The sequence below is a fragment of the Mesoplodon densirostris genome, chromosome 8, assembly GCF_025265405.1.
Source record: "Mesoplodon densirostris isolate mMesDen1 chromosome 8, mMesDen1 primary haplotype, whole genome shotgun sequence".
In the NCBI taxonomy this organism is placed as follows: Eukaryota; Metazoa; Chordata; class Mammalia; order Artiodactyla; family Ziphiidae; genus Mesoplodon; species Mesoplodon densirostris.
In genome coordinates, this window is record NC_082668.1 from 32633157 (window position 1) to 32705245 (window position 72089).

A 72089-nucleotide genomic window follows, 5' to 3' on the forward strand; every position below is an offset into this window, starting at 1 on the left:
CTAACACAAAGTGGCACCTAACAGGAAATAATCAGCCTCATGGGACACATATTAATAACCCAAACCTTTTTAGCAGAGAGTGCAAATTGGTACAAATTTGCAAATCAGCAGAGGTGAAATTTTGCTTATAATATGCTTTATTTGGTTCATAGAGTGTAATTTTAAAAAACAGATTTTTGGGGGGACCAAAATTCCAAACCAAAATTTCCCATAAGAATCCAGATGAGAACTTCTGCCCCTTTCAGATAGGCCATGTCTGTCCAGTTCAGCTTAGTCCCCACCACTCCTCTCTTCCCACACCCAGCCTCTCCATGCCTTTATGTTGCGTTACCTGTCTGTCCCCTGTGGGCAGTTGAGTTTGCAACCCTGTCTTTACAGATATCAAACTCCAAATCATATTAATATAATTTTATGAACAGCAGAACCTGTTCTGAAATGACTCCACCTGCAATTTTCAGTTGAACTGATTATTTAGTCACAGCTTATCCACACGGTAGGTTCTGCAATCCATGGAGACGTAGAAGGTGGGAGTCCAAATTGCCTGCTCATACATAAATGATGGGCTGAACAGGACAGAGCTGATCACAAAATAGTGGGGCAGATGTTTGGAATACAGTAATGCAGAGCCTGGCCCCTAGTAGGAGCTGAAATGTTTTTTGATGAAGGGTTGTTGGTACATAGGCAGAGGTTTACTAACTGGAATGCTGGAATTTCTGTTTTGCTTCGATTATCACTATTATACCTGTGAAGGTCATTGCTGTTCTCCAAATATTTCTGGCTCTCTGACTTTGGGTGCAGCAGGAGGCTTGCACTTCCTGCTCCCTTGAGGTTGGTTGGGGTCACGTGACTAGTTCTGTCCAATGTGTTGTCAGTGGAGGGATATGTGTCACTTTGGACAAGGTCATGTAATTGCCAGAAAAAGAGCCTCCAGATCTCTCTTTCCTCTCACATGGTGACCAGCAGTGTTTGAGATGGTGGCAGCTTCAGTAGCCTAGAATTCTGAGTGTCTACAATGGGCAGAGGCTTCTGCCAACCTGTGATAGACATATTACAAGAACCAGAAATAAAACTTTATTAACACCCACTAAGATAGGTGGAGTTTTTGTTTGTTTTGTTTGTTTGTTTGTTTGTTTTACTGCAGCATAACCTAGCCAACCCTGACTAAAATAGTCACTAAATACTAATAAGTACTAAGGTAAGATTTGTAAAAATCTGAATTCAGTGACTTGGGCCATCAATTTAGAAGTAATGAAAATGCTTTTTTAGGTTCTAGGTCACCATGACTCCAATTCTGGGTCCCATTTTTGAAACCTCCGGTTACCCATGAACTCTTCTCCAGCCTTTCCAGCCTTTATCCTTTGTAACTGAACTGGTCAGTAACAGAGCTTTTTTGTTTGTTTGTTTAGGGAAAAGATCCAGCAAGCATCAAGAGGCAGCGTGACCTCTGAAAGCAAATGTGCAGTGTCTTCCCAGGGCTACATTTTTCAGCAGCCTGACACTCAGAGCCCACAGAGAATAAAAACCAGTGTTGCCCAGCTCCTCAGAGCCTTGGCACTATCCCTTCTACAGCAGTTGTGTGTGTCTGGTGGGAACAGAGCTAGGAAAGGCCCAGGAAACTACTGCTCTTTAGAAAGACCTAGACCTGACCAATCCAGTCTGCAATGCAACCCATTTCTTTCAGGTTTCTTTCTCTGTGTGAGTATGTTAACTTTGCATCCGCAATTGAATTTACTTTCTAAACTAGGGATGCATTTTATATTGTTGCTGTCAATAATTTAAAAAGAAATCTCCCTTAAGTTTATTTTTCAAAGTGCAGGAAATATCCCCAAGGACCTACTGCTTGGAAGCATATGACTGCATTTATCGGCACAAATCACCTGTCTGGATGGGAAAAGCTTTTACTTAGACCTTATTTTAGACCTTTTTGGTCTGAAAAATGTGAGTTTGGCATGCTCACTCGTGGTTTTAATATACTGTTGGAGAAGTAAGTGTCTGATTAGCTCTTCATTCTGAGCTTTTTATATGATGTTTTAAAGTATTTCAGTAAACATAGAAAGTGCTATTAAGTAAGCAGGATGGTCTATTTGGAGGCTTCATAATCCATTTACTTTATCAGCAAAGAATTTATTGAGCATATACTAGACTGTGACTGACCTCCTCAGTGGAAGGGACTGTGTCTTGTTCATCTTTTATCTCTACTGCCTAGCCCAGTGCCTGCAATATAATGGGTGCCCGAAGTATGCTTTCATAATTACTATTCAAAGTGCCATGCAAATGCACCCAGAGAAACACAAGGAAGTCTTCATATTTGATGAACTAATAGTCTAGTGGATTAAAGTAAATGCACAATGAATTGTAGTCCGTGACAGAAAAGAAAGAATGACTTGAATATTAGTGGTGTAATACAGAAGTATGATGGAGAAGGAAAGGGTGTGTGATGGATCCACAAATAATGCAGGAACTTGGGGTCCCTGGATTCTACTGATTCTCCACTGACTAGCACTCTGACTGTGGGAAAATTTTTCAACCTTTCTGGACCACTGGGTCTCCAACTGTTAAATGAGGAATTGCCAAACTTTTAACAATTACAAACTTTTAAAAATTGTATTACTGCACTTGAGTGCATTCTTATGAATTTCAAACAAGGCAGATAGGGCAAAAGTTCTCCACTGCTCTAGCTGAATCCCATAAATTTTGGTAAGTTTGTTTTCATTTTCATTCATCTCAAAGTATTTTCTGATCTCCCTTGTGGTTTTATTCTTGGACACATTGGTTATTGAGAGTGTGTTGCTTAATTTCTGCATTTTTGTGAATTTCCCAAATTTCCTTGTTATTGATTTCTAACTTCATTCCATTGTGATTGGGAAACACATGCTTTGTATTATTTCAATCCTTTTGAATTTTTTGTGACTTTTTTAGGACCTAACATATGGTTTGTCCTGGAGAATATTCTATGTACAATTGAGAAGAATCTGTATTCTGTCATTATTGAATGGAGTTTTCTATAGATGTCTGTTATATCTAGTTGTTTTATAGAGTTATTCAAGTCTATTTCCTTGTTAATCTTTTGGCTAGTTGTTCTACCCATCATTGGAAGTTGTATATTGAAATCTCCCATTATTGTTGTTGAATTGTCTATTTCTCCCTTTAATTCTGCCAGTTTTTGCTTCATGTATTTTGGGTGCTCTGTTGTTTTATATATATATATATATATACACACACACACACTATATGTATATTATAAAATATATATTTATTTATACAATATATATTATATATCTATATTTAATATAATATATATATTATACAATATAATATAGATGATAAAGTATATAATATATAATGTATTTTGGGTGCTCTCTTGTTAGGTGTATATATATATGCAATATATAATATATATATTTATACAATATATATTATACATCTAAATTATATCATATAATATATACACATTATATATTATATATAGATGTATAATGTATGCAATATATAATACCTCTGTATGATGAATATATATCCTATATTTTCTTGACCCTTTTATCATTATAAAATGTCCTTCATCTCTTGTAATAGTTTTTTCTTCAAGTCTATTTTATCTTCAGCTACTTCAGCTCTCTTTTGATCAATGTTTTAAGGTGCATATTTTTCTGTTATTTTTACTTTCAATCTGTCTGTGTCTTTGAATCTAAAGCATGTCTTCTGTAGACAGTATGTAGTTAAGTCAAATTTTTTTAACTCATTCTGCCAATCATTTACTTTAATTGGGGTGTTTATTCCTTTTACATTTACTGTAATTACTAAGATAGTTTTATTGACTGTGCCCCCTAAAATTCATGTGTGGAAGCCCAAACCCCCAATGTGACTATATTTGGAGAAAGGACCTTAAAAGAGGTAGTTAAGGTTAATTGAGGTCATAAAAGTGGGGTCCTAATCCAGTAGGACTTATATCCTCTAAGAGAGGAAGAGACACCAGAGGTCTTTCTCTCTGTGTGTTCACAGAGAAAAGCCCATGTGACAACACAGTGAGAAGGTGACCATCTGCAAGCTAGGAAGAGAGTCTTCACCAGAACCAACCCTGCTAGCACAGTTTCCAAAACTGTGAGAAAACAAGTATCTGTTGTTTAAGCTACCTAGTCTGTGGTATTTTCTTATGGCAGCTTGAGCAGACTAATAAAGGTAGGATTTACATCTGCCAGTTTACCATTTGTTTCCTACATATCTTATGTTTTCTTGTTCCTGTATTACTCCTTTACTGCCTTCTTTTGTGTTAAATAACTATTTTCTTGTGTAGCATTTTAATTTTCCTGTTAATTCTTTTTTTCTCTCTTGTTAATTCTTTTACTATATATTTTTGAATTATTTTCTTGGTAGCTGTCCTGGGAATTACAATTAACATCTTAATTTAAAACAGTCCAGTTCAAATTAAAACCAACTTAATTTTAATAGTATACAAAACATTGTTCCTATATAACTTTTTTGTACTCTTATTATTATAAAAATTACATATTTTTGCACTGTGTACCCTTCAATACAGATTTATAATTATTATTTTCTGTCTTTAAAGTTAGGAGAAAAAAAGTGTTATAAACAAAAAATACAAGAATACTGTCTCAATGCTTGTTTATTTGACAATGTCAATTTCTTCTTCAAAGGATAGTTTTGCAGTACACAGATTTCTTGATTTACACTTTTTTCTTTCAGCACTTTGAAAGAAACTGCTTTCAGCACTGCTTTCTGGCCTCCATGGTTTCTGAAGAAAAATTGGCTGCCAAACTTATTGAAGCCCTTTTTTTTTTTTTTTTGTATATAATGAGTTGCTACTCTCTTGCTGTTTTCAAGATTCTCTCTTTGCCTTTGGTATTAGAGAGTTTGAGTATGATGTATCTCGGTATGAATCTCTGAGTTTATACTACTTGGAGTTCAGTGGAGTTCTTGGATATGTAGATTAATGTTTTTCATCAAATTTGAGAATTTTCAACCATTATTTATTCAAATATTCTTTCTGCTCTTTTCTCTGTCTCCTCTCCTTCTGGAACTCTCACTGTGCATATGATGGTATGGTTGACATATCTGAGACTCTGTTCTTTTTCTTTTCTAATTCTTTTACCCTTCTATTCCTCAGACTAGATCATCTTAATTAACATGATCAAGTCCACTGATTCTTTCTTCTGCCTGATCTAATCTGTTGTTTAACCCCTGTAGTGAATTTTTAAATTTCAGTTACTGTACTTTTCAACTTCAGTATTCTATTTGGTTCTTTTCTTGTTATTTCTGTTTCTTTACAATATCCTCTATTTGATGAAACATTAATCTCATACTCCCCTTTAGCTCTTTAAACATGACTTTCTTTTATTTATTTATTTTTTTGTGATACGCGGGCCTCTCACTGTTGTGGCCTCTCCAGTTGTGGAGCACAGGCTCCGGACACAAAGGCTCAGTGGCCATGGCTCATGGGCCCAGCCGCTCCACAGCATGTGGGATCTTCCCGGACCTGGGCATGAACCCGTGTCCCCTGCATCGGCAGGCAGACTCTCAACCACTGCGCCACCAGGGAAGCCCAAACATGGCTTTCTTTAGGTTTTTTGTTTGTTTGTTTGTTTTTTTAACATATTTTAAACAGTTGATTTAAAGTCTTTGACTAGTGAGTCCAATGTCTGGGCTTCCTCAAGGACAAGTTCTAGTGATTGCTTTTTCCTCCCTCTGTGTATTGTTTTTACTTTTTTGTATATTTGCATGTCTTATTTTTTTGTTGTTGTTGAAAACTGGACATTTAAAATAATACAATGTGCCAATTCTAGAATTCAGAGTCTGCCCCATTTCCAGAGTTTGTTATTATTGCTGTTTTTTGTACTTGTTGTTTACTTAGTAAATTTTCTGAACAATTCTGTAGAGCCTGTATTCTTTGTCATGTGTGACCACTGAACTCTCTGTTTGGTTAGCTTTGGTGGTCCCTAGTAATTCACCAGAGATTTCATTATCCAAAGGTGAGAGCTTAGGGTATTCTCAGGTCTCTTCTAGTCATGTGAACAGTCCTGACATGTTCACAGCCCTGTGCATAACTTCTTTGCACAATCCCTGAAATTGTACAATTTGTATCAATATATCATGGCTTGTACATGCATATATGTATTTTATTCTTACTAGAATGGTGAGAACACTGTACAAAACTAATTCAACTTTTTAAATGTCACTTTTTGATACATGCACATTCCATCAACACTCTACCTTAAACTTACTGATTAGTAAGGAACAACAGAAAGGAAAAGGAACTTGATTCTGTGTTTGAAGCAAGTTCTGGTTTGAATGGAAAACATGCCTCTTAGGGCTGTCACAGCCCCCACTTCCTCAGTTACTGGTACAGTGTGCTTATTTTGTATTTGCTTTGAGCCTCACTGAATTTCCATGTATCATGGATCCACTAGAATTCTTTGCTCATTTTTCATCATGAATGCTATACATGAGCGGGGCAACCAGACCAGTGAGCATGCATATTGCACATACCTCCTGGGTTCATGCACATGCTCCATTGTCCCATTGGACTTCACTTATAACACACAAGTTCAAAGATAAAAGAATTTTAAGATGACTATAACTCATGTTGTGATGGCATGACAAGAGTTCTCACCAACCAGATGGAGACAGAAGCCTACTGGGACTTCTGGAAAAGTCCTGCTTTCAAGAAACATTTGTTATTTCTTGTTTCTTTGATTTTATTTTTTTACTCCTGCTTAAAATGGGGACATGAGACTGAAGGATGGGCAGCTGGTGGCCTAGGAGGCAATGAACATGAAGGTAAGAACAGGTGGTTAAGAGGTTGGAATAAAAAGCTGAAGGAAACATGGATCTTCAGAGCCTCTACTTCTTATGTGAGGAAAATAAATCCCTGTTTGATGAAGCCACTATTTTTCAGGTGTCTGTTACTTGTTTCAGAATTCATCCATAACTTATACTCATTAATTTTAAATACCACCTTTATCATGTACTAAATTCCCATAGACACATGATTCTCTTTCTATACTTTTAAACCATCCCATCCCACTAATTTTTCCCACTGATTTTTAAAACACATTTCTATGCTAAAATCACACTCTTTTAACAGCTATAGATTTATGGGATGTTTTGCAATCTGTTAGAGTAATACCTCTGTTTATTTTTTTTAAAGGCCTTAGTTAATTCTGTCCATATTCACTTCCATATGAATTTTAAAACAAGCTTGTCAATTTCTGTGAAAATTCAGTAGAATTGAATTTATGGATTCATTTGGGAAGAATTGAAATCTTAAAATTTTCAGTATTTCCATCTAGGAGAAACATAGCATAACTCTCCATTTATGTAGATCTTCCATATTTATTTAGATCTTCCATATTTCCTTCAGTAGCATTTTAGTTTTACTTACATAGGGCCTGCACATTCTTGTTAGATTTATTGCTAGGTATTATATCTTTTGTTTCTATTGTGAATGGGATTTGTTTTCTCCTATTGTATTTTCTAATTGGTTTTTGCTAATTTATGATAAATCTATTATTTTTTATTAATCTTGATTTTGTATTCAGCCAGCTGGCTAGATTATTTCCTTCAGATGCTTTCTAGGATTCCCATTGTAGCTCTAAAAGTGCTAGAACTTAGGTGTTACAGAACTTCATAATTGGAAGGTGATATTTGGTCAAGGTCAAAGGAAAAGCTTCATGGAAAGGGTGAGATTTCATTGTCATCATTATTTAAGGCTAATTCTACTGGTGGGAATGTCTCCAAGTCTGTGTGTTTGTTTAGTTTTAGTAGTTTGTTTACTTTTAGTGATAGGCTATTTCTGCTTCCTTCAGGCCCCTCTGCATTTCTTTATTGTTCAATCCCTGCCTGCACAATTGTTTCCAAAGGTGCTATAACATGATAGGCTGAGTAAGCATTGCAGCAGAAATTCCCGAAACAGCTCCAGCATTGCTCACAGTTGTTCTTACTGGTAATCAATATCTTCTTTTGCCCCCAAATCCAAAGAGTTAAGACATGAATTCAGATTTTTTTACTAGGAACTATATTGGAAGTCCACAGCCAAGTTTTTCATTAAACATTTTAGACTTTTGGCTTACTAGGTTGAAATTGAACTTGGAGTGATTCTGAAAGAATGACTGGTAGCCAAGAAGTCATATTACCTTCTCTTACTCCACAGCCCTCACTCACAGCCCCAAGTCCCTAAAAAATGTGTCTTCTATTGATAGTGTTAACAAATATTTAGCACTCAGCTTCCAACGTCTTGCTTTTGATCATGGGGATACACATGCTTTAATGGACCAGTGTTCAAACTTGGACTTACCATGACAGCTGTATTGCATGTCATGCATGTATCTTCACATCTGGAACATTTTAGGTGTTTCCAAACTAAACGAGCAGTGGGGGAGAGAAAGCCTTCTTTCCCAAATAGATAAGTCGCTGAAATTTTTCCTGAAACTCTTTGAAGATATCTGAGGGATAGTAATCTTTGAGTCAAGAGGCCTGTGTTGAAACCTGGCTCTACTACTTAATAGCTATGCCACTCCCATAATTCATCCTCCGCCTCCCTAAGTCTAGTTTTCCTCTCACAGGAGTGTTGTAAGGGTAAAGTGAGATGAGGTTGACAAAAGAACCATGTAAACTGTAAAGTACTATGGAGATGTGAATTGTTCATAACTTCAGAATGTTGAACACTTCTCTTTACCTGCTGTAATATGCTTAGAGATGTGTAACCCAAAGGTGAAAAGAACCCCAAAATCATCCCAATACATAAGAAAATCATACTTCAGCATGATGAAAACCTTTATAAAATATATAATTAAAGTAAAATGTGTGACTTCACGATAAAATATTGATGAAAAGGTTCAAAAACAAGTCATAAAATATAAATGCAAATAGTTAGCATTGTTTTGATGTTTGAACTAGTGGCTTCAAAATCTAAAAAGAAAAAAAACAACTGTGACAGCTTGATTGAATCAAATGCACAGAATCACTTCAGTCTTGTCAAGCCCCCTATCTGATATCTTTCCCTAGGGTTAGAGAACATACACTTTTCTGATTGCTTAGATTCTGTTTCTTGATTGTGTGTAGGAGGCACTGGCTTTCAGATGATCATCATCATTATCATCATCATTGCATTAATTCTTATGGCTGCTGTAGCAGATTCCCCCAAACTTCGTGAAAACAATGCAGATTTATTATTTTATAGTTCTGGAGGTCAGAAGTCCAAAATGGGTCAGCAGGGATGTGTTCCTTCCAGAGGCTCTGGGAGAGAATCTGTCCCTTGCCTTTTCCAGTTTCTACAGGCTTCCTGGGTCAATGACTCTCTCAGCATCTCTGTGACATCTGCTTCCATCATCAACGTACCTTCTCTGAAATCTGACCCTCCTGCCTCCCTCTTATAAGGATCCTTGTGATCATCACATCACATCAGCCCACCTGGATAATCCAGGATACCCTACCGCCATCTCAAGGCCCTTAATCACCTCTGCAAAGTTCCTTTTGCCATGTGAGATAACCTATTCACAGATTCCTGTGGAGGTGCACATCTTGGGGGAGGGGCAACATTCAGGCCATCATAATCATTGACAACACTTAACACTTACGAGCATTTTCTACGTGATAAGCACCATTCTAGGCACCTCAAATACATTAAATCAAAAAACCTGATGAGAAAGATAATATTCTCTCCACCTTAAAGTCAAGCCATTGAGGTGCAAAGAGGTTAAGTAACTTGCCCAAGGTCACACAGCTAGGATTTCAACCCAGGTGAGCTGACTCCAGAGCCCAAACTATTCACCAGTATGCTTTTGTGAAGTGAACAGATTGGTCCACTAGACGTTGAGGAAGCAGAAACTCCTAAATATAGTTATTGCAGAGGCTATGATTTTATAACAACTATGGTAATACATTTTTAAATCGTGGTTTACAATTTCTAAAGCACATTCCCAGCAATTTCCATGAAAATTTCCCATAATCCTATATCTCAAAATAATCTTTCTTTTCACTAAATCCTCTTTTTTTTTGACTTATTTAAATAGCAAGGGTTTGTAATATGCCTTCCACTGGAACTTGTGTACATGTGTATTTGTTCTGTCTGTTCACCTGTGAGACCCCTAAGTAAAGCGGAAACAAGCATCCATTTCGTAAACAAAGCAAAACAAAATGAAACTTAGTAGAGTGACTTGAAACTGATAGTATTCATAAATATGTGTTCAGTTGAATAGTATACATGAGACTGAGTACTGTTCTGGAAGTACTATAGAACCTACAAAGTAGATATGATAGACTGTTACTTTGATGACTCCAAAGAACCATGCCTTTCAGTATCCAAGTTTTTGAGTATTATCCTCTCATCTGACTCTGGGCTGAGTCTACAGCTGCTTTAACTAACTGAATATGATGAAAGTGATGTTTTATCCCTCTTAGAATGGATTTGTACCCAGTGCCTTACTTGTCCCTGGATCTGGAAAGGAATTGAGAAGCTTTCATTTTCCAAAGTCCAGACCCCTGATGCCACAGGACTGGATTGTCTCAAAGTGTTTCTCAGGGTTGAGGGGGCCCAATCTAAAGCTGGAAGCTGGCTCTTCAGGGCCTTGAGAGGGTCAGGGACCTGTACCAGGGAGGAAGGACTCAAATAGGGTTGGCTGCATGGGTCCTGGAGAGGCTGGAAGCTGCATGCCACACTTGGGAATCTCAGCCAAGAGTCAGCCCAAGGCTGGTGCAGAGGAGGCTGAGCACAGTGCCTCCTAGTGGATGGTGAGGGCTGTGGTAGAAAGGCCAGGAGGGGCTGCTGGGACCCCTCCTTGAGGTTTTTCTTAACTTCTTAAATGGTAGAATTCATGAATGGCTTCAAAAGGAGAAAAGGGGTAGATCTCACTTCCACACTTCATGGTGGGGTAAGCCCACCCCAGTGTTGTTGAAATGAACATATTTAATGAGCAGTTACTGTGTGCCTGGTCCTCTCAGACATTTCTCCTTTGATGCTCACAACAGCCCTATTATCACGTAGACCAAGTCTCAGAGCAGGACATGTTTGCACTTCAAAACACACAACCAGCTTAACCTGAAGCTCAGGCTTTTAGCCACCCTCTTATACCACCTTTCTCAATTCTAAACTCAATTTTAAATTTGAATCAAATTTAGCAACTTAATCCTCTGATGCTGGGGGTTTAAGTTCAAGAACCAGGTTTAGGAAGGTTTTTCTCCTTAGGCTTTGCAGAGGAAAACATCTGCAAACATCAAGTGCTGCTGGATTAAAGAGAATATATTTCAAAGAGAGTTGTTATTTTTTTTTCAGGATTAAATGCCCTCCGTTTTAAAATCTTGGGTTTAAAATTTTAAACATAGACACCCAGTTTGGTGGAGTACTGGCTGAGAATGGACATCTCTCCCCACCACATGCCACCCTAGTCTTAGCCACATGTCCCCATGTCCAAGCCACTCTGCTACAGTCACGCCTGAGCTACCATTTTTGGACAGAGTCTGTGGACCCCATGAAGGGCCCTGTGGGTATCAGAAATCCAGTACACTCACAGTAGTCAAAGATGTTTACAATGTGAATCAGCAGTTAAGAGCAACTTCTTCCCCCCTAAAAGTCACATCTTTCATACAAACTATACTAATTATGCTGTTTAGTTTTGTTTTTCCAAGGCAAATGACAAGAAAAATGTATAACCAAGAGACTGGTTGACAGAAGTGAAGAAATATGAGACAACTAAAATAGAGAATGAAAAATAATGAGAAAAATGATTAAAAGAACTGAATTGTGTGGCTTGCTTTATGGGTAATGAGCCTGAACTAAGTGAAGAAGTTGCATGTATTTATGGAACCTACAGGATAGATGGGGGAGTAGGTTCCTCCCAATCTCTAACTGGATTTTGTTTCCAAGCTGGGTGGATAATTTAACAGCAGAGTGAGAGAGCTGTCCTGGGGTCATCCTGGCTGTGACCCTGTAAGAGAAGCTGGCCATGTACACAATTTCTGCTTTTATTATTATTTTTTTCTCCTGCCCTTAGATTCCACTCTGTCTAGACTTAGCTGGAATTTCACACCCATTCATACTCATATATTCATTGCCTCCCTCCCCAGCCTCAGATCTGCTTACGAAGAGTCTCCTTTTCACCCTATATTAGTTTTCCGTAGCTGTGTAACAAATTACCCCAAATCGAGAGGCTTAAAATCAACAGAAACTCATTCTCTCACTGTTCTGGAGGCCAGAAATCTGAAATCAAGGTGATGGCAGGACTGAACTCTCATTCAAGGGTCTAAGGAAGAATCCTTCTTTGCCTCTTCCGGCTTCTGGTGGCTCCAGGTGTTCCCCGACTTGTAGCTGCAGAACTCAAGTCTCTGCCCCTGTCTTCACATATCCCTCTCCTCCTCTCCCTCTGCCTTTCTCTTATAAGAACCCTTGTCATAGGATTTCGGGCCCACTCAGATAACCCAGGATGATCTCATCTGGAGATCCTTGACTTACTGGCATCTGCAAAGACCCCTTTTCAGAATAAAGTCCCACCAGAGGTTTGGGGTGGTCATATCCGTTGGTGGGGAGCCATCACTGAACCCCTTCTTCTAAATTCAAGGATTTCTTACTCCCTAGGCAAGAGAATAATCAATCAAAAAGGAATCCATTTATATCCACCAAGGCATTTGGTAACATACTTCCCTGGCCTCTCCAGTTTTCTTATAAGCCAAAGCTGTTTAAGATCATCATTCACTTGTAATCTCTTTCTCAGATCTCCCTTGAAACTCATAGTCTGCTTGGCTTTAGGGTTCTATGTATTCAGCTCTCATTCTAGTTGGTATACCTTTCATTGTCCTTCCTTTGTTACTTTACTATGTATCAATAGATCAATTTAGATTTCCAGACCAGAGGCTGTACACCCTGGTTTGCCTGAGACAGTCCTGTCTGATCTCAGTGTCCTTTCTGGTTGGTACCCTCTTATCTCTCAAAATCCTGGTTTGGATGAAACCCCTTAGCTGGAACATTTTCCTTTTTAGAGGCAGGACTTAAGGGACAATTGACAGAAAGGATTCTGTTTAGTGAGTGACGAGTGATGAAGAGGGTGAGGCCTTTGCCTGAACTTGCAAATTTGGAGGCTAAAAAATGGGAGTGGGGAAGGTCTGAAAGAGAGAGTAGCACACAGAATAGGCCACAGAGTAGATCAAGACCAGACTTCCGTTCCACTGATTAAGGGGAGAATGAGCATCTCCTAACAGCGTGGGGCCTGTTTCCCTGTCTGAAATAGTCTAAGAGCAATTAGCTTCTGAAATTTGAACCTCTGATCCAATCTTATTATTTGATTTGGTGAAATATGGTCGTTACAAGTTTGCAAGCAAAATACTTCCCAGAATGATTTGGTGACAATTTAAGCAATTTAAAAAAATTTTTTCCCCAACTCTACTCGAGGAACCAAGGGATTCTGTCTTTCGGGGAAGGTGCTCCTAGGACAATGGACTTCACCTCTCTGTCTCTCTCAACACTCAAAACACAGGGAGCTGCTTAAAGAGCTGGGCACATTGTTCAGTTTGAAAGAACATGCCTGGTATTTTTTGCACCACCCTCACAGTCCAATAAATCATCAAAGGGAGGATGAAATGGTGCAATCACTTTGGAAAACAGTGTGGCAGTTTCTTAAAAAGTTAAATATACCCCTCCCTCATGACCCAGCAGCTTGACTCTTAGGTACTTACCTAAGAGAAATGAAACTTTATGTTCATAATAAGGGTTGTACAGGAATACTGACAGCAATGTTATTTAGAAGAGCCCCAAACTGGACAAATCTCAAATGTTCATCCACAGGAGAATTGAGAAACCTATAATAATATAATCATGTAATGGAACCGTAGTTAGCAATTAAAAACAATTACTGAAAGGGATTCCCTGGTGGCGCAGTGGTTGAGAGTCCGCCTGCCGATGCAGGGGACATGGGTTCGTGCCCCGGTCCGGGAAGATCCCACATGCTGCGGAGCAGCTGGGCCCGTGAGCCATGGCCACTGAGTCTGGGCGTCCAGAGCCTGTGCTCCGCAATGGGAGAGGCCACAACAGTGAGAGGCCCGCGTACTGTAAAAACAAAACAAAACAAAACAAAACAAACAAAAAAAACCAATTACTGATTAAATCAATTGATCACCAAGTCCTACGGATTGTACTCTCCAAAATCTCTCTGCTTCCCTCCCCTCACTATCACCATGCTAGTCCAAACTCCCATAATCATCCCTCACTCTGAGGAATGCAACAGTCTTCACCTGGCTTCCCCCCTTCTGCTTGTCCTTCCTCACATCCATTCCCCACACAGCAGTCAGAGTGATCTTCCAAAACATGACTCTGATCTTGGCACCCACTGACTACGACCCTTCCTCCCCTCCCCCATCTCCAGTGAGTCAAATTCCTTCATGCACTGGGGTCTGGCCAAGGTTGTTCTGCCCACGACACAGCACTCCCCATCTTCTCCTGCTCAACTTACCCCTCGTCTCCTCCAGGAGGGGAGGTGTTGAGAGAGGTGGGCTCTGGTCCTGTTTTAGAGCAAGACTCTGTCACCCTTTCTAGTGGCATCCTGTGCTTTCTCCTCATGGTGCCATCACAATGATCGTGAAACAGGGTTTAGACTGATTACTTGCTTTTTTTTTTTTGGTATTATTTGCCTATTGTGGCTATAACAAATTACCACAAACTTAGTGGCTTAAAATAGCACAAGTTTATTATCTTACATTTCTGGAGGTCAGAAAGCCAAAAAGGGTTTCCCTGGGCTGAAATCAAGGTGTCAGCAGGGCTGCATTCCCTCTGGAAACTTTAGGGGAAAATCCATTTTCTTGCCTTTTCCAGCTGCTAAAGGTCATATACATTCCTTGGCTTAGTGGCCCCTTCTCTCTCTCCTGACTCTGCTTTTTATCACTTCTCTCTTGACTCTGGTCCTCCTGCCTCTCTCTTACAAGGATGCTGGTGATTACCTTGGGCCTACCTGGATAATCCAAGCTCATTTTTCCTTCTCAAGAACCTTAGCTTAATAATATCTTCAAAGTCCCATTGTGCAAGGTAACATATTTACAACGTCCAACAGTTAGGATGTAGACATTTTGGGGGCCACTCTTTGGCCTATCACATTTGTCTTCTCCCCAAATATTAAGCTCCACCGAAGATAAGGACCACACCTGTCTTGTCCACTGTTGCACTCGGACTGCTAGCAGGTGCCTTGCACATTATAGGTGCTAAATAATACATTTGCTGCATAAAGTAATAGCATTGGGGCCACTTGCATGCAATTTGCTTAGATTTTATAATGCCATGTTTCAGTTTTATTTCCAAGTTTAAGACTGTAATGTCTTTTGTAGTTCTGTAGCCATTAAGGAAAGAGGGCCCATTCTACCTGGACCTTCTAGCCTCAAGTCAAAATTGTTCTAAAAACCACCTGTTCCACAACTCAGTGATTCACTATTTTTGTCCATAGCGTTTTTCTACATTAAATTATCTTTGCCTAATTATCTAACGCTTGGGACCAAACTCCCTTGAACTCCTTCTACTTTAAAAGTGTTCTCACCTGCTTCATGAATGCCACAATTTGCAGGAATCAGCTGCATCCTCCAGCCCAACAGGCTTCTAAGAGATTTTTGGCCCAACAGTGTATCTCCAAGCCAGAGTTCTTCAAACACTATTTACAACCTCTACATACTACTTCATTGGCAACTCTACAAATGGAGTACCTGATATCAGTATTCTTTTTTTAAAATTTATTTTATTGAAGTATAGTTGATTTATAAGGTTGTGTTAGTTTCTGCTATACAGCAAAGTGATTCAGTTGTACATGTATATACACATTATTTTTCATATTATTTTCCATCGTGGTTTATTATAGGATATTGAATGTAGTTCTCTGTGCTGTACAGTAGGACCTTATTGTTTTTCCATCCTGTATATACTAGTTTACACCTGCTAACCCCAAACTCCCAATCCATTCCTCCCCTCCCCTCTCTCCCCCTGGCAACCACAAGTCTGTTCTCTACGTCTGTGAATCTCTTTCTGTTTCACAGATAGGTTCATTTGTGTCATATTTTAGATTCCACATGTAAGTGACATCATGTGGTATTTGTCCTTCTTTTTCTGACTTACTTCACTTAGTATGATAATCTCTAGGTCCATCCATATTGCTGCAATGGCATTATTTCATTCTCTTTTATGGCTGAGTACTATTCCAGTGTGTCTATATGTTATACATATGCCACAGTTTTTTCATCCATTTATCTGTTGATGGACATTAAGATTGTTTTCATGTCTTGACTATTGTAACTGGTGCTGCTATGAACATTGGGATGCATGTATCTTTTTGAATTATAGTTTTTTTCAGATGTGTGCCCAGGAGTGGAATAGCTGGATCGTATGGCAACTCTATTTTTGTTTTTTGAGGGACCTATATACTGTTTTCCATTGTGGCTGCACCAATTTACGTTCCCACCAACAGTGTAGGCGGGTTCCCTTTTCTCTACATCCTCTCCAGCATTTATTATTTGTGGACTTCGATATCAGTATTCTGAGAGCCATATGATAGCACAAAAAGTACAATAATTTCAACTCAATTTTAAGAGTATTGTTTTAACCTCTGCCATATTGAGAATCTCCCAGGTCAGGAGAGGGAAAGAAGAGATGAAAGAAAGGTGTGTGTGTGCGTTTAAAGCATGGACACCCTACAACTTCATACTGAACCCATTTCTAAATGGAAACTTTCGTAGATAAGTGAAATAAGTGAATTCTTTCAATTGACTAAAACAAAAATAGAGAAAATTGTCAGTCAAACCAATTCCTCAATATGATGTCCTCAAGAAAGGAAAAGTTGGTTATCTAAATTTTTTGTTTTTTTACAGCTGTTTTGATTCTATATAGGACCAGTCTGATTTGAAAGTATTATTCCTCTGGTAAATAACCAAACAGATTTAGGACACTGCAAACCTAATTCCACTCATGAACATCTTCTTGTCTTATCTGTTTTGTTTTGAAATCTTGTCTTGGCTTGTTTCACAAGGACCTTATGAAGTGTTCCCCCCCCGTCCCCACCCCCCCCACCAAAAAAGTGGAGCAATACAGTCATTAAGCCCATTGTCTCCTCCTAGCCTTGCCTGGACTTAGAGCACAATGCCTGGACGTATGAGGCTGTGGAGCATTATTCATTGCTCACAGAGAGGCCAAGTGAGTCGGGATTAGCCTCAACAATGCACCCTGCTATTTGCTATTTGGCCAGGAACAGGGTTCTCATCGAGTACAATGCTTGTGCACATTCAGCTCATTGCTTGTCCATGTACATCCCCACACACAGGGAGGAGTTTTGCAATCCAAAGTGACAACCATGTGTCCTTGGCTTTGTTCTCACCAGGGACAGGAAGGAGACTGCTCTGCGCTCTGCATTCTATATCCTTGGCTGCTAACCCTCTAATGCAATTATCTGGGCAAAGGACTCGAGTTTGCTTGTAGTCTTTATATGGACATCTTGTGCTGGTTATTAAGGAATTTTCTTTAATAAAGAGGCATTTTGACTTAACCTCAAGTGGTCACTAAGGTATCCAGGCATCATGACAAGAACTTCACTGGATCAATACTAGAAAATTACTTCAAGAAAAGGGAAATCAAGCTGAAGAGAAATATGGCCAAGAGACTCATATATAACTAGTCTTCTGTTTAAGGATATCAAAGCCTGTGTAGCTGAACATAAGTAGGAAGCTTGGAGAATAGACTTAAATTTTACAAAGGGAAGAAGACTGTTCCATTGAGTGCTAAAAGTATTATAAAATTTCCAAGTCCAGGTCTCATAAAGTCATTGCCTCCCTTCAGTCCTTATGTGATTTAGATCCCCTTTGGCTGTGAGGATAGAGTGTGAGGGACTCCTTCTGATTCATAGGAAACCAGTGTAGCTACAAGCACCTGCCTAAGAACTACCTATCATTTTGAGTCCAAATATTTACTCCAGTAGCAGAGGCTGACAGAAACTGACAGGCATTTTGAATTTAGTCCTTCATACAGCAACAGGTAAGCAATGATCACCTGTGTATGAGGACGCCTCCATATGAGAAATTTACTCAGCCAGGTACCTCCCTGCTGTGACCAGAGGAAAAAGCAGCCCTTCAATTCAATACCTGCATTATTTTCCTATCGCCTCTGTGACAACTTACCACATTACTGGTTTTAAGCAACACAAACTTAGCATCTTATAATTCTGGAGTTCAGCAGTCCAAAATGGGTCTCACTGGACAAAAATCAAGCTTTCAGCAGAGTTATTTTGCTTCTGGAGACTCTAGAGGGAAATATGTTTCCTTCCCTTTTTCAGCTTCTAGAAGTTGCCCTCAATCCTTGGTTCGTGGCCCCTTCCAGCAATCCCACCACTCTGACACCTGCTTCCATTGTCACAGTTCCTTTTCTGACCCTCCTGACTCCCTCTTTCTCTTATAAGGACCCTTGGGATTACATTGGGCACAACCAGATAACCCAGGATCATCTCAAGACCATTATATTTAAACACATGTGCTAAATCTTCTTTGCCATGTAAGGTAATATACTCACAGTTTCAATGACTAAGCCTTGGACATCTCTGGAGGCTATTATGCTGCCAAACCCAGTACCCCTTTCCATTTTCAATCCAGAAGCTATTGGACATTTCTATATTTAACTCTTCTTGCTCTACTCATCTCAACTGACCCAAAGTATTACTTGTAACTTCCTACTCCTTTACAAGATTGAGAGCGTCTAAGAAAAGCAGATGCTGTATTCTGCTTACTTACTATTGTATTCTTCGTAGTCCTTAGCATGATGAAAAAAAAGTCAATAAAATGGACTTACTGAAAATTAAAAACTCCTGCCCATTGAAAGACATCATTGAGTGCTTTCCTAGGCAGCTACCGAAGATGGCGGAGGGGCAGGTCCTGGTGCTCAATGGGCAAGGCCATCTCCTGGGCCACCTGGCGGCCATGATGGCCAAGCAGGTGCTTCTGGGTCGAAAGGTGATGGTTGTGCGGCTGTGAGGGCATCAGCATTTATGGAAATTTCTGTAGAAACAAGTTGAAGTACCTGGTATTCCTCTGCAAGCGGATGGACACCAACCCCTCTGAGCCCCCAGCCACGTCTTCTGGCGGACAGTGCGAGGCATGCTGCCCCACAGGACCAAGTGAGGCCAGGCCGCTCGGGACCGCCTCAAGGTGTTTGATGGGATCCTGCACCCTATGACAAGAAAAAGCGGATGGTGGTTCCTGCCGCCCTTAAGGTTGTGTGATTGAAGCCTGTGCGGAAGTTTGCCTACCTAGGGAGGCTGGCTCGTGAGGTTGGCTGGAAGTACCAGGCAGTAACAGCCACCCTGGAGGAGAAGAGAAAGGAGAAGGCCAAGATCCACTATTGGAAAAAGAAGCAACTCCTGAGGCTACGGAAGCAGGCTGAAAAGAACAGAGAGAAGAAAACTGACAAATTCACAGAGGTCCTCAAGACCCATGGATTCTTAATCTGAGCCCAATAAAATTGACTGTTTATTCTTCATGCTTGGCCTGGCCTGCTCTTCCTCCATTGCCACCCTAGGATGTGGGGGACCCCCAGGGGCTGCCATCCAGGTGCCACAGGCAGCCTGAGGCTTAGAAGACTGGATATAGTGAAGCGACCTTAGTCACTGCTGTTTAAGAAAGGCCATTTTAAAAGAGTAGACAGTTATAAGGGCTGTGCAGGCAGAATTTGCCTGTGACCTATTCATTCATGAGAGTTTTAGGACATGGACAGTTGGAACAACCCCTGCTATTGCAATATTGGCAAAAGTGAGCTGGAAGACCTAATTGGAAGGGACCCCTGCATCGCTTACAGGGAGTCTGTGTAAGTGTCCCACATGGTCAGTACTATACTCTGCAGCTGTTAGGATGTGAGAGAATGCTTGGGCAGCATGAGTCTGGGGTTCTAAAAGGTGTTTATGGAAGGGAAGTACGGCCCAAGGGTTTACAGGCATTGCCCTTGTGTCTTCCCTATATTTTGTGATCGAAAACTAATAAATTATATTTAAAGAAAAAAGAAAAAGAAAAAGAAAGACATCATTGAGTAGCGGGGCAAAATTAGTTGGGATTTCTGCTTCCAGCAATGTCAAAATAACAGGGACTAGGTTTACCCGCCTTCCTAAAACAACTTTAAAAATCTGGATAAAATATATGGCACAATGGTTATTAAGATTTGGACAACAAACAATGAAAGACAGTGAACCCTGAGAGATGGGAAATAAATGCAGTGAACACTACGTTTGCCTTGATGTGCCCCCTGGAGGGAGTTTCTGTCTGAAGCGGAGAATGGGATCCCAGGGAGAGTACTTTGATGGAGTGTGTGTGGATAGAGTTTGCAGGGTAGAGAGTTGGAGGAGAGAAAAGAGACCTGTAGAGGGTCCTGCTCAAGTCTTCAGCTAAGTACTGATCAGTGAAGGTTTGTGAAGAAACTATCCAGGTCTGGGGAAAGAACTCTCTGAAAAGAATAGAAGAACAGTACCAGGAACTCACACAAAGCCAGAAATAGTTCCTATTCCCAGCAGGCAGAGTAGAAAACCTCATAATTCATGTGGCATTGGGTAGAGTTCTCAGAAGGCTTAGCTTCAGTTTTGAGACAAATGTACCCTAGAATATAGTCTTCTTTAGTACCAGATAACAAAGCTCAATAGCAAGTTCCGAAAGGATAATACTGTTTGTAAGTAACTCAACTACATCCCAGAACAGAGCTCAAAAATATTTACAGAAATACTACAATATCCAGCAAACAAAAAGGTAAAATTCTCAATGTCTGACATCCATTCAGCAATGAACAGAATTAACATTCTGAATTAACATTTGGAAGATGTCAAGTATGACCCATAATGAGGATGAAAATCAGTCAATAGAAACTGATCGAAGAAGTATACAGATAATAGAATTAGTAGATAAGACATTAATAGGGTTATTACAACAGCATCCCATAAGTTCAAGAGGCTAGAGGAAAGATTGCACATGAAAACTAGACACATAGAAGACATAAAGTGACCCAAATTACCTTCCAAAGATGAAAACTAAAATATCTGATATAAAAAATGCAGCAGATTAAACACTGGAGAAAAAAAGATTAGTGAACTTGAAGACATACCTATAGAAGCTATCTAAAATAAAACCCAGAAAGAATTTTTTAAAAATTGAAGAACAATAAAGCAGAAACTAACACACCATTGTAAAGCAATTATACTCCAATAAAGACGTTTAAAAAAATTGAAAAATAAAATGAGCAGAGCATCACTTGAGGTGGAGGGGAAGCAACTTTAACATCAAATATACATGTAATTGGAGTCCCCAGAGCAGAGGAGGGATTTTCAGTTCTGATCTATTTTGAATACATTTGCTATGAATATTCATACATTATGTGGACGTATGCTTTAAATTCTCTTGGGTACATACCAAGGAGAGAAATTGCTGGGTCCTAGGGATCATAAAAGTTTAACTTTTTTTAAAAAACTGTCAAATAATTTTCCAAAGTGGTTTTATTATTTTACATTCACTACAGCAATGCATTAAAATTTCAGCTCCTTTGCATCCTTGCCAATGTTTTTACATTATCACTCTTTTTAATTTTAGCCATCTTAATGGGCATGTAGTGATATTTCATTGTGGTTTTAATTTGTATTTCCCTGATGACTAATATTGTTGAGCCTCTTTTCATAGGCTTATGGGCCCTTCATATATATTTCTTTATGAAATGTCTGTTGAAATCTTTTCCCCATTGCTTTATTGGGTTATTTCTGTTCTTATTATCAAGTTGTAAGAGTTATTTTATATATTCTGGGTACAAGTCAAATATAAGTATTGTAAATATTTTCTCCTCTTCTGTGGCCTTTATCATTTTTATAGTGGTGTCTTTTTAAAAAGCTCTGTTGAAATATAATAGACATACAATAAACTACACATATTTAAAATACACAATTTGATCAGGTTCAACGTACATGTACACCCATGAAACACTGATTCCAATTAAGTTAATGAACATTTCCATCATTGTCAAAAGTTTCCTGGCACCCCTTTTGAATACTGCTTTACTACTCTTCCATGTCCATCCCCAGGCAACCATCAATCTACTTGTGTCACTATAGATTACTTTGCATTTTCTATAATTTTATATAGATAAAATCATAAGTGTTACATCTTTTTTTCTAGTTTCTTTCACTAGCATAATTATTTTCAGAAGTATCTACATAGTTTGTATAATAATATTTCTTCTCTTTTTATTGCTGAGTAGTAGTCCCTTGCATAAATATAGCACAATTTATGTATTTATTTATCTGATGATGAGCATTTGAATAGTTTCCAGATTTTGACTATTAAAAATAAATCAAATGAATATTTGTATAACAGTCTTTGCATGCACATATGCTTTCATTTCTCTTTGGTCTAAAATCAATGACCTCAGCATCCATCTTAAGACATAGAAAAATAAAAGCAAATGAAATGTATAATGAGCAGATGAAAAGAAACAGTAAAAATGAGAACAGAAAAATCAATGAAATCAAAACCAGAAAAACAGGTAAAAATTAAGAAAGACAAAATTTGTATTTTCAGAAGGTAATAAAATAGTAAACTTCTAGCAGACTGACAGACTGATTAGGGGAAGAAGACACCAAAAGACACACACACACACACGTATATGTGTGTGTGTGTGTGTATGCATATATATATATATATATATACACATATATATACATATATATATATATATATACACAAATATACACATATATATATGACTTCACCAAATGAAGAATATCTGCTCTTCCAAAAATAGTGCTAAGAGCATGAAAAGAGAAGAATCAGACTAGGTGAAAATATTTACAAATTGTATGTCTGATAAAAGGCTGTATCCAGAATAAAACCAACAACCCAAATTAAACACTGGCAAATATTTGAACAGTCACTTCATCAAAGAAAGTATATGGATGGCAGATAAGAACCGGAAAAAGTGGTGAACATCATTAGTCATTGGGGAAATGCAAATCAAAACTACGGCAAGATATAATTACGTATCTATTAGAATGTCTAAAGTTAAAAAGCTTGGCCATACCAAGTGTTGGCGAGGATGTGGAAGAACAGTACCCCTCATAAACTGCTGGTGGGAATGTAAAATGGTACAACCACTTTGAAAAACAGTTTGTCAGTTTCTACAAAATTTAAGCATACATCTACTAAATGACCCAGCCATCCCACTCTTAAATATTTTCCAGAACACAAATTTAAATCTGCAAATTTGAATAACCCAAGCTTTGGAGGGAGCTTCAAGTTTGTGGTTTAGTTTCCTTCACAAGAAAGTGTTATTCAGATATCCAATGTAGATAAAATGCAGTCATTCCAGTCAATGTGAGGTTTCCTGTTGCTGACTGGAGAACCATGTTCAGCCTCTAGGTTGAAATATCATTTTATATCTTTCCTAAGTCACAACATTATTTGAAGAGCATCCTTCATTCATTCAACATTTATTAAACATCTATTCTGATTAGTAAATATTTTTTCCTTCCTGGTTACATACAGGCCTTAACTAAAGCTCTAAACAAAATATTTCTTATTAATTTGATCACTTTTAAACTCCCTTTCAGTATATCATTATTTTGCATGTTTATTAACTGTCTATTCCTCATTATCTAAAATCTCTTAATAGCTCAACTACATTTGGAGCATTTTTTTTTCCTGGCCTAGTTCAGTTCTTCCGTTATCATCTCGGATTCATACTTCCCAGTGAAAAAAATATTTTAAATGAAATACATCTTCATTTTAGAGTCTTCAAGACAAAATTTCAGCAAGCAGGAACCTGACTGATATTTCAAACCTGAAGACAAATCTGATGCTTGTTTCCTTTGTGTAAACTTCTCTTCGGTCATGCGCAGTAGCTGGGTTCACAGATCAGCAGATGTGATATGAGAAACACATTGGGTCAAGCCCCTATCATGAGATCAGGGAAAATCGGCTTTCTCGCCAGTAAAAATGGAGCAACGTGTTTTCAAATCTCGCAGCTCCCAGCAAGCCCTTGTGTTTCCATTTGGTCTGTGAAGCAGTTCAGCTCACCCTCTCGTGATGTTGCGACAGCCTTTGTCTCCGCCCCAGCAGCACAAAGACTAAAGGAAAATGGGATGGGTAGCTGTTTTTCTTGCATTGGAGGAGACAGACATGATTTCACAGAAAAAAAAGATATCTGATCTTTTTAGCCCCTTTTGTTTCCTCTCTCCAAGTTTTGCAGCCCTTTTATCTGTAAATAAGTTTAAAAAAAAGAATTGTACACACATTTTCAAAATGTGCTGCATAATACAACTTCATACATTTAGGAAGCTGACAGCTGCCCTTTGAGGTATATAGCCTGCCAGCCTAAAATCCAGAAATCAATCATTTAGATATAGCGATGCTATGCTCTTGCTCCTGGTATGTACTGCGGCACCCAGGAATCACTTATTTGAGATATGCCACTGTAGCTCTGAGAGATTAAAGCACCACATCCAGGAACAATTGTGTTAGGGGGAGGGGGATGTTCTCATAGATCTGCCATGTTACAGCCCAGAATCCAGCAGCCAACCGGGCAAGTCTGTGCTGAATCGGAGCTTCCAGAAACCTGTGAAGAAGCGGGATGACAGTTCTGTTCTTCAACAGACCATTATGAAATAATTAGCATACATGAATTGCAGATTTGAAGCATTAAAGTGATGTACAAATCATTAATTTTTTGTCAAATCCATGTCATCCTTGTGTATGCCTTCCTATTTTAATGTTGCATGACAGTGAAAAGAGGTACAATCCTCTGTATGTAAAGAGGAGAGATTTGGTGTAGTTGATATAATGAGATCTATTTAAACACTATGTGTTTTCCAGCTTTGAATAAATCTACATGGAAAAATGCTACACTTGTCCCATTAGGGTTAATTGTGAAAGGATGTTAATATATTCAAAACCCCAGGGGTAGTTCTACATGTTGTCTGAGTGAAACAGGGGATGTAAGGCCAACTTCACATTTAAGCTTTCTTTTTAAAAAGTCCTCTCTCTGATGAATAAAAAGAGCCATAAAATCTTTCTCACCAACTATGTAAAATGTAACTATTTAGATTGGGAACTGAGTTTTTGGGTGTGTGAGGGCTCCAACACAGCAGATCTATTCTCATTAACCCAATGCCAAACTTAATTTATAAAGATGTATAATGCAATGCAATGGAAAAGGGAAAACAACATCAAAGCTGATTTTCACACTGGAAAAGGCTTCTAAATATTAATTTGTGTTTTTTTAAAATTTTCTCTGTGTATTTAATTACTACAGCTATTTGTGCTTAAACAAATGCTTGGTGTTTCATTTGAATTTCTTTTTTTCTTATTACAGCAGAGTCACAATGCTTAATTTGTTAGTACTGTAATAGTTGTCATGGTAACAGACTAATATTATATATAAATATGTATGTGGTGTATATATGTGCATACTACAAATATATAGTATGGATGATCATGACTTGATACCAAAAGCGTACTTCAGAACACTTAGCTCTCGAGGAAAACCCTAATTAAAAATGCAGTTATACTTTATGAGCCTAAAGATATCTTCACAAACTCAAGTCTTTTTACTTGGGAAAAATGCAAGTTCTGAGGAACGGGGAGATGTTTTCTCTCTTTTTGTGGGTTCTCTTCTCCCTGAAAGCAGAGTCAATCCATGCCTGGGGTTATACTCTATAGACTTTTTCTCCTCCCCACTCTCTTCCCCACCAACTTTTTTTTAACCTCAAAAACTCTACCTAAAATGAAAACCAGGACCAAACCCTAGGGGCAGATCCTTTTCCAAAAACCATTCTTATTATAACTAGAAGACAGAGGGATGCATTGAGAAAGGAGTAGTAGAGGGTGAGGTGATTTGTTCCATTTGTATTGGTAAGAGAGGGGACTTAATAATAATGAAAAATACACACATATGTACCACTTGAATTAGACATTTCACACAACTCTCAGTAAATGTTTAAGATGAATTTGTAGAGTCTTCATTTTAGAGATGAGGAAGCTGAGGCTCAGGGTGGAGGAGTCAAAATTGTCATGAAGGTTAGATTTGCTAAATCCTATACTCTGTACAATGTCACCTTACTACCCTGAGGCCTTCTTTCTTTTTTTTGAATTTTATTTTATTTATTTTTTTATACAGCAGGTTTTTATTAGTTATCCATTTTATACATATTAGTGCATATATGTCAATCCCAATCTCCCAGTTCATCACACCACCACCTCCACCGCCATGTTCCCCCCTTGGTGTCCATACGTTTGTTCTCTACATCCGTGTCTTTATTTCTGCCCTGCAAACCTGTTCATCTGTACCATTTTTCTAGGTTCCACATATATGTGTTAACATACGATATTTGTTTTTCTCTTTCTGACTTACTTCAGTCTGTATGACAGTCTCTAGATCCATCCACATCTCTACAAATGACCCAATTTTGTTCCTTTTTATGGCTGAGTAATATTCCATTGTATATATGTGCCACATCTTCTTTATCCATTCATCTGTTGATGGGCATTTAGGTTGCTGCCATGACCTGGCTATTGTAAATAGTGCTGCAATGAACATTGGGGTGCAGCTGTCCTTTTGAATTATGGTTTTCTCTGGGTATATGCCCAGTAGTGGGATTGCTGGGTCATATGGTAATTCTATTTTTAGCTTTTTAAGGAACCTCCATACTGTTCTCCATAGTGGCTGTATCAATTTACATTCCCACCAACAATGCAAGAGGGTTCCCTTTTCTCCACACCCTCTCCAGCAGTTGTTGTTTATAGATTTTCTGATGATGCCCATTCTAACTGGTGTGAGGTGATACCTCACTGTAGTTTTGATTTGCATTTCTTTAATAATTAATGATGTTGAGCAGCTTTTCATGTGCTTCTTGGCCATCCATATGTCTTCTTTGGAGAAATGTCTATTTAGGTCTTCTGCCCATTTTTGGATTGGGTTGTTTGTTTTTTTAATATTGAGCTGCATGAGCTGTTTATATATTTTGGAGATTAATCCTTTGTCCGTTGATTTGTTTGCAAATATTTTCTCCCATTCTGAGGGTTGTCTTTTCATCTTGTTTATGGTTTCCTTTGCTGTGCAAAAGCTTTTAAGTTTCATTAGGTCCCATCTGTTTATTTTTGTTTTTATTTCCATTACTCTAGGAGGTGAATTAAAAAAGATCTTGTTGTGATTTATGTCAAAGAGTGTTATTCCTATGTTTTCCTCTAAGAGTTTTATAGTGTCCGTTCTTACATTTAGGTCTCGAAACCACTTTGAGTTTTTTTGTGTATGGTGTTAGGGAGAGTTCTAATTTCATTCTTTTACATGTAGCTGTCCAGTTTTCCCAGCACCACTTATTGAAGAGACTGTCTTTTCTCCATTGTATATCCTTTCCTTGAGGCCTTGTTTAGTGCAAGGTACCAGAGCCATAAGCCTACTCCTTCCAAACTAATTGACATCACACCTGGTCCCCCATATGGTTGAAGCTAAGTCAATGACAATGATATGTCTTATGCTGGAGATGACTTTGGTAGTAAACAAGAATAAACCTGATTGAAGGGGAGAATAGCATGCACACCTCTATCAGTTGGTATTGTCTTCAGCTTCATGTAGCAACAACAACAACAACAATGGAACTACTTCTGCTTAATTAAATAGAGGTTTATTTTTCATAAATCCTCACAAATCCAGAGATAGGCAAGCTTAAGAAGGTATGGAGGCTCCACAATGCTATCAGGGACTTGACAGTTAAGCAGTTGTTTATCTTTCTACTGAGCCATTCTTAGTGAGAGACTATAATCTTCATGCTCATGAGATGGCTGCTGCCCCACTGGACATCACAACTGCATTCCAGGCAGGAAGAAGAAGAATGAATAAAGGGAAAATGCATAAGCCAGTAGAGCTCATCTCTCTCTCTCTCTCTCTCTTCCTCTCTCCATCTCTCTTTCCTTTTGCTGGGGAAAATCACCAAATTTGATGCCACATGCTGTGCTTTGACTCATTGTTCCCTTGGTATTAACCAATGAAGTATCAAAACTTCTGGGAACTGTGCAAAATACAGAACACTTCAAAAATATGCATGTCATCCTTGCACAAGGGCCATGCTAATATCTGTATTGTTCCAATTTTAGTATATGTATTGCCAAAGCAAACACAAGCTTGTATTTTTTCAGCAACAAACAATAACTTTTCTGGAAGCCCTAACCGAAAGACTGTGCTTACTTACATATCATTGGCCAGTCTTGTGTCATATGGCCAGCCCATAGAGGCAAGGAAGTCTATGGAAGTGAAACATTTTAACTGAGGCTACTGTTGCCCTTAGTAAAATGGGAGTTCCATTAATAAAGAATAGAGAATGGTTGTTGCGAAGACAATGAGCAATGGTCATCTTCTGTGGTAGATATTTCCTTGTGACTTCATCAAGAGTACACACTGATGTAGAGAAAGAAGGCCTTTGTGTCAGGGAAAAATATTAAGTGCATATTCTGGCATATGCTTAAACACCATCTTGGACTTTACTCATTTTCTTCCTATTTCTGGAATCTTCAGTTTCCATTTTCAGACTCCTCGTCTGTTTAATCCTTCTAAGTTGAAGTATTGATTAGCTGCCTTATTGGTATTTAACCATTGCCTTGTTTGCTTGGTGCCTCTACTACCGAAGTAAGATGGTGGCAGTGTTCACAGTTTGAGCGATTTGATTTTTCAGAAGCTGCGTAGTGGGTGGTCAAGAGCTAAGGATTCATACAGAATTGAGTTAAACACAAATCTCACTTCTTACAACCTGAGTGACTCTAAGCAAGTTACTTAACTTCTCTGAGCCTTGGTTTCCTCATCTGATAACAAAGATAATAAAAATACCTTCCTCAGAAGATTTCTATGAGGAGGAAGTGAGTTGATGCATGTAAAACACCTAGAGGAATATCCAAAGCATAGCAAGCATTTGACCAATGTTAACTATTATTATTATTATTGCTATTAATCAAGTTGACCTGGATTCAAATCATGGATCTGCCATTTTCTTGGGCAAGTTACTAAAAGTCTTTGATTCTGTTTCATTATGTAGAAAATGGTTACTGAGTAATGCTAGAGATGGTAAGTATGTAAAGTGTATGACAAAGTGACTGGTAAATAGCAGGGATAGTAAGCACTATTAGTCACCTGTCACTACCCATTCCCCTACTTCCTTGCAGCTAGGGGATGACAAAGTCAATTTAATGTAAGTTTAATTCCCTGGAGAGAGCTTTCCATACTGAGTAAAAATGTAAAAACTTATTTTGTGAAAGCCTTTTGCCCCCCTTGCTTCCCCATTGTATGCCTGGAGGTGCTGCAGCCATCTTGAAAGCATGAGGACAAGGGCCACAAATGAATGATAACAGAGCAGGAAGATAGGCTTTTGGTCCCTGATTGCATCACTGCAGGCCTGCACCTGCTTTAGATTGCCCAACTCTAGATGTATTATATGAAAAGAAAAAACCTTCATGGTTTAAGCCAATATTCCTCAAGTTTTATTTTATGTGCAACCAAACACAATCCATGGTGACATTGGTTTTAGCCTAATGGAAATTGTATTAACAATCTTCACCATCATCATCATCATCATCATCACCTCTCTGATAGGGCCCCAGGATGTCCATATCTGTGTTAATTACCAAAGGGTTTGATCATGGCCTCATGGAAGAAACTTAGTCTGCAGGAAGTATTGGTCAAGACTTCTCAGGTCTTCAGTTCCCAAAAAGGAAGTGGAGAAATCTTAACTGCCTCTGGGACTTGGGGACAAGGACCATGCAATAGTCAGAACAAACCATAGAGTCCTGAGGGGACTGCTAACCCAGGAGAGCCCTGTGCATCCACTGAATCCCTCTGGGTCTTGAGTCTGGAGATCTATGAGGTTTTTACTGTAGGCACCTGGGTGATATTAAGAATATCTAGCAGGTGGCTAAAAAGAGATAAATGCTGAGTGAAGGGCAACATTGCAAAGATTATTTTGTGGCTAATGTAAGCACCTATAATTAGAGACAGATAAAGAGCGACTGTGTTCCATACAACCTCTTCACTAGTTTATATTAAAAGGAATCTCTGACCAAATTTGGCCACACATAAAGGTACATATTAAACATTTATTATGAAGCAGGCACAAAACAGCTCGTATAACCTTTTTGATAAGTTTGATGAAATTCCAGTTCTTGGCCTTTTACATAGTCTAACTACATGATGCATGCAATATTCACTTGGGGCAGAAATGACCATATTCTAGAGGCAGAGTTCCATTAACCTTATGGTAGATATCAGGCCACTGGCGGCCTGAGGGTTGAGTCAATGGCCAGACACAGGATAATCAGGAACAATATCCCTAAGGGTACAGGTCACAGGGATTTCTAGATTCTTAGTCTGTTTATAAAATCAGAGAGGGAGTCTCTAGTATATGTTATACAATCCATATATCTTTAAAATCACTATTTGCACCAGTTAAAAGCCATTTTTTAATCCTTAATGCATATTGACAAGTCATTAATTTTACCAATGAAAACCCATTTTAAACATGCCTTCTGCTAATTAAGAATACTCCGGAGGGAGACCTTCACGATGGCAGAGGAGTAAGACATGGAGATCACCTTCCTCCCCACAAATACATCAGAAATACATCTACATGTGGAACAACTCCTACAGAACTCCTACTGAACGCTGGCAGAAGACCTCAGATTTCCCAAAAGGGTGCGCAAGGAGAGGGGATTCAGAGCACTGCCTAAATGAGCTCCAGAGACGGACGCAAGCCAGGGTTATCAGTGCAGACACCAGAGATGGACATGAAATGCTAAGGCTGCTGCTGCAGTCACCAAGAAGCCTGTGTGCAAGCACAGGTCACTCTCCACACCTCCCCTCCCAGGAGCCTGTGCAGCCCACCACTGCCAGTGTCCCGTGATCCAGGGACAACTTACCCAGGACAACACATGGCACGCCTCAGGCTGTTGCAACATCACGCTGGCCTCTGCCACCACAGGCTTGCCCCACAACCCGTACCCCTCCCTCCCCAGGGCCTGAGTGAGCCAGAGCCCCCGAATCAGCTGCTCCTTTAACCCTCTCCTGTCTCAGGCGACCTACACACAGAGGCAGGGCCAAATCCAAAGCTGAACCCCAGGAGCTGTGAGAACAAAGAAGAGAATGGGAAATTTCTCCCAGCAGCCTCAGTAGCAGCGGATTAAATCTCCACAATCAACTTGATGTACCCTGCATCTCTGGAATACTTGAATACACAACGAATCATCCCAAAATTGAGGCAGTGGATTTTGGGAGCAACTGCAGACTTGGGGTTTGCTGTATGCGACTGACTGGTTTCTGGTTTTAAATTTATCTTAGTTTAGTATTTAGAGTTTATTATCATTGCTAGATTTGGTTATTGATTTTGTTGCTCGCTTCCTTTTTTTATATATAGATTTATATTTTTTTCCTTTTTCTCTTCTTGTGAGTGTGCATGTGTATGTTTCTTTGTGTGATTGTCTGTATAGATTTGTTTTTACCATTTGTCCTAGGGTTCTGTCTGTTTTCTTTTTTTTTTTTTTTTTTTTTTTTTTCGGTATGCGGGCCTCTCACTGTTGTGGCCTCCCCCGTTGCGGAGCACAGGCTCCGGACGCGCAGGCTCCGGACGCGCAGGCTCAGCGGCCATGGCTCACGGGCCCAGCCGCTCCGCGGCATATGGGATCCTCCCAGACCGGGGCACGAACCCGTATCCCCTGCATCGACAGGCAGACTCTCAACCACTTGCGCCACCAGGGAGGCCCCCTGTTTTCTTTTTTTTAAGTCTAGTTTTTAGCGCTTATTATCATTGGTGGATTTGTTTTTTGGTTGGGTTGATCTCTTCTTTCTTTTTTCTTTTCTTAAATTTTTTATTTTTAATAATTTTTATTTTAATAACTTTATTTCTTTTTATTTTATTTTTTTCTTTCTTCCTTTTTTTTCTCCCTTTTCTTCTGAGCTGTGTGGATGACAGGGTCTTGGTGCTCTGGCTGGGTGTCAGGCCTATGCCTGTGAGGTGGGAGAGCCGAGCTCAGGACATTGGTCCACAAGAGACATCCTGGCTCCACATAATATCAAATGGAAAAGGCTCCCCCAGAGATCTCCATCTCAACGCTAAGACCCAGCTCCACTCAACAACCAGCAAGCTACAGTGGTGGACACCCTATGCCAAACAACTAGCAAGACAGGAACACAACCCCATCCATTAGCAGAGAGGCTGACTAAAATCATAAGAAAGTCACAGACACCCCAAAACACACCACCGGATGCAGTCCTGCTCACCAGAAAGAAAAGATCCAGCCTCACCTGCCAGAACACAGGCACCAGTCCCCTCAACAAGGAAGCCTACACAACCCACTGAACAAACCTTAGCCACTGGGGTAGATACCAAAAACGACGGGAACTACAAACCTGCAGCCTGCGAAAAGGAGACCCCAAACACAGTAAGTTAAGCAAAATGAGAATACAGAGAAACACATAGCAGATGAAGGAGCAAGGTAAAAACCCACCAGACCAAACAAATGAAGAGGAAATAGGCAGTCTACCTGAAAAATAATTTAGAGTAATGATAGTAAAGATGGTCCAAAAATCTTAGAAATAGAATGGAGAAAATACAAGAAACATTTAACAAGGACCTAGAAGAACTAATGAGCAAACAAAGCATGAGGAAAACACAATAAATGAAATTAAAAATTCTCTAGAAGGAATCAATAGCAGAATAACTGAGGCAGAAGAACAGATATGTGACCTGGAAGAAAAAACAGTGGAAATAACTACTGCAGAGCAGAATAAAGAAAAAAGAATGAAAAGAATTCAGGACCATCTCATAGACCTCTGGAAGAACATTAAATGCACCAACATTCAAATTATAGGGGTCCCAGAAGAAAAGAAAAAGAAAGTGACTGAGAAAATATTTGAACAGATTAGAGTAGAAAACTTGCTTAATATGGGAAAGGAAATAGTTTATCAAGTCCAGGAAGAACAGAGAGTGCCATACAGGATAAATCTGAGGAGAAACCCGCCAAGACACATATTAATCAAACTATCAGAAATTAAATACAAAGAAAAAATATTAAAAGCAGCAAGGGAAAAACAACAAATAATATACAAGGGAATCCCCATAAGGTTAACAGCTGATCTTTCAGCAGAAACTCTGCAAGCCAGAAGGGAGTGGCAAGACATATTTAGAGTGTTGAAAGGGAAAAACCTACAACCAAGATTACTCTCCCCAGCAAGGATCTCATTCAGATTCGACAGAGAAATTAAAATCTTTACAGACAAGCAAAAGCTAAGAGAACTCAGCATCACCAAACCAGCTTTACAACAAATGCTAAAGGAACTTCTCTAGGCAGGAAACACAAGAGAAGGAAAAGACCTACAATAACAAACCCAAAACAATTAAGAAAATGGTAATAGGAACATACATATCGATAATTACCTTAAATGTAAATGGATTAAATGCTCCCACCAAAAGACATAGACTGGCTGAAGGGATACAAAAATAAGACTCATATATATGCTGAGAGAAAAGAGACCCACTTCAGACCTAGGGACACATACAGACTGAAAGTGAGGGGATGGAAAAAGATACTCCATGCAAATGGAAATCAAAAGAAAGCTGGAGTAGCAATTCTCATATCAGATAAAATAGACTTTAAAATAAAGACTATTACAAGAGACAAAGAAGGACACTACATAATGATCAAGGGATCAATCCAAGAAGAAGATATAACAATTGTAAATATTTATGCACCCAACATAAGAGCAACTCAATACATAAGGCTAACAGCCATAAAAGGGGGAATTGACAGTAACACAATCATAGTAGGGGACTTTAACACTCCCCTTTCACCAATGGACAGATCATCCAAACTGAAAATAAATAAGGAAACACAAGCTTTAAATGATACATTAAACAAGATGGACTTAATTGATATTTATAGGACATTCCATCCAAAAACAACAGAATACACTTTCTTCTCAAGTGCTCATGGAACATTCTCCAGGATAGATCATATCTTGGGTCACAAATCAAGTCTTGGTAAATTTCGGAAAATTGAAATCATATCAAGTATCTTTTCTGACCACAACAGTATGAGACTAGATATCAATTACAGGAAAAAAATCTGTAAAAAATACAAACACATGGAAGCTAAACAATACACTACTTAATAACCAATAGATCACTGAAGAAATCAAAGAAGAATGTTTTTAGGAAAACCTAAAAACAAATGACAATGAAAACACGACCACCCAAAACTTATGGGATGCAGCAAAAGCATTTCTAAGAGGGAAGTTTATAGCAATACAATCCTACTTCAAGAAACAAGAAACATCTCAATTAAACAACTTAGCTTTTCACCTAAAGCAATTAGAGAAAGAAGTACAAAAAAACCCAAAGTTAGCATAAGGAAAGAAATCATGAATATCAGATCAGGAATAAATGAAAAAGAAATGAAGGAAATGATAGCAAAGATCAATAAAACTAAAAGCTGGTTCTTTGAGAAGATAAAGAAATTGATAAACCATTAGTCAGACTGATCAAGAAAAAAATGAAGACTCAAATCAATAGAATTAGAAATGAAAAAGGAGAAGTAAAGACTGATCCTGCAGAAATACAAAGGATCATGAGAGATTACTACAAGAAGATATATGCCAATAAAATGGACAACCTGGAAGAAATGGACAAATTCTTAGAAAAGCACAACTTCTTACACTGAACCAGGAAGAAATAGAAAATATAAACAGACCAGTCACGAGCACTGAAATTGAGACTGTGATTAAAAATTTTCCAACAAACAAGAGTCCAGGACAAGAGAATTCACAGGCAAATTCTATCAAACATTTAGAGAAGAGCTAATACCTATCCTTCTCAAACTCTTTCAAAATATAGTATAGGGAGGAACACTCCCAAACTCATTCTATGAGGCCACCATCCCCCTGATACCAAAATCAGACAAAGATGTCACAAAGAAAGAAAACTACAGGCCAATATCACTGATGAACATAGATGCAAAAATCCTCAACAAAATACTAGCAAACAGAATCCAATAGCACATTAAAAGGGTTATACACCATGATCAAGTGAAGTTTATCCCAGGAATGCAAGGATTCTTCCATATGCGTAAATCAAGCATTGTGATAGACCATATTAACAAATTAAAGGAGAAAAGCCATATGATCATCTCAATAGATGCAGAAAAAGCTTTTGACAAAATTCAACACCCATTTATGATAAAAACTGTCCAGAAAGTAGGCAGAGAGGGAACTTACCTCAACATAATAAAGACCATATATGACAAGCCCACAGCCAACACCATTCTCAATGGTAAAAAACTGAAACCATTTCCACTAAGATCAGGAACAAGACAGGTTGTCCACTCTCACCACTATTATTCAACATAGTTTTGGAAATTTTAGCCACAGCAATCAGAGAAGAAAAAGAAATAAAGGGAATCCAAATCTGAAAAGAAGTAAAACTGTCATTGTTTGTAGATGACATGATACTATACATAGAGAATCCTAAAGATGCTACCAGAAAACTACTAGAGCTAATCAATGAATTTGGTAAAGTAGCAGGATACAAAATTAATGCACAGAAGCCTCTTGCATTCCTTTACACTAATGATGAAAAATCTGAAAGAGAAATTAAGGAAACACCTCCATTCACCATTGCAACAAAAAGAATAAAATACCTAGGAATAAATCTACCTAAGGAGAAAAAAGACCTGTATGCAGAAAACTATAAGACACTGATGACAAAAATTAAAGATGATACCAACAGATGGAGAGATAAAATATGTACTTGGATTGGAAGAATCAACATTGTGAAAATTACTACTACCCAAAGCAATCTACAGATTCAATGCAATCCCTATCAAATTACCAGTGGCATTTTTCACAAAATTAGAACAAAAAATTTCACAATTTGTATGGAAACACAAAAGACCCCGAATAGCCAAAGCAATCTTGAGAAAGAAAAATGGAGCTGGAGGAATCAGACTCCCTGACTTCACACTATACTACAAAGCTACAATAATCAAGACAATATGGTACTGGCACAAGAACAGAAATATAGATCAATGGAACAGGATAGAAAGCCCAGAGATAAACCACACACATATGGTCACCTTTTTGATAAAGGAAGCAAGAATATACAATGGAGAAAAGACAGCCCTTCAATAAGTGGTGCTGGGAAAACTGGACAGCTACATGGAAAAGAATGAAATTAGAACACTCCCTAACACCATACACAAAAATAAACTCAAAATGGATTAAAGACCTAAATATAAGGCCAGACACCATCAAACTCTTAGAGGAAAACATAGGCAGACACTCTATGACATAAATCACAGCAGGATCTTCTTTGACCCACCTCCTAGAGAAATGGAAATAAAAACAAAAATAAACAAATGACACCTAATGAAACTTAAAAGCTTTTGCACAGCAAAGGAAACCATAAACAAGATGAAAAGACAACCCTCTGAATGGGAGAAAATATTTGCAAATGAAGCAACTGACAAAGGATTAATAGTCAAAATATACAAGCAGCTCATGCAGCTCAATATCAAAAAAACAAACAACCCAATCCAAAAATGGCAGAAGACCTAATTGTACATTTCTCCAAAGAAGATACACAGATGGCCAACAAATACATGAAAGGATGCTCAACAGCACTAATCATTAGAGAAATGCAAATCAAAACTACAATGAGGTATCACCTCACACTGGTCAGAATGGCCATCATCAAACAATCTACAAACAATAAATGCTGGAGAGGGTGTGGAGAAAAGGGAACCCTCTTGCACTGTTGGTGGGAATGTAAATTGATGCCGCCACTATGGAGAATAGCATGGAGGTTCCTTAAAAAAGTAAAAATAGAACTACCGTATGACCCAGCAATCCCACTACTGGGCATATACCCTGAGAAAGCCATAATTCAAAAGGAGTCATGTACCACAATATTCACCACAGCTCTATTTACAATAGCCAGGACATGGAAACAACCTAAGTGTCCATTGACAGATGAATAGATAAAGAAGATGTGGCACATATATACAATGGAATATTACTCAGCCATAAAAAGAAACAAAATTGAGTTATTTGTAGTGAGGTGGATGGACTTAGAGACTGTTATACAGAGTGAAGTAAGTCAGAAAGAGAGAAATAAATACTGTATGCTAACACATGTATATGGACTCTAAAAAAAAAAAGTTCTGAAGAATCTAGGGGCAGGACAGGAATAAAGACACAGATGTAGAGAATGGACTTGAGGACATGGGGAGAGGGAAGGGTAAGCTGGGACGAAGTGAGAGAGTGGCATGGACATATATACACTACCAAATGTAAAATAGATAGCTAGTGAGAAACAGCCGCAAGGCACAGGGTGATCAGCTCGGTGCTCTGTGTCCACCTAGAGGGGCGGGATAGGGAGAGTGGGAGGGAGGGAGACACAAGAGGGGGGAGATATGGGGATATATGTATATGTATAGCTGATTCACTTTGTTATAAAGCAGAAACTAACACACCATTGTAAAGCAATTATACTCTAATTAAATAAATATACATATAGACAGTTGCAAACAGAAAAAAGAAAAAGAAAGAATACTCTGGTGGTGGTGTTGGAAGGCTAAGATGGCTACATCCTTGCTAGGCAGCACCTCTGGACAGTGGGATTTCTGATTAGAAGACTGATGACACCTAGGGTGTGACATTTTGATTAGGGCAAATGACCACCCTTCCGATGTAGCTTAAGCTAACTGACATATACATAACTTTATACCTCTTATAAACTAAAAGGAGATATTTAAATTAAACACATTCTATTAAGCAGTTCATGTAATTAATAAAGGGCAAAATCAGAACTACACCTAAGCTCCTCTGACTCCCAAATTTGAAAGTCTTGCTACTATAGCATTCCAAGTTGGCATTAATTCTAAAACAGTCTGAACTCATTGCTCTCAGAAGTAAACTTTTCTAAGTTAGCCTATTATCAAAAATTTCCCCACTTAAAAGCAGCAAATTTAGTTGCTGCTATTAATCTTGGAGCATCATTGTAAATGAGGTTAAGGCAGGATTAAAAAAACAGAGCATCTGGGGCTTCCCTGGTGGCGCAGTGGTTGAGAGTCCACCTGCCGATGCAGGGGACACAGGTTCGTGCCCCGGTCCGGGAGGATCCCACATGCCGTGGAGCGGCTGGGCCCGTGAGCCATGGCCACTGAGCCTGCGCGTCCGGAGCGTGTGCTCCGCAATGGGAGAGGCCACAAGAGTGAGAGGCCAGCGTACCGCAAAAAAAAAAAAAAAAAAAAAAAAAAACCAAAAAACAGAGCATCAGATAACGAAAGTTTGGATTTATAAGATGTGGTCAGGGCCTCCCTGGTGGCGCAGTGGTTAAGAGTCCGCCTGCCGATGCAGGGGATACGGGTTCGTGCCCCGGTCTGGGAGGATCCCATATGCCGCGGAGCGGCTGGGCCCGTGAGCCATGGCCACTGGGCCTGCGCATCCGGAGCCTGTGCTCCGCAACGGGAGAGGCCACAACAGTGAGAGGCCCGCATACCGCAAAAAAAAAAAAAAAAAAAAAAAAAAAAAAAAAAAAGATGTGGTCAAATGTAAAATGACAAATCATTGATTATTAGAAAATTAAGAGGAGACATGATAAACGTTGCAGAGAAGTTCAAAGCAAACTCTGTCTTACTATCACCCTCCTCTATTTTGACGCTGCAATGTCTGTATTTGCAGGCCTGCTCTGATTTCATAACCACTTATGTTAACCTCTTTGACAATTTTTTTTTATTAATAAGCGTCACTTTATGGATGGCTTCTAATTTATTTTCCCAGAGGAAATCATGGGAAAACAATTAAAGAGTTCCTAAATGTGATCACTGATTTGTAGTGGTATTGTTTATACTTTCCAAGAAGCCAAGACAGATTCTGCTGTGGGGATTCAATGGTCATCTGAAGAAATAAAGGGGTTTTACACCTACCATTCCCATGCTTTTTCAGAAGGCTAGGCCCACTGCGCCACTCACACAGAGGGAAAGCCTTACAATTCCTACACTTGCTTTATGGCTGTATGTAAATGTGTTTAGGGTTCTTTGGCTATTCTTCTTTAGGAAAATCATTCTCAACTGTGCTCTTTTGTTTGTTTGATTGTTGTGGAGGTGAAGGCTGGAGATTGCTAATACAGCATTTTGAGAAGGTCTCATTTTACTGGAGAGTGTGGCTCAGTAAGCATGAGTACACTGATTGAAGCCAAAACTATGATGAAATTGTTGGATTTCTTGAGGGAGTGATGAGGAGTGGGTAGAATTAAGTTGTAGCTAAAGAATCGGATACTTCCCCAGGTCCCCAATGGTGTACTATCTCACACTTTCTCCATCTGTGGTACAAAGATAATTTTTTAGCTTCCTTCATGGAAATGACAAAATAAAAGCTCCTATAAAAGGCTTAGTTAGACACTAACTGTTAAATCAGTTCTTAATGATAATCTACTGAAGTCTTTATTGTTTCATCCTCTGGGAATTAAAAACCACTGAGCCTTCCTTGAAACCCTCTCCTGAGAATAGCATATGGCTCCTAGAGTCTGTGGAATTAAGTTCCTGGAAAGGAGGAGTCTGGAAAATTGTAGGCCTCTGAACAAATAGATGAAAACAAAAAACAAAAGACACACACACAAAAAAATAAAGATAGCTAATAGGTAAATGGGTTAAATGGTTAAGTCGTGACCCATCTGAGTACTGGCTCTTTCTCTATTAAACCTAATGTCAAAGGAAGAATGCCATGATAAGGAGTTCAGAAATACCCTAAGCTTGAAACAGCTTTGGAAAAACCAAGCTTGTTGAACTGATGTAGTTATTGTGGATTCATTGAAGTCTGAACAGCAAAGCATTTAAAGCACTGTCAGGAAATATTAAATCTCTCTTCTGAGACTGGGATTGAAAAAAGGTAGGACAGCTCAGTTTTTACATTAAAGCAGGATTGGGCCTGATTCGTATTTGAGATATTTCTTTGCCAATTTGGGGCAGCATTAGATTTTGGCTAGTAAAATAGAAATGAACATCAATTGTACATGACAACTGCTGATCCAAACCACTTAAAATTCCCCAAGTGTCTTTTTCTTAGATGGGCTGCCAGTGTCTCATCATCAAAGCCAGCAGAGCTGACCAAAGGCAGCTCTGTGGTGGAGGCCCCGCCTAAGCTGTGAAGGGTTAGAGAGATAGCTGTTTGTTTTGTGTGGACATGAATCACTATCAGGGCCATTACAACATTTCAAGCTAGGTCACTGTGCTCTAAATCACTCTGCATTTTGCTCTGAGGCCAGGGAGCTCAGAGAATTTTTACTGCCTCTTTGTTTCAGTGGAAATCAAATCCATTTCAATCACCACTTCCCGTTGAGACTGAAGAGTTGAAGAGAAGCATTACAAGCATCTAGTGTTAAAGAAGCCACAATCATAAAGATGACTAATTTACCTAGTAGATGTTTTTGTTTATGATTTGGAAAATGGGTTAGGATTAAAAAAATATTAACTACCCTTTCATTCATCCACGGAGGGAAACTTAATCATGTTTAGCCCTTGGCCATCATAATGGGTTCATTGAAGCAAATTCCTAGGCCAAAATAAACAGTTCATTATATACAAACTAATTCAAGAGATAAGATTGATTTGTCTCTCTTTGGAATCAAGGTCCTTATCTTTCCATTAGTCTAGTTGAAAAATATGGCAACCAAATTCACCTAAGACTCCGAGCTCTCTCCAATACTCTCCCCCCTCCCCCGCAAAGCTACTCGATTTCAAGATCTTGTCTAAAAAAATCTATTAGAACAAAGAACCCACTAATTAAGCAGCTAAGCACAAGACTATGCTGTTAGCCTGGGGAGGGGTGGGGGGACTTGTTTTAGTCCATTAATTTGAGAGCTGTTACTTTATCTCCAGTGGTAATCAGTGTCTTAAGTCTATCTCTACCCACTTATATGGGAGGAGATACAACAATTTACTCTAATTTGAAGTCAGTTTTACACCACACTTTAGACTGGCTAGTCCCACATTTTTCTTTGTTAGTGATCTGGAAGAAGCATCCTTGATAGTGTTCTGGAAGACTGCTCCATCTTTATCTATTACCCATGCAAATGTTTTGTGTTTAGCTAAGGCTGTAGCTGATAGAACCAAAGCGCTTAGCAGATTTTGGATTGATTCTTCTCTCCACAGCCCAGTTTGCTCTTTGTTGTATGAATGGAGCATGAAAGGTCACAGTAAATAAATCCTGGCCTGGGTTTGCAAAAATGGGAATAACAGGTAGTCAGTCACGGTAACTCCCTTTTGTGAGAAGGTTATTAAAGTTCACTGGAAAACAATTTCCCCAATCTCACATTTATAATTGAACACTGCTGTTGTGAGGTTTCAGTGAGATGAAGTATGTGAAAGTGCTTTGTAAACTCTGCAAAATAAAAAGTCTGAAAGAAGAACCATATAGCTATGAACTAGGGTTCCTGCTGAGGAATGGGATCGGGGGGAAAACTGTCTCATGTATATACTTCTCTAATGATTGAATTTTTAAAACTACAACTATGTATGACATACAGTCAGCAAAATATATAAGAATCTTTCCTTTTTTTAAGTGTTTTCCACAGAAAAGAATGTAAAAATAGGCGATCTTTTGCCATTAAAACTCATTGTGCCCTGGATTTCAAGTGACTAAAATGGGTAATTATCAATAGTTTTTCAAGGAAAAAAAAATCAAATATCATATATGAAGTCAAGGATAGGAAAAATGAAATTACATTTTTCCCCCAGAATCATAATATATTCTATAGGTATAATTAGACAACTTTTTTAGAAATTTCAAAATGAGGTCTTATTTTGCTTTTAGCTGTGTGTAAAAACAACAGAATCAGGACTTTTCTGGGGAAGGTGTTTGAGGATTGAACATTAGGCATACCAGGGCACCGAGAGGATTGGCCCAGGTGTGGTTCAATGTGAATAAGATAAGAGACAAATATAGAAACTGAAATCCCAGGTACACCAGGGAAGCCTAAGGGGACCCCGTTATGAAGGGGGCAAATATCCCACCTCTTCTCCCTTCCTTAGGAAGTCCTTACTCTGCTGTTCCCTGTTCATCAGTGTTCTCATTCTGGGCTCCAGACATCCACACTTCCTTTGGACTTCGGAGTCGGAAGATTCGAGTTCCAATGCTAGCTCTCCCTGTTATTAGCTTTCGGAAGCTGGGTTCATGCTTTAAGCTCATTGAGCCGTCTCTGTTAAATAGAGGTCTGGAGATTAAATGAGACTGATAACAAAAGCCACCCAGAAAGTGCATATCCACAAACAAATGTAAGATCGAATTTTATTTATTTACTTTTCCCTACTACCTCGTCCCTGTCGATATTTATGCAGCTGATGTCCCATTGCCTCAGGACCTTGTTTTCTGCAGTTAATCTGATAAAGTAAACTCTGCTTATGTGTTAAAAGGTGCTAATGAGTTAATTTAGTGCCCTTCTCTGGTAATATATTTACATTTGGAAGGAACTGAAAGGGTCTTTTTCCTTCTTAGGTTTGGGGGTGGGGGGAGATGGTGGGAAACAGTGTCAACAATTAGGACCTTCCCCCTGCGCCAGACACTCTGACGGGAGCTCCGTATTCACTGTTTTTAAAATCCACACAGCAAACCCATGAGACGTGCACATGGGCAAGATTTCATAACAAGCTTTGTCTATCTATGAGTGGATCAGTTCATCAGGGAAATCTGAAGGTTATAGAGTGATCAAAGCAGGAATGGGCATCATGATTTGGAACATGCATCTTAGGAATTCTGAAAAATGTTAAAGCAAATTAATGACTTTGTGTTATTTCAGTCCTACAAAACAATGATGAAAATGGTAATTTTTCTTTAAAGAAGACTTTTTCCTCATTGACCAGGGCTAACTGATTACACTGAAACACAATTCATACAGGAAAGTTGGGTTCAGTGCTTAATTTTCCCGTTTAATTGCCAGTTGTCAGAGTCAAGTATTATTTACTGATTACCTCCATTGGTGACCAAGGAGGTTGTGTGTGTGTGTGTATGTGTGTGTGTATGCACTGCATTTTGATTTTGCTTTTATTGCTTTGGCTACCTCTCTTTGTTTGAGTACCATTAAGGACTCATGGACTTTTTAAATGTATTCAGTGTTGTAGCAGATGTGGTTGGTGCCCTGCTCATATCACCCCAATGCTCCCCTTTCCTGAATATGAAAATGGCAAACACCTGCAACTCTTCACCTGAGAATTTTATCTCATCTTGTGAATAGGACCAACAGGAAGTGCCAGAAAATTGACACATTGGGAGTACTCCTCAGTCAGTGATGTAGGAGGACAAGTCTGAGGTGTGTTCCACACCGCTTCCCAAGGGTCCCAGCAGGATTGAGCCCCAGTTGCCCTCCACAGTGACCTGCTTATTAACATACCTTGTATTGGCTTCCTACACTTTCCTGTCTTGCTTTCTCATTCCCTGACCCCTCTCCCCTAGAGTCAGTCCCCATGAACCACATACACTCAAATCCTTGTCTTGGGGGCTGCTCCTGGGAGAACCCAGCCTAAGTATGTATAGGAAGCAGACACTCAGAATGGCATACTGATGGGAAAGATGGTGTAGCCCCCATTAAGTGAGGCAACAATTACCTCTGGCATGGCATAGCACCAGTTTCTTAGATTTCACCTGTGGTGGATTGAGAGGAGGAACTTGTGGAAGGAGGTGTACTGATTTATGCAGCAGCTCCAATGCTTGGAAGATATGAGGACTGGGAAATTAGTTGCATACATACATAGGAAGGAAGAAAATCAAAAACTCAGGTCCAGGGCCTCCCTGGTGGCGCAGTGGTTGAGAGTCCGCCTGCCGATGCAGGGGATACGGGTTCGTGCTCCGGTCTGGGAAGATCCCACATGCCGCGGAGTTGCTGGGCCCGTGAGCCATGGCCGCTGAGCCTGCGCGTCCGGAGCCTGTGCTCTGCAACGGGAGAGGCCACAACAGTGAGAGGCCCGCATACCGCAAAAAAAAAAAAAAAAAAAAAAAACTCAGGTCCACAATCTATCAATTCAAGGTATGGTTTGAAAACCAGAATGCATCAGTGGCATTGTTTAAAGAGATCTTTATCTCCTGCATTCAGAAGTCTGTGCTAATAATCAGGCCCAAGATTTAAATATGAGTGGGGGAACTACAAAGAGACTGAATTCACAACTTGAGACCTAGAACAAGGACTTCTGGGTAGATGTGCTTGAGCTCTGTCAACCCCCAGATTCCTCAGACCCCTGGACCAGCAAAGGTGAGCCTTTCCCCTTGGCTAGAGGAAAGCAACCTTGCATTTTCTGAAGACCATGCAAGATCCTTCCCTGCGACGGATGACTTCAAGATGTGTTTGTCCTCCTTAAGATCTCTACCTTTTCCCAACTTCTTCACTGCTTCTACAGCTGTGTTATCCAATCCAATAGCCAGAAGTCTCATGTAACTATAAACCAGTGGAAATGAAATAAAATCAAGAATTTTTCTTCTCAGTCACACTAGCCATATTACATGTCCTCAATAACCTCATGTGGCTAGTGGTTACCATGTTGGACAGTGCAGAATTTATATATATATATATATATATATATATATATATATATATATATATATATGTATATTTATATATATATATATATATATTTTTTATTTTTTTTTGAGGTACACGGGCTTCTCACTGTTGTGGCCTCTCCCATTGCAGAGCATAGGCTCCGGACACGCAGGCCCAGCGGCCATGGCTCAGGGGCCTAGCCGCTCCGCGGCATGTGGGATCTTCCCGGACCGGGGCATGAACCCATGTCCCCTGCATCGGCAGGCAGACTCTCAAGCACTGCACCACCAGGGAAGCCCCAGAATTTACATTTTAATCTCACTGAAAGGACTATTGGACAGAGCTGATCTAGACCAGGGTTGGCAAACTGTTTTTTAAAGCATCCGATAGTAAATATTTTAGGCTTTGCAGGCCCTACGGCCCTTGTTTCTACTACTCAACTGTGCCATTGTAGTATGAACGTAACCATAGACAATACATAAATAAGTAGGCGTGGCTGTGTTCCTTAATTTTACAACTTTCAGTGTCCAGCCCATGGGCCCTCATGAACCAACCACAGATCTGTAACAAAAACTAGGGTCGTCTTAGTATAGTGCAAGTAAGAAGCACTATTCATACACAAGGTAAGTGTAATTTCCATAATAGGAATACAGCAGGAATGACAATGAGGACCCATGACCCACAGGACCCTGTGAAGTTATCTAATAGACCATGGTATTCCTAGAGGCAAGAAAGCTTGGCAGCTGATGATGGTGTTCCTTGACTTATACAACCAAAACATCAATAGTGGGAGAGTAGAAAGCTGATGTCAAGCACCATCTTGGAAAATCACAATCCCTCACACCATTCTACACAATGGGAAAAAAGGGGAATTATTCACCAAAGGGCTTACGTACACCAACAAATTTCAAGGCAACATGCTTGGAAATGTACCTTAAGGCTGCTCAGAGAGGAGGAATATAAACTTTGATAAGGAAAAGCATATTGATAGGAGTACTGGCAGGATTTCCATTCTGGCAAGGGTTTCTGGAGGCAAGCCTAATCTACGGCAGGAATGGCAACTTAACTCACGAGCCTCCCATTTTCTGGAGGCCTAGAGTAAATAAAGTGGAGATGCCAGAATTGTCTTGGCAGAGTATTAAGGAAAGGGTCAAAAGGATCAGAGATGTGTACATGTTTGAATGGATTTATTACATAATGTAAAAAGAAAAAGAAACCCCAAACCAGCTCTCTGTTCTCCAGAGGGCCCAGAAGATACCCTTTCACTAATGCAATAGAGAACGAGAGAAGTTAATGGTGGTTATCACTTGTGAGCCGGGGTGGAATGGAAGGTTATTATAGACCTGGTCTACTTAGTATCAGGGGGATGGTAAGCCTCGGGCCCACTACAGGCCAGGTGGCAGCATTTAACCATCAGAAGCAAGGTGAATGTATCAATAATTTCCATAATGGGTGTACAGTTGGAATTACAATGAGGAGCCCATGGCCCACCGGAATCTGTGAAGATATCTAACAGATCAAGGTGTTCCTAGGGACAAGACAGTTGAGCAGTTGATGATGGTATTGCTTGACCTACATAAACAAACAAAAAAATCAATAGTGGGCCAACAGAAACCTGCTGTCAGATGCTGTATTGGAAAATCACAATCCCTTGCACTGTCCTCAGACCCAGAGCCCAACAGCTGAAGGGGAGGTTATTTCCTTCAGAGGAAAGGTGTTGTGATGTCACAGGAAGTATGACACCACATAGCAGTAGCTATTTCCCCAATCAACCTGCAAAGGACTTCAGGTCATTTACTGAATAACTGTACATTCAGGGAAAGCAGATTTTTCAAGGGCTGTTGGGTACTGGATTATAGGTGATACTGATAGAGCAAGGGAATCAAAATGCCTATAGGGGCTATGGAAGTCATGCGATAAGTAGGGTCCTGTCTCAAGTCCATTATACAGTGAATAGAGTGTATGTGTGGATCACGCTATGATGATTTTCCCAGCCCTAAATACATCATTAGGATGATTTACCTAGAAGTCAACAGAGCCCTCACATTCATTACTTGATTGTGGAGTGTTATGATAGGGGAAGTTAGTGGAAGCATGGTAGGTGGGTAACGGCTCCTCAAGGATGCCCATGTCCTACTCCCTGGAACCTGTGAATATGTTAAGTTACATGGCAAAGGGCAATTAGGTTGCAACTGGAACTAAGGTTGCTAATCAGCTGACATTAAGCTGGAGAGATTATTCTACATTATCTAGGAAACCCAATGTAATCACAAGAGTCTTTATAAATGGAAGAGGGAGGCAGAAGAGGAAGTCTGATTCAAAGAGAGATTTGAAGATGCTATTATGCTGGCTTTGAAAACAGAGGAAGAGGTCACAAGCCAAGGGATGTAGGAAGCCTCTAGAAGCTGGAAAAGCAAGGAAAGAGATTCTCCCCAGACCCTCCAGAATGAATATAGTTCTCCCGATACCTTGATTTTATCCCACTGAGAACTTCAGAACTGTAAGATAAATTTCTGTTGTTTTAAGCACTAAATTTGTAGTAATTTGTTATAGCAGCAATATAAAACTAATATAGGAAGCTCTTAAATTTGCAACTACTCTCCACCCTTGCAAGGAATTAAAATTAAAGCAATAACACATCCTGGATGAATGGCAGCAGTGAGTACCACTCTCAAGGACTTACAGGTTGCTGAGGTGGTGGATATTATTCTCGTTTGATTCACTGTGTGGTCCCTGAGAAATCAGATAGATGATGGCAGAGGATGGTGAACTATCATAAACTTAAACAAGTGGAAACCCCAGTTGCAGCTACTGTGTCAAATGTGGTATCTTTATTAAAAGAGATCAAAATATCCTCTAGCACTTGGAAAACAGCTATTGATCTGGTGAGTGCATTCTTTTCAATTCCCATCATGCAGGAGGATCAAAAGGAGTTCAGATTCACCTGGGAATGAGAACAGAGCACACTCATTTACAGTTATGCCCCAGGGTTATGATATTTACCTAGTTTTGATAGTTTGACACTGCAAAAGATAGGAAGTTGATCAACATCCTAATGATATCATGTTAACCAGGCCTGTCGAGCAGGAAATGGCAAGTACTCTGAATGCCCTGAAACAAATGTGCACAACATGGTGAGAGACAGATCTTATGAAGATCGAGGGACCTCCCACATTGGTGATATTTTTAGGGGTCTAGTTGTCTTACTGTGCCAGGACACTCCCTCCAATATAAAAGACAAATTATTTCACCTTGAACCTCCTACCATGAAGAAAGAGATATGCATTTTAGCATTATTTCTTTGTTTTAATTTTTTTCATATAGTAAAAAGTATAAATTTTAAGTGTATGATTATATATATATATATATATATATATATATATATATAGAGAGAGAGAGAGAGAGAGAGAGAGAGAGAGAGAGAGAGATGTCTCAAGTAATCATGACCCAGATTGGCCCATATCAAGGACATTCCTATTGTCCCAGAAACCTTTTCATGACCTTTCCAGTCAATACCCCAACCTCCCAAATGTAACAATTATTCTGACTTCTGTCTTCATAGATTAATTTGGCTTGTTTTTCACTTCCTCTAAAGGGAATCATAGTACCTGGACTTTTGCGTTGGCTTATTTGGCTCAACATGATTTTTGAAATATATGTATGTTGTTTTATGTTTCAGAAATTGGTTCTTTTTTCTTGTGGTATAGTATTTCACTGTATGGATACACCAAAATATGCTTATCTCTTCTTCTGTTGATGAATGTTTAGGTTGTTTCCAGTTTGGATATCTTATGAATGAAGCTTCTGTGAACATTCTTAGATAAACCTTTTTGTGGACGCATGTACTCATTTATTTTGGGTATACAGCTAAGAATAAAATGGCTGGTCACAAGGTGAGCATATATTTAAATTTCTTAGAAACTGTCAAACAATTGTCCAAAGTCGTTGGATCATTTTATATCTCCCTTAATGACATATGAGAGTCCCAGTTATTCAACATCCTTGTTAACTTGGTTTTGTCAGTCTTTAAGAACTTTTAGCCATTCTTGTGTTTGTGTTTTTAATTTCTCATTGTGGTTTTAATTTTCAGTTTTCTGTTGATTGATAATGTTAGGTATCTTTTCATGTCCTTATCTGCCACTTGGATGTCTTCTTTTGTGAAGTGCCTAGTGTTCTGCCTCTTGTTTTATTGGATATTTGTCTTTTTGCATATTATTGATATATACATATTGCAATTATTTATTAGACATACATATTGCAAATATTTTCTCCAAAGCCTTGGGCTTTCATTTTTTACTTTCTTAAACATTTTTTTTTGAGAAGTATTAAATCTTGATGGAGTCCAGTTATATTTTTCTTTTGTGGTCAGTGCTTTTTCCATTCTGCCCAATAAATCTTCCTTCACCCTAAGGTTACAATGATATTTTCCTACAGCTTTATAGCTATGCCTTCCCATTTAGGTCTGTGACCCATCCCAAGTTACTTTATATGTATAGTGTAAGTTAGTGGTCAATGTTCATTTTGTCCCCTTCGAGGTATGCAGTTACTTCAGCATCATTTATTGAAAATAATGTTCTTTCATTATTGAAATGCATTGGGGCCTTTGTTGAAAATCAGATAATTAAATAACTGTTGCTTTAGTTCTGCACTTTGTATTCTGTTTCATAGATTTATTTATCTATATCCAAACACCACACTGTTTAATTGCATAGATTTATAAGAAGTCTTAAAATCTGACAGTGTAAATAAATACTCCAAGTTTCTTCATCTTCAAGATTGTCTTGGCTATACTAAGTCCTCTGTATTTTCATTTAAATTTTTAAATCGGGGCTTCCCTGGTGACTCAGTGGTTGAGAGTCCGCCTGCCAATGCAGGGGACACGTGTTCGTGCCCCGGTCCTTGAAGATCCCACATGCTGCGGAGCATGGCCCGTGAGCCATGGCCGCTGAGCCTGCGCGTCCGGAGCCTGTGCTCCGCAACGGGAGAGGCCACAACAGTGAGAGGCCCATGTACAAAAAAAAAAAAAAAAATTAAAATCGACTTGTCAATGTATATATGTATATCTTGTTGGGATTTTGATTGGGATTATATGAATTCTATGGATCAATTTGCTCATTTTACTAGATCATAGATTCCCTTTGATTCTCTATGTATATAATCATATCATATGCAAAGGCAGTTTTATATCTTTCATATATATATATTTTTTCTTCATTTGTAACATTGGTTAGGACCTCAAGTCTAACATAAAATGGAAGTAGAGATAGTGAAAGTCATTGCCTCCTTCCCAATTTTATCAGATTTATCAACATAATAATGTTGAATACTGATTACTTTTCCAAATTTATGGGAATGACGTGCTGGGTCATTCAGTATATAGGTTGGAGCAATATTACCAAACGTGATATATGCTATGTTTCCACTTCCAGTTAAGATATAGAAGACTTTGACAGATCATTGTTTCTAGGGGGAACATTAAAAATTAAATTTAATAAAGTTTTATATATATTAAAATTAAAAATTTAAAGTTATGTATATATATTTAATAGACAATTTTTTAAAGAAGTTTTAGGCTCACAGCAAAATTGAGCAGAAAGTATAGAGAATTCCCATGTACACCCTGGCCCTCCCCATCACCACCCCACAAAATCTCTCCTATTGTAGATATCCAACACTGGAGTGGTATATTGATGAACCTACATTAAACATCATTATCAGCCAAAGTCTGTAGTTTACATTCACTCTTTTTATTGATTGATTGATTGATTGATTGGATTTTTGAATTTTATTTTATTTATTTTTTTATACAGCAGGTTCTTATTAGTTATCTATTTTATACATATTAGTGTATATTTGTCCAATCTCCCAATTCATCCCACCACCACCACCACCCTCACCACTTTCCCCCCTTGATGTATATTCCCTCTTGATGTTGTATATTTCTATGGATTTTAATAAATGTATAATGACATGCATTCTCCACTGTGGTACCATACAGAATAATTTCATCACCGTAAAAATACTCTGTGCTCTGTCTCTTCATCCCCCTTCTCCCCTCTAACCCATGCTGATATTTTTATTGACTCCACAGTTTTGCCTTTTGCAGAATGTCTTATAGTTGGAATTATACAGTCTTATCAGGCTGGCTTCTTTCCCTTAGTAATATGCATTTAAGATTCTTCCATGTGTTTTTATAGCTTGATAGCTCATTTCTTTTAGGTACTGAATAATATTCCATTGTCTCGATGTACCACAGTTTGTTTATTCATTCACCTACTGAGAACATCTTGGTGGCTTCCCAGTTTTGGCAATAATAAATAAAGATACTATAAAATAAAGATACTATAAAAGATAGCTTTTTATATGGACATAAGTTTTCAATCCATTTGGGCAAATATCAAGGAGCACAGTTGCTGAATCATATGGTGAGTACTCTCAGTTTTGTAAGAAACCACCAAATTGTCTTCTAACGTGGCTCTATCATTCTGAATTTCCACCAGCAGTTAATGAGAGTTCCTGTTGCCTCACATCCTCAACAACATTTGGCATTATCAGTGTATTGGATTTTGGCCATTCTAATAGATATGTAGTGGTATCTCACTGTGGTTATAGTTTGCATTTTCCTTTGACATATGATGTTGAGCATCTTTTATATGCTTATTTGCCATGTGCATCTTCTTTGGTGAGGTGTTTGTTCAAGCCTTTGCACATTTTAAAAATAGGGTCCTCCATTTTCTTATCGTTCAGTTTTAAGAGTTCTTTGTATATTTTGGATAATATTCCTTTATTAGATATGTCTTTTGAAAATACTTTTTCCCAGGCTGTGGCTTGTCTTCTCACCCTCTTGCCAGTGTCTTTTTCAGAGCAGAAGTTTTAAATTTTAATGAAGTCCAGCTTATCAATTATTTGTTTCATGGATGTGTCTTCCTGGCATTCTATCTATAAAGTCATCACCATACCCAAAGTTGCCTAAATTTTCTCCTATGCTATCTTCTAGGAGTTTTATAGTTTTGCATTTTACATTTAGGTCTGTGATCCATTTTGAGTTAATTTTTGTGAAGGGTTCAAGATCTGTGTCTAAATTCTTTTTTTTTAATTTTAATTTTTACATGTGGAAGTCCAGTTGCTCCAGCATCACTTATTGAAAAGATTATCTTTTCTTTAAGATCATATATATATATATATATATATATATATATATATATATATATATTTTTTTTTTTTTTTTTTTTTTTTTTTTTTTTTTTTTTGCTTTACGCGGGCCTCTCACTGCTGTGGCCTCTCCCGTTGCGGAGCACAGGCTCCGGATGCGCAGGCTCAGCGGCCATGGCTCACAGGCCCAGCCGCTCCACGACATGTGGGATCCTCCCAGACTGGGGCACGAACTCGCATCCCCTGCATTGGCGGGCGGACTCTCAACCACTGCGCCACCAGGAAAGCCCAAGATCATATATTTTTAAAAACATATTGGAACACTGTGGATGCAAATATGCCTAAAGAAAGTAAATTCTAGAGAGAGACGAGCCCGTCCTAGGTGGGCAGAGATTTCATTTAATTTTCACAAAAACTCTGTGAAGTAGGATTATTACTAAACTACTTTCTTAAGGTCACACAGCTCAGAGGAAATGAGGAAACATCCAGAGGGAATGCAAAAGCATCAGTGACCTATTTGCCAAAACCAATACCTTGTTGGCAGTATTTTGGCAGTGTTAACTTTAATTTTTTTGAAAATCCTCCCCTTCGACTCCTGTGACACTGAACTTTTCCTTCTTTTATTCTGGCCCTTTCTTTTCAGTTTTTTTTTTTTTCCCATCTCCTTAGGTGTTGGTATTCCCCAGAGAGCCGACTACAACCTTCTTCTCACCAAAGTCTTTCCTGGCTGTTAGTATTTCTCAACTCCTGTGGGCCAAGCCAATGTGAATGATTTCCCAAAATACTTACTACTAGTTTAGATATTTCTCCTAAATTCCTAGCAGGATATCTACCTGAATTATCCCACAGGAGCGCAAACCCAACTTGTCCAAAACTTACCCCATCTTTTGTGTTGTCTAGTTTAGAGAATGGAACTACCTGAAAGTTCTCAAGCCTGAAAGTTGAATGTAATCCTGTCTTCCACTCCTGCTTTCAAACAGTCACTATTATCACTTCCACATTCTTAAATAATCTCTTATAGTCATCCCTTCTATACATTCTCACTGTTACTATTTCACTCCAGGACTTTTCTACATCTTTCCTGCTATTGAAACAATCCCTTGACTTCTCTCCCCAACATGATTTTTATGTCCCAACATGATGCGCCAGCTCCTCTCCAGACCTCAGTGGCTTGGGTTCATCATATAAACAATCTTGCTATGCTTCCTATATGATATTCTACTATCACCCCACTCCCTGACATCAGACTTGCTGTCTTTTGAAGAACTAGACATTGGGTGGTAGATTGGGCCTCTTTGCAGACAGTACTCAAACCGCTATAGTCTCCAGACCCAGGTTTTACTTTGTTTTTGTTTTTCAGCTTGGAGGTCCCTTGGCTGCAAGTTGAAAGTGTTAACTTCTACCCAAAGAGCTGTCTTCTGTCACCTACTAGCCTCCCATTGTCACCTTAATAGCAATTAACCCTTTGGGCCCCAGCTGCCTAGAAATAAAACAGCACCAAGACCATGATACATATCTAATGGAAATTGTTGGCATAAATTAAAAGGAAAAAAAGGAGGATTTATCATTAGCAAATGGAAAAACTAAACCCCCCATGTACCTCTGCCACCAGAGGACAGGGGCCAGGAATGAATAAGCAACCTAGAAACAATAAGCAATGGAAAAATATAGGAGGTAAGAGACATTATCCCATCCTAGGATACTCCTAGAAGTTACTTTGGGATAGCTGTTCATGGGGGATTCTCAGAAGGGGCTCACAGACTTCTTTTTTTTTAAATTAATTAATTAAATTTATTTATTTTTGGCTGTATTGGGTCTTTGTTGCTGCACGTGGGTTTTCTCTAGTTTTGGTGAGCGGGGGCTACTGTTGGTTGCGGTGCATGGGCTTCTCATTGTGGTGGTTTTTCTTGCTGCAGAGCACTGACTCTAGGTGCGCAGGCTTCCGTAGTTGTGGCGCAGGGGCTTAGCTGCTCCACGGCATGTGGGATCTTCCCCGACCAGGGCTCGAACCCGTGTCCCCTGCATTGGCAGGTGGATTCTTAACCACTGCACCACCAGGGAAGCCCGGGGCTCACACACTTCTAAATCATGGTGTGAACCTCAGATCCTGTGAGAATGGCATGTGAGGAGGTCCAGATCTCTAGCGAATGGAGGCAGCAGGGCAGAGGTGATGTGGGGGAGGTGAGGGAGCAAATGGAGAATGGGCTCTGCAACGGGACAGCCTGTGTCTGAACACTGGTTCCACTGCTTCCTAGGATGAATCTGTAACTTCTCTCTGCCTGAGTTTTCTCACGTACCCATTGGGGATGTAATAGTATATTAGAATAGAGAAGGGTTACATCAAATAGCTGGTATAAATGTCAGATGATGATGATGTGATTGTTGTTTTCCTTCTTGTGGCAATATTCTGAGCACTGAGTTGGCCCAAGAAAGACTGATGGGGACTTGGGTGTCCTGACCTTAGATTGTGAGATTGGATGGCTTATTCCACCCCAGTTATTAATTTCTCCTACTCTGTGCAAGTCAGTCTTGGCTTATTTGCTCTCAGATCCACCCCAGCTCTTCTGTTTACTTCTATATTGCAGGGGGTCTACTCCCTAAGGACAGTGTCCCAGGATCCCATGCCTACTGCCTTCTGTTTCCTGTAGTGCAAGGCACTACAGGAAGCTGGATGGTGGAAGGCAGAGAAGCCAGGGTATCTCCCCCTCCCTGGCAGCCTCTGCAGTCAGGTGGTGTCTGCAGTCACTGAGTCTCTTCTCTGGCTCCAGAACCCATTGGATAAGCCCATCAGGGTTCCAACTTCCACTGAACTCCACTAACTCTGCTTCCCCATTGCCCTTCCACGAGAAGGTGCTAATGGCTTCCTCTTCCAGCTAATGTCTGGGTTGCTTTACTGTCTCCTAGTTGACTTTTAGTTCTTCTATTACCTGTACAACCAAGCACTTTGATTAGATTTCCTCTTTTTAAAATGAAAGTGAGGGGCTTCCCTGGTGGCGCAGTGGTTGAGAATCTGCCTGCTAATGCAGGGGACATGGGTTTGAGCCCTGGTCTGGGAGGATTCCACATGCCACGGAGCAACTAGGCCCGTGAGCTACAACTACTGAGCCTGCGCATCTGGAGCATGTGCTCTACAACAAGAGAGGCTGCCATAGTGAGAGGCCTGCGCACCGCGATGAAGAGTGGCCCCCGCTTGCCACAACTGGAGAAAGCCCTCGCACAGAAACGAAGACACACCACAGCAAAAATAAATAAATTAATTAATAAACTCCTACCCCCAACATAAAAAAAAAAAAAAAAAGAAAGTGGGGACTTCCCTGGTGGCGCAGTGGTTAAGAATCTGCCTGCCAATGTAGGGGACACGGGTTCAAGCCCTGGTCCGGGAAGATCCCATATGCCGCGGAGCAACTAAGCCCACGCGCCACAACTACTGAGCCTGTGCTCTAGAGCCCGCAAGCCACAACTACTGAGCCTGTGAGCCACAAATACTGAAGCCTGTGCACCTAGAGCCCGTGCTCCACAACAAGAGAAGGCACAGCAATGAGAAGCCCGCACACAGCAACGAAGACCCAATGCAGGCAAAAATAAAGAAAATTAAAAAAGAAAAAAAAAAGAAGTGGTTTCTGTTTTCTGATTTGGATTCTGACCAGCACCCTCTGCATTCCTGTTCCAGCCATCCTAACAGTGTCTTTGGGTACCTGAAGTTAGGGGACACTGCCTGGAGCTCATGCAGCTTTAACAAGTGGATGCTGACTGACACCACCTCCCTCCTGCCTCTGATAATTCTCAGACTCAGGGATGGAAAGTCCCTTAGCTACACACACAGGCTGTCAGGCAGCAGCATTTGCCCGCCTGAGCTGTGTGGGATGATTCCCCAACAGTCCCAAACATTGCCGCTGTCTATATGACAGTAAAGAAATGTTTTGGCAGAAGCCAGTCTGGGCATCAAAATGCTGAGGCCCATATGTTCCTGCTAACTTCCTGCCAAAATGTTGTGGCTTGAGTTATGAAGAGTATAACTTTTTAATCCAGAATAAAAAGGGGACTCTAACCCAGGGATACATTTTAAGCTGAAAAATAAGGCAACGAAAATCAGTTAAAAAGTAATAAAAATGGGGCTTCCCTGGTGACGCAGTGGTTGAGAGTCTGCCTACCGATGCAGGGGACGTGGGCTCGTGCCCCGGTCTGGGAAGATCCCACATGCCCAGAGCGGCTGGGCCCGTGAGCCATGGCCGCTGAGCCTGTGCGTCCGGAGCCTGTGCTCCGCAACGGGAGAGGCCACAACAGTGAGAGGCCCGCGTACCGCAAAAAAAAAAAAAGTAATAAAAATGACAAATGGGAGGGATTGAGAGCGGGCGATTAGGGAGGCAAAGTCTAGGAGGTGTATTAGGGTTCCTATTGTCTGCCTCACCCTGGACTTTTAACCTCAGGGGCTCACCCATGCGCAGTGATCCACCGGACTCCTAAACAGAAATTGAAGACAGCAAACATTTCCATGCAATTGCTTCTTCCTACTTATACTCAACCAACCCTTGTTCACCTCTGGTCTCCCTGATGCCTGGGTTCTGGACTGCACCTCAAAAGTAGCTGCTTGCTTCTATTCTCTCTGGTTTTTTGTAACTCAGCAGTCCCCCTCCTCTCTTTCTGTTTGTTGGGCTTAGGTTTACCACTCTGCTTTCAGCTTTGCTTGCTACCTTGATGGTAGCCATCTCTTCAGCTTCAGAAAAATTCCCTCCGCTTCTCAGTAATGCTACCAGCTGGGCAGGCCTGAGCCCTTCAACACTGTTCTGCCAAAAAAGGAGAATTTGGCACTTACAAAATATAGAACAAGGAGGAGAAAGTGGCAAAATCTAGTACAGAGAAACAAGACAGCCATGGACTGGGAAAGAAGCAAATTGTACAATGTATATCCTTTTCATTTCTTGGGAGAAACCATAATTTGACAATTTTAAGATACATTGAAGAGTTATCAATAATTTTAAAAAAAGAGATGCTGGTAAGGAATTGTGGCTACATGGCCCAGTAATTCAGAGATTCCAAGGGGAATTATTTAAAATATAGGCTCTATGCTGTTTGTATCCCACTCATATCCCCAGGCCCACCTCCATTCCAGAGGCCACCTGCAGATAGTTCCCAGAAGCCACATCCAGAATTAATAGAGCCTATTATGTATCATCTAGAAACCCTGGACTTTAAGCCGAATGCAGTGGATTTGGGGTTGACTCTTGGGGGTGGTGTCAGTGGTGGTGTGACTGATTTCTTTGTGTAGGAGACAGGAGGAAAGCATAAATACTCAGAAACATAAATCAGACTGAAGCAGAGCTCACTCTACCATATATGAGCTCCTGTGCGTTTGTTCCCCTGCTTCCCTAGTAGGTTGGGGTCATGTGACTGGGTTCTGGCCATTGAATGTAGATAGAATCACTCCATCTAATCTTCCAGCTCTCTCTTCTTCTGCCGTGGTGACCGTGGAGGCCTCAGGTCCTCACGTTCCTGATGGTGTGTTGACAAGATGAAGGAAGACTGCTTCACACACGTTGCACTTGGTGTGAGCTAAAAATAAACATTTATGGAGTGAATGAAGCCACAGAGATTTTAGGGTGTATTTGTAACTGTATCATAACTTAGTCTATCCTGACTACTATTCTCTCCTATCCATCAGAGAAGATTCATAATATGGGACATTTTGAGATAATTCTCAAGTCTAGCGAATTTGGGGAGATGGCAGGCAAAATTCTTTTTTTTTTTTTGCAGTACGTGGGCCTCTCACTGTCGTGGCCCATCCCGTTGCGGAGCTCAGGCTCCGGACGCGCAGGCCCAGTGGCCATGGCTCACGGGCGCAGCCGCTCCGTGGCATGTGGGATCTTCCCGGACCAGGGCACGAACCTGTGTCCCTTGCATCGGCAGGCGGACTCTCAACCACTGCGCCACCAGGGAAACCCCCCAGAATTCTTTTATTTTTATCTCAGAGTAGAAATTATGTGTAAGATGAAATAAGATTTTAGAATTTCATGAGATGACATTTTATATAAACTGAAAATTAAATCCAAGGATGTAAGTATTTCAAAACAATTTTTGAAGAAAAGCTATTTTGCAAAAGGTTGCACTCTGTCATCACTCGAGGCACTGGTTCAGGCTCTCTATTAGCTCTCTCCTGCCTCCTCAATCTAAGATTTGTCCTCAGCTTATAGGCTTCTGTCTTCTGAGCACAAACCCATGAGATTGCCCAAGAAAAAATTTTAGTGGTGTTCTTTCATCTTCTGGGTCAAGAAAGAAATTGGCTCTCCAGAGGAATTTAATATTGTTTTGAGCAAAAACGAACAATGTAGCATCCTTTAAACTGTAAACATCTTCAAAATCCTGACAATGCTGTAGACTGACACTCCTACCTAGAATTCTAGACATTTTATTATTAAATGATATAAAGCAATTATTCCATGACTGAATTCAACACCAAGCACCTGGGCATAACAGTGTTGTTTCAGATATTAGTTTCTTTAACAACTTTTTTGGCATTTCTTGGTTGGAAACAAGAAGGAAGACTCGTCATCAGAAGTCTAGTCATCAGAAAGGTGCTCTCGTCCTTGCCCTATGAAGATGTCTGGAACAACGATTGTGTACCCATTGCTGCAATCCGTATCCCCCACATACTTGGAATTTGGCATTTGCCAGCTGAATAAAGCTTGAGTGACAACCACAGCTTTGCCTGTTTTAAGCATCTTGCTGATATAAGCCTCAAGACATTCCAGTTGGACTCCATGCCCATTACTCCATACTATGATTTTAGGACAAATGGTATATGCACAAGCAAGAGCTCTGTTAGCCATTAGAGTAATGAATGGTTTTCTCGTTATGAGATTGAAGTGCAGATCAGAAATTGTTTGCTCCACCTCTGGCTGTTGGCTAGACACCATTTCTACATACCAAGAGGGGCAAAAAAGTGAGAAGCTATTCCCGTTGTCCTTCAACTCAGATACTCTTCTTTATTCCTTCCTTGTGAACACTATAACCTCCATATGGAGATCTCTGCTTCTGGGACTCTACCTCATCTCACATTCTTACTAAATAATGAGTTCCTAATGCAGATAGGAGGGGCCACCCACCAACTGCCCTTCCTCCTCTCTGAACCCTCACTTTTTCCGGGTATCCACCCATCCACACAAACTAGAGTTTTCCCTTTTGTCATTGAATTTTCTGTCTTTACTGCCAGTTCTGCCAGGCATGGATTTTTACCATTTACCTACAGGAAGCCCTCTGTTCTGTCAGGGAGGCTACTGTGTTTAACCTCCACCCCCTACCCAGAACACCAATTTCCAGAAAGGTTGCACGTGTGGGTCCCTCTGCAGGGGATGATTTCCCTCCAGGTAGCCCATCACTTGCTTCCTCACTCTTTCAGGTCTTTGTTCAGTAGTTGGTTTCCCAGTGAGTCCTTCCCTGAGCATCCTAATTAAACTTCCAGTTCCTAGCTCCCCATAGAATCCCCAATCCTCCTGCTCTAATGCACCTCACATACTATGTGTATTTTTTTCATTTCTTTCTTTATTGTCTGTTTCCCCAGTTAGATGCAAGCCCCATGGAGACAAAGGTTTTACCTGGTTATTCACTGTGATATCCCAGGCATCTAGAATAGTGCCTGGCATATAAGAATACAATCTGTGAAGTAAATGACTAAACTGAGCTGATTTTGTGATTCCACAGTCATTCAAAGGGGCTCCAAAGGGTCAACACACGTTTGGTGTGTGTGCTGAGAAGGGTGAGGGAACCAGGAAGGTGAGGTTAATGCTAGGTCAAGCTATCTGGGGTCTGAGGCAAAAGGAAAAATCACCAATCCTATCTTTATTTAATATTTTGAAATTTTGTTCCCCATAGATTTTTTGTTTAATTAAAAAAATATTGCATTAAGATATTATTTCTCTATTGAGTTTTTTGTGCCCCCTTAAATTTTGTGCCTGAGACAAGTGTGTCACTAGCCTTCCCCAAGTCCTGTCCCTGGGTGGCTGCACAGGACCTTGGAATTAATCACAAGGTATATGCTGACTGACTGAAAGGGCCTGAAAGACCCCCTGCATCCCTCCCCAAGAGGTTCTAGGGAGGGTTCTGCTTATACAGGGTGTGAAGCAGGGAGACTTTCTAAGTATAATCTTTTGAGGGAACTCTGAGCACAATACCCAAAGAGTGAATTTCCAGACTGACAATAGGACCATTCATTAGTGATGATGGTGATGATAACTACCATGACGATGATATTTAAGTTGCCAATGTATCTAACGAAGCAAGTAGAATAGCAAGTAAAAGCCTAAGGCAAAAATGACATTTCATCAAAATTTTTCTTGATTTCTTAGAAGTCATGCTGGAGTTCAGGAAACCACAACTCTGAATGAGCTATTCTTCCAGCGTCAGAGCAGAGTGGTGTTTCTTCAATGTGTGCACCAGATGAAGTAGCTGGCTGACATTCAAAGGACATGGCATGTAACAAATACATACTTTAAAGATCTCCTGAGGGGCAAGGAGATGCTTGTGGTATGAGAGGCACGGAGGAGCTGAGGCTGACTGAGAGCCCACAGACCCACAGCTCCCTTCTCCTGCTGCCCCCAGGTCACACTCATTTAGTGACCCCACAAATTAAATATATATGTTCTCTCTTTTTCTTGATCAGTTGTTGAGGACATAGGATGAGGCCAAGTTCAACGTAAGCTACATTTCTGCTCTTTTGAGTACTTACTATGTGTAGACATTGTGCTAATTGTTTATATACGTTATCATTGAGTTTGCACAATAGCTGTCTGCTGTAGGCACACTTATTACACTCCTTTTTTTTTTTTTTCTTTTGCAGTACACGGGCCTCTCACTGTTGTGGCCTCTCCCGATGCGGAGCACAGGCTCCGGATGCACAGGCTCAGCGGCCATGGCTCATGGGCCTCGCTGCTCCGCGGCATGTGGGATCCTCCCGGACCGGGGCACAAACCCGTGTCCCCTGCACTGGAAGGCGGACTCTTAACCACTGCACCACCAGGGAAGCCCTACACTTCTTTTATAGATAAAAACACCGAGGATCAGAAAGGTCCACTTTCCCCATTGTCACTTAACAATTAAATCTTGGAATTGAGAATCCAAATCGGAATTCAAAGGTCTTTCCCTTCACCACTCTACAACATTGTCAACCTTCGTCTTCAGGTCTCTTCAGTCTAAGGCATCAGAAGAACTTGACTTTGGTCTCATTCACTGTCATGCCAAGTACCACTTGATCTTCCTTACCTTTTTCTTACCTAGCATGATAGAAAGGACAACTGGCCCAAAATGCAGGTGACAGAAAGTCTTCTCTTCGCTCTGTTACTGGCTTCATTTGTAGTTTTAGTTAAGTCCCTTAGCTTCTCAAAGACTGAGTTAAGTTCATTGTCAAATAAAGGGCTTTATTTGACACAAATAATTAGGTTGTCTTCCATACCACCCTTTTAGCTGGAACCTTCCATGATTCCATTTCATGATCTAAGGCATCTGTGGCTACCACAAAACACTTAACTGGAAAAACTTATGGCAATGTTTTATTGAACCGTTATCACTTTAAACCATTGCTCTAAAGCCGAGGTAAGATTTGAAAATGCGATAGGAAATAATTATAGGAGAAAGAGGATTTCAGTGGAGGGGACACACTCAGCCTCAGCGATATTCTTTGGGTGCATGTGCCCTCCAAAAGCCAAGAATGTCTAAGCCACTTCTTTAGTACAAAGGCAGGAGAGTTTTAGAGAAGAGAGCTCATTAGCAACTATATAGCTTTGTGAGACTCCCACAGCTCCAGCATTACATGGTTTTGGGGAAGAACAAGTCTGAGTCAACCAGCCACTGTATGAATAAAGTTACTGAACTCTGCAAGCTACAGGAGGAACTCCTGAAACTTACGGACAAACTGTTCAGTCATTCAAGCTGCGTAACTGAAAGGTTTTTGAAATCAACACCAAAGCACCAGGGCCAGGGTGGGATCTTCAAGGAAGAAAGTTGGGCTGGAGATATAGGACCACACAGTGATCGTGATTATAGCCTGATGCCACCACTTAAAGGAAGACCTTTACCAACACCTTGATAAGGGTTAGTGCGTGCTAAACAATGGAAGCATTCTCTACAATATTTACCATTTACTATGGATGTTTACACTTAAGTTAACTGTGATTTCACTCTACGTGGTTTATTTTACAGGGTGAATGTAGTTTTTCATAAGTAATTAAAACCTTTCCTTAAAAATTCCCTCGTTTCTTCTCCTCTTTCTCCCTTCCTCCCTCCCTCCTTCTCTCCCTCCATTTCTCCCATCCTTTATTATTTTATTTTATTTTTTTTAATGAAAGCTTCTTTATTTATTTATTTATTTATTTTTGCCGTGTTGGGTCTTTATTTCTGTGCGAGGGCTTTCTCTAGTTGCGGCAAGTGGGGGCCACTCTTCATCGCAGTGCGTGGGCCTCTCACTGTCACGGCCTCTCTTGTTGTGGAGCACAGGCTCCAGATGTGCAGGCTCAGTAGCTGTGGCTCACAGGGCCTAGTTGCTCCGCGGCATGTGGGATCTTCCCTGACCAGGTCTCAAACCCGTGTCCCCAGCATTGGCAGGCAGACTCTCAACCACTGCGCCAGCAAGGAAACCCCCATCCTTTATTTTTAATATTTATTGGCTGCCTTGTTTGTATTCAGACACTATGCATAAAATGTTGAACAGAAAACAGACATCATTCCTGCTTCATAGAGTTTTTGGACTTTTGTGCCAGTGCAGGACCTCTTCCAGTTGTATGAAGGAGGCTTCATAGGAACCAGGGGGACATTATTGACATTTGCATTCACTATCATGGTCCCCAGGACTAGTAGGAGGCCCTCATACACAAATCAACTTCTTGAGCAACATAGTTCCTAATAGCTCTCATGTACGGAACATCCACTTAGCCTCCTGGGGAAGCAGCAGGCAGCAGAGTTAAAAATGCAAGATGTTTCAATAATCATTTTCACTGAGGTAAGGGAGGTCTCTGTAACAAATACTTTAGAGCCTCTGCGGAAGATGACTTTATATAATTTCAGTTCATTTCTCTCCACATGTACTGAACACACAAAAGGTGTTAGCTACCAGAGCATCTGTTATGGGGTAGTCATTGTGGACCCACTAATTGTTAGTTGCTGGACATTCAAAAGTGAATGAGACACAGTTCCTGCCTTCACATTGTTCACAGTTTAGCTGGGAAGAAAACACATCAACAAGTCAGTAGATAGAGTGCAAGAGAGGAGAGTAGGGGAAATATTTATAAGGTACTAAAGTAGTTCAGAGAAAAGGGATTAATTCTATCCTGGGGTAGAGAAAGGCCAGAGAAGGCCTCCCAGAGTTGACTATTACAGAGAGTTTGAAAAATGGAGTGGGAATTTTCTAGGCCAAGAGAGTGGGGAGCTTGGATGGAGAAGGAGAGGTGGAGTATGCAGGACATTCCAAGTAGAGGGAACTACGCCTGTGCAGGCATGCAGGTGTGCAGTGAGGGAGGGGCAAACTAGTGGTTTTGTGCTTCTGCCTCGAAAAGCATAAGGCTGGATGAGCTGGAAGTTGAGTGAAGATGGACATCAGGTACTACTCCATGTGCATGTGCTTTAAGGGCTTGGATTCTATCTTCTAGTCTAGGCAGTGGGGTTGGAGGTGGGGCTGCCCCTGAGTGAGTTGAGTACCGGAGAATGGCAATGCTATAGTTGTTTTTCCCTGGTTCCCCAGGGCTGTGTCAGATAAGGACTTTTCACAGGACCATGCAGGCCACACTCAAAATTGTCCCTTTCCCACAAGCATCAGTCAGTGTGCCATGGTCCAGATGCCTCAACTCTCTCATACCTCACAGGGAGTCCTGCTCCCCTGTGGTGTTCTCTGGAAAGCTGCGGTTGGCAGATGACTCAAGTCTCCTGGCCCAGGACCTGACCCTTTGTCCCATTCTCCTTTCTCTCAGAGAACCCATCAGGTCCTCATGAAAGAGCTTTGGCTCCTGAGAACCAAATCCTGAATCCTGGCTGATTCAGTTCCCTCTTGGGAATTGATATATATGCATAATCTGTTGGGCATGATCTAGTGGGTTGCAAGGAAAAAGCCGACCCAATCTAAATAAACATTAAAAACACATCACCTAAGGATGCAGTGTTACCTCAAGGAAGCTAAGAGCAGAGATACCCTGAGCCTTCAAGCTTCAGGAAGTCTCTAACAGGGAACGAGAGACTTAAGGTACATGAGTAGTGCTATCTATCTCCCTTAATCCCATTTTTACCTTTTTCTTCATGTCTTCTGTATTACTTTTTCTTTCTCCCTAGACCAGCTTTCTTGGCCCTCTGGTCCATGAGGAAAACTTTAGTTCCCGACTCTATAACTTCTAGATCCAGCCATATTGAACAACTCCCTAAGTGCCAATTCCAAATTCCCAAAGAGAGGATTTCATTGGCCTGCCTTGGGTCAGGTGTTACTGTTGGTCCAATCAGCTGTCTCCAAGGGCAGGTGTCACCCTCCCAACATGGACGGCAGGGTCCCACATCTGTGCTTTCAAGAATTAGATGTGGAGCAAGAAGACAGTTCCAAAATAAGGAAATTAGCTGAGAGTGGGACCGATACCCTGGAAGTACGTCCTACAAATACAAACACAATCACTGACCACACACACACACACGCACACACACAGTATCCAAATGTTTGCAGTATTTAAGAACTAAACAAAATTGTAATTACTTAAACTTCTACAGACAAGAAAAAAACATTGTTTTAAATAAAATTTCACCATTGTGGCCTTTTTATTTCTCTCAACTAAGGGCTTGAATTTCGTAACCTCTAAGATTTCTTCTAATGCTACAATTCTTTCATTAAAGGCCCAGGGGACTGTCAGGCACAGTGAGTGTGAATTTCCACACGTCTTACATTTTCCAGCAGGCACTTAACTAAGCTCAGAAGACATTTTGTGTTGCTACAGCCAAACTTTAACAGAAGATCATATTTAAACTAATACTTAGTTGCCTGTTCACTAGTTACACTGGCTTCAGATAGTATTTGACTCTTTGCAAAAATCAAACCCACACTCAAATGACAAACAATTTTTCTCCATTGACAATATTCAATAGAAAAATACTGTGGGCTTTAGTAGCAATTCCCACTGTGGTGTTAAAACAAAACAAAAACCACTGTTAAAAACTAAAAGCTAAAATGACAAAAACTCAGCCTCTTAAGGTGACTGGTTTTATGGCATCAATAAAAGTCTGGGGAATATACAAGTTCTGGCATATTTGTTTTAAAAATGTCAATATCATTACCTTATTATTATTGCATTTTACATCTATAGACATTGGCTAGATAAAGAACTGTCCCAGGGTACAAACATTCGTCAATGCCACCCTTCTAACACACTTAAACCTTCTCATCCTTCAGTTACCCTTTGCTTCTCAGGCCAAAAAAAGACAAGGGGTTAAGAAAACATGCACAAAGATCACAGGGTATATCTGAATTCCCATGAAAAATAAAAAGAAAGGGAATAGACAATGCCATTTCAACCTTGTGCATAATTTAGGCCTCTCTGCAGGCTGATTTAGTTTAGATCAGTGGTCCTTTACATGACTACATTCACATAGCCTTGTATTATAAATCTACTTATTAATTTTTTGCCAGAAAGCATCCTGGATGTGATTTCTAGCCGCAGTCCTTCACACAGATGACAGTGGTAGACGTGTCATCTGAAACTCTTCTGATTTCCTTTAGTCTAACAAACCATTTCTTCCCATTGCATATTTAGAAGCTCTGGAGCACGAGGGGCAAAGCAGTGTTTCTAAATGGACAAAACAAAATCTTCATCCTATATTTATTTCCATTAGTAAGAAAAAATATGCAAATCTCCTATCAGAGTGCAGCTGAGGGATACATAGGCAGCTGATGAAAAGACATTCATTTGCAATACGGTTTCTCTGCAGTTGTAGGAGCCTCTGCCCACCCTCTTCCCCAGCTGTCTGGACTTAGGTGGGGGAGAGGTCACTGAGCTATGCACGTATTTCCCATATTGGATCCGAAGGAGGAGCGGAGCTAATGTACTGTGTATTCAAATGAGACTCTTTAGAGCAGAGCTGAATTGAACTCAGATGCAAATCGCCCTGACAGGAGCACTTGCTGCTGGCCTTTGTCCTCTCTGTCTGTGTCCTTAAGCACACAGTCAAGGACTCCCAGCCGAGATGTTTAGCCTTCTGAGAAAGTAAACAATCTTGTCCTTCCCCCCCACCCCGCCTTCCCCAATATAGACGCGGTCACGGTGTGCCCTGCCTGCTGAAAATGTGCCGGAAGAACATTCTCATGCAAGATGGGCTGGGGCTGCGGGATGGCTCCTGAAGGACTGGCCAGGCTCAGAGAAGGCAAGAAAGCAAGCTCTCTGCTGGGGAATGGAGAAACCCTGGAAACGAAGGAAGGCACGGTGATGAGAAGAGAGAAGGATCTGCAACTCACTAGACAGAAAGGAAGAAGGGAAAAAATGAAAAAGAAATAACATTCCCTTAAATACGAATAAGATGTTGCATGATATGTGTAACTGAACCTTACAGTCAAGTGTAAGACGGAAAGGCAAGACCAAGGCCTCAGTGAGCCAGACCTTTCCCCACCTGGGATGCTCTGAGAAACAAATCAAACAAGATAAAGAAAATGTACCCCTCCCTCCTCCTCCCTCCAAAAGATGGTATATTGTCGCTTATATGAAACTTTGAGCTTAAACTTGGTTCATAAGGGAAAATGCCATGTCCTCCGAGCCCCCTCTCTGCTAATGCTTCTGTTCCTGAAAGAATTCCTGCCTGGCGAGGCTTTCCCATCATGTGTGGTGTTCCCATTGGAGAAGGAAGAATCAAGGCCACGTACACTCACCCAATGTCACCCACAATCAGGGTGAAGCCAAGCGAAAGTTCCAGATTCCAAACTCTCCCTTAGGCCCTTGTCTTTGTGCCCCCTCCTCCTCTCATCTTCTGTTCCCTCCCTAACAGAGGTCACAGATTCACTGGCACAGTCATGCATGGCATTGAGAGAAAGCTATCCAGATCATTTGTCTGGAAACGGAGCCCTAAACAGCCTTCTGGGGTGGGGGTTGGTCAGAGGAGCTGTCTCTGTGTACTGTATTAGTGGCTAAACTGATATAGGAATAAAAGAGCATGTGATCGCCTTAAAAAATTGCTCAATAAAATTCAGCAGGCTAATGTAAATATATGAGCTAATTATCTCTTGCAAGTGAATTAAAAATATGGAAAGTTTCACAAAGCATATTGATTTTTTTAACATAATCTTACTTCTGCTAAGTAAATGTCAGCTTCAATGACAGGATCCTGTTATATTCTTTTTTGCTTTCATGATTCTATTTATTATTCATAAGAAAGAAAAAATTCCCATTTCGTACCTCCATAGTGAGAAACATCCTGCTCCAGGTGGACACAAAAAGCAAAAATTTGGAAGAGTGGATCCCTTATAGCTTCAACAGATGTGCTCAGATTGTTGAAACACTGAATGTTGTGTGTGTACAAGGGAATCTGGGCTAGTTGGCCATGTGTAGAGAGTCAGTATACATTGAATGTGCAAGAGACATAGTCATGATGGAATTCAGCCCATAGCAAGCAAGATCCCAGTTTCTTGTCTGTGTGATGAGTTTGGGTCATGGTATCAGGACCACCACCACAGAAAGGGAAACTGTTATTATTAAAGCATGCAGCCTTGAAGGGCACACGTAAAGTTGGCCCTACCGACCTTATATTGCCATTGCTGGGGGTTGCTGACACTTATTCCCCACTATGGGCAGAACTGTGCTTCACTGAAAAAGACATCACTTCCTATGACTTGTAGTGAGTTGGGGGGGTGTATTTTTCACCCCTGTAAAGGGAATTATCCACCCTCCCCCATGCCTCATAGCATCTATGTCACTTCAATTATTTTATCAAATAGAAAACCAGGATAGCAAAATATCCAACAACACATTGCATCAGAGAGACCCTCAGAAATCAAAAGAATGTGTGTTTCTAGGATGGACGGAGGACAAGAGGGAAAGCAGTGTATTTTGGAAGAGTCTCTGATCACCAAATGAGGGCAGCAGGTGCACGACCTCACCTTCAAACACCAGTTGTAGCTAATTTATAGCACCAGCGTTGGGCAAGAATCATCGCCAGCCCGCTCAGTCAGAGATAAGTGATGCTTGTCAGGCAGTACCAGGCCTTTGTTTTGGGAACCCAGGAGTAAAAGTGATGAGAGAGAGGTGGATTTTAACATGCAGCACGTAGGGGTGAAACAGTCTTTGCTTGCTGCCTTTACCTAAATGCGGCTTCCTACTGAACCAGGAGATGTACCAGGTTCCCATGGGGCTTCTGTACATGGAAGAGAAACAGCACTGGGTTCAAGAACTTGGCTCTGAATCATTTTGGTGTGCTCTGTGTGTCTCAAGACAATGTCATTTTCTCCATTTTTCAATTAATCACCTCTTCCCAGAATCTTTCCGGGTGACTAAGGAATGCAGCAAGATATTTTGTAGGGCTGACAGGAGATCAGAGGTCAGATATAGAAATCATGTTGAAAAATAATTAATTAGCTCACATGCCTCAGAAAACTTTCTTTGGGAAAAGTCTCCTGCAGCACTGCAGAAGGATAAGCTAAAAGGAAGTAGGAGAAGAGAAAGGAACAAACAAATGAGGAAATGAGGTGAAGACTTACAAAAGGAAGAACAAAAGGAAGAAAAGTCAGATTGCTTTTATTCACACTTTCAGAAGCATTTTAAATAGCACTTTTCTTCAACCTGTCCCACAATATTCGTGTTCTGTGAGTGTTATCAAGCTGGGTTGTCTTTGTTTTTTGTTTTCGCCAGCGAATAAACAGCAAACTCTTTCTTCAGGAGTAAATTATATTTACTGCATACCCAATTAACCATAGTGCTTACATGTCTTTAGAGTTGTTCTTTTTTTTTTTTTTTGCCGTATGCAGGCCTCTCACTGTTGTGGCCTCTCCCGTTGCGGAGCACAGGCTCCAGACGCGCAGGCTCAGCAGCCATGGCTCACAGGCCCAGCCGCTCCGCGGCATGTGGGATCTTCGAGGACCAGGGCACGAACCCGTGTCCCCTGCATCGGCAGGCAGACTCTCAACCACTGCGCCACCAGGGAAGCCCTAGAGTTGTTCTTGTTCACAGTCTTCTTGTTCATGGAGGCACTTGGGAGTACACAAATGATCAAAACTCAGCACAATTTTCTCCGTCATCTACGGAGAAAGCCAGTCGGCTTCCAAGATGTCAAAGATGTCCTTACCCCTCCATGAACAATAGAAGTCAAAGGTCAAATAACTTATTATCGGACTCACTAAGACTTTTTCTTTCATTTTTGGACTTAATGTGTCTTGCTGTGATCTTCAAGGATGAAGGGCACGTATGTTGTTGGCACTCCATGTCTCCATGGCTCCTCCTTGTTGTTTATATTCCTTGAAGGTGGCCACGTGGCTAGGGTATAGGGTGAGGTTTCACGAATTAGGTGCTGTAGTCTTCCACTTAATAGTAATTCTTAAACAATTTAATGGCAGTTATGGAGGTACCCTGGCACCTCTGCTGTGTGACTTTTGGTCCATACAGAAGACAGTATGTTTAGCAAAACCATTCCTGGCAAAACCTGAGAAATGGGGAAATGATTAGTCATGGATGGAAACAGACTATATATCTGGCTGCATATTTTGATTGATAGGGTGAAAATAATGAAAGGTGATATAAGGGTCAGGAGATTTTCACATCTAGAGAAAGCAGAGATTGAGGGTTGAGGTCAACGAACAACCTAAATCTGAGTATCTCAGGTAATAAGAAATAAAATAGAGAGGACATAATAATTTAGCTGCAGTGTAGGGCCCTAGATTTATGTTCAAGGAATAGTAATAATAGCAAATCTATCATAGCATTTTGTATAACCCAAGTGCTATTTGAAGTGCTTTAAGTGTATTTATTTACCCAGTCCTCACAATGATCCTTTGAAGGAAGTAATGAGTGTTCCCATTTTACAGATGAGGCAACCATGGCCCAGAGAGTTTAAATAAGTTGACGTCTAGGCTAGTGAGCAGTAGAGACAGACTTGAACTCGGGCAGGCTGGTTCTAGCATGCATGATCCTGGGCACAACATGAACCAACTCAGCTACAGAGAAGTGTATTCTTACCAAGGGGATTTTCCCCGTATCTACAATCACCATTAGTGTTTCTCGCTTGCTGAGCTGAGAGGATGGTTTTGGCACATTCACTGCCAAATTCTGAATATCCAATGACAGGAACATGCTCTCAAATAAAACATTAAAAGAAGATTTTAAAAAATTCTCAGTGGAACTTCTAGTTCTCTGGATACCAATGCTATGTCTCTTGTTATTCAAAGTAGGCTTAGAGTGATTGCAACTTGTACTTTTCAGCCTGCTCTCAAAGAGAAAATATAGTCTGTAATTCACACTTCTACTATGCAGTCCTTTTTCCTTAAAGCAGTTACCACAATTGCCATGAATTAATGATTTGTTTCATTACTTGTTCAGTGTTTACCTCCCTCTCCGTATTTCCAGTTCACAGCTTGGTGCCTGGCACACGTGCTCAAGAAATTTGTGTTGAACAAATGAACAAATCAATGAATAACTACAACCCAGCAGCATCCTCCCACGTTCACCAAAGTCAACCCTATGGAGATGGGGGCAACATATGGAATTTTTACCTGGCGCCCTTCCTTGGCAATTCATCGCGGAAGTTTCCTGTTCACCAGCGGATTCACATGCTTGCTTTGTTTAAAAGGGATTTCAATGTGTTACACAGGGGATTTTCTCCTAAGGATGTGATTATTCCCGGCTTGATCCTGCTGCTGTGATGTGGCCACGTTTGGCATAGAGCTCATGTGGCGTGGGATTAGGCTGTCCTCATTGTGCAAAGTGCCTTGGACACACGCTGCACTTATTAGAGTGGGGTATTGTGGATCACTTTACAAAGGCAACAGCTGCAGCCATTACTCCAACAGTTAGGTCATAATTTGGTATGTGCGACACCTCCGCAAGACGCACGCCACAAAAACATTTATTCTTCTCATCTGTCAATATATTTGTGCCTCTCATCTCTCTCTTTCTCTTGTTCCCTCTTTTTTTTTTTTTTTTGCTTCTTTTCACAAGTGGCAGAATTCATTCCCATTCCCAAACAATTGGTTCCTCCACAGAAATATTCTTAAGGCAGCTGCTTTCTTATAGCACATTTTTGAATGATTATATGTGTATATAAATATATATGTTTCTTAATAAGAAACAGCCTTTTTTGAAATGCAGGGCCAGTTTCAAAGCTGCTAATGATATTCATTGAACCAAATATGGGCGACACCTCAGTGGTGTGGGTGAGCTCAGACACTGATGCCTGAGGAAACCAAGACTTTCATGGGATTATCCAGTCAAAAAGACACCGAATATTTAAAATAAGCCAGAGGAGGGCACTTTTCATAATGCACCCTATCCCCGCCCCCAACCGCCCCGCCCCCGGATGATACAGGATCTGAGATGGTGTGAGATAATCCACCAATTAGGTTCCGGAGGAAACTGAGCTGAAATGGATTCTCTGAAGTCACCCAGTTAATCAACAGTAGAGCAGGATTAAGCTCAAGGTTGCTGGATCACAGCCATGTGCATATTATGCCTCTTTCAAGCCATTAGTCTAGAAGCCGACTTGACAATCATCGGTGTGACCAGGGTTGAAACCTTAGGCTTAGGTGCCCGAGGCGTGCATGACCTGAGTATACGGTGAAGGCGGCACTGGTGCACACGGCTGGTTTTCCTGACAACTCCATTTCTTGCGTCTGGCCCTGGGAGCTCTGTACCTCCCTGTACCTCCCAAACGCCAGAAAGCATTTGTGGCTTACCTTGAACCCGGACAGCAGGCTTTTCCTAATATGAGTCCCTTCAGCTGCCAGAGTGTGCACAGCTGCGGGTAGGACCAGCCATCCAGCTCAGCTGAAGGATCTGACGGCTAGCCAGGAGGAGGAAGCAGTAGTGAGAGAGGTCAGCTAAACCAGTGAAGAGGTGGAGGAGGATCAGACGAAGACAGCAGTGTTTATGGGGCTTCCACCATGCACCATGCAATCCGTGATGACAGATTTTCCTATTCTCCTTTTATTAATGAGACAATTTAAGAGGTTGCTTGACACGCCCATTTTCCAGTAAAAGCAGCAAAGCTTTGAACCTCAGTTTGTCTAATTCCAATGTTTCTGTCCAGGGCTTCACTCAGGGCTCTGCCAGTTGTGTCCTGGTGCAGAGGTACCAGGCAGAGGGAGTGAGTGGAGAGGAAATCCAGCCAGGACCCTTCTCACCCCCATAACCACCTGGAGACAGAGGCACGTTTTGCTGG

The 72089-nt window shown here is 40.4% G+C and overlaps 1 non-coding gene and 1 pseudogene across 1 annotated transcript; one reads left to right on the forward strand and one right to left on the reverse strand.

The window, feature by feature from the left end:
- The first annotated feature begins 18867 nt into the window (after positions 1–18867).
- On the forward strand, positions 18868–19460 carry LOC132495242 (large ribosomal subunit protein uL13-like; annotated as a pseudogene).
- Positions 19461–28036: 8576 nt separating this feature from the next.
- On the reverse strand, positions 28037–28140 carry LOC132495582 (U6 spliceosomal RNA). The gene has a single exon (XR_009533309.1). It is a non-coding gene; the product is annotated as a U6 spliceosomal RNA (small nuclear RNA).
- Positions 28141–72089: the final 43949 nt, after the last annotated feature.